Source organism: Corapipo altera, unplaced genomic scaffold (genome assembly GCF_003945725.1).
Source record: "Corapipo altera isolate COAL_440 unplaced genomic scaffold, ASM394572v1 44, whole genome shotgun sequence".
Classification (NCBI taxonomy): Eukaryota; Metazoa; Chordata; class Aves; order Passeriformes; family Pipridae; genus Corapipo; species Corapipo altera.
In genome coordinates this window covers 20,111,815-20,183,903 of record NW_020884880.1, presented here as the reverse complement: position 1 = coordinate 20,183,903, position 72,089 = coordinate 20,111,815, and the positions used below count along the sequence as shown (strand labels likewise).

The window sequence follows — 72,089 nt, the reverse complement described above, 5'->3', positions numbered from 1 at the left end:
GGGTACAGCTCAGTATCTTATTCATATGATTTTTTTGTGTATATTGCACCTCAAAGTGACTAATATTTTTTTTCTTTCTGTGGTTTTTGTTGTTGATTCAAAATAAGTATCAGTTGCAGAGATGCAGAACGAGTAGGAGAGCACTGCTGGAAATCCATGTGAAAAGCTGTTTTATATGCTAGCCCTTTTTCATCTCTGGTTATGAGGGGTCTAAATCTGGCTTGCTAATGAAATGTCTGAACTTTTTCTTTGCTATATAACATAACTCCCATTCTTCAGAGTAGTCAGCACTGTTTCCTCATGAGAAAGCTACCCTGAATAGAAAAGGGGGTATTTTGCATAAAAGACTTCATGTTGCCTGCACAGTCCCTAATTTTGGTTAATGTTAATTATGTACTAATGAGAGTGCGAGGGGGGAGAAGAGGCTGTAACGAATAGGATCACATTAAGACTTAAATTAGCAAGGGATAGGACAGTCAATGTAAATATTTAATGTTTTTTTTATGTGTTCCATAGAATCTTCAAACAGATGCTTGTTGTAGGGCAAGGATGCTTTACTGGAAACAACCATGGTGAGCACGCCTCAGTGTGGGCTGTGCCTGTTCCTCTTCTGCTCTTGGGTTTTGTTCCAAAGCAGCAAAATCCAACAAAAAGTGTCATCTTTGATTCATGGGTTAATTTTGCAGAGAGCATAAAGTACATTTAAGTGGATTGCTCTGTATTATCAAGTGGCTAGTTATGTCTGGTGTTTTCACTCCTGCTATTTTAAATGTTTTAAAAACTAGTGAGGTATAGGCTTTCAAAAATTATTTTCTGAATTGAGATCAACCCTGAAAATATTTGATGGGTAGGGAAAAGGTTCAGTGCTCTTTACAGGGCAAAGCTAAAAGAAAGCAGTGTATGTTTTTTTTATCTCTTCTTTTTTTTCCCTTCTGTTCAAATATATGGATGTGTATGTATTCATAGATGTACAGGTCTATAATTTCTAGACCTGAGTGGCTTTTTAATTTACTAGCCCCAAAGATTGATTGCTCCATGCAACTAGAGCTATTTCCCTAAGTACTAACTTTTGAGTTAATATTTTTTAGGCCAGTGGTTTCAGAACAGTTTCCGTATAGCATGGCCCTCATTACTTAATTAGCAAATAGCCCCAGTCTTTGACAAATGAGCAGTGCAACGCAGCTGACTGGAATGTTTGTGAGATGATAAGAGCCCAGTCCTGGCATCACCTGTTTTCCTGTGTGACTCTGTGCATTTGGTGATGCACTGCTCCCATGTGGGGCTCATCCCAAATGAACTTACTCCTCTTAGTGCCCTGCTATGAACAGTGCAGAGAGAGTGAAGAGCTTCTTAAATCCAAAAACTGCCCTAGGCCATTTGTGTCCCACGTACCATTTGTTGTTTGGATTGATCTCCGTACAATCAGTGGGAAGCATTAAATTTCACATGCCTCTTCTGCAGCTTATTGATCCAGAGCCTCCTCTGGGTTTTTTGTCAATATGTGTTACTGGATAATCAATTCACAAAGCTGCAGCATCACTGAGGGACATGTGAGAGTCAAACTGGGAAAATGATATGCCTGGATCATCACTTTCTTTAAAGCAGGCTGAGGAGTCACGGAAAGGAGTGCGACTCTGAATACACTGCCATGGTCAAAAGGAGGGATAAATAGTGTTGAGGACATATCAAGGGGGAAATGCAAAATCTGCACTTGTTTATAAAAAGTTCACTCTTCTCTGTGGCATTTTTTTCTAATAAACTATATTACAAAATCTGCTGTTCCTCCCAGAGTACTGATCTGGTGCATTCTTCTATGCATAATAGCTGCCATAAATACTTTGGATTTTTTGGAAAGAATTTGCGGATTTCCAAAGATTTCTTCGATGTGAGAGGAGAAAGCTTGAAAGTTGGAGAATCTTCTACAACTTTCCCCATGTATTTACTTATAGCCAATTTTAAACTAAATGTGAGTTATCCCTTACATCAGGGAAGCAAGGGGAAAACAAAGAGCCTGTGTATTTTCCAGCAGATGCTTTTAAATATCAGTCGCAGTGTAATGATACTTAGAAGCAGATGTTAAAATTAGACAACATTCTTTAAAGTAACTGTTAGGTTTTATTTTTTCTGCCTTTAATTTCTAAAGATTAAAATGCAGCAGGGTAGGGTGTGAGTTCTTGTGGCGCTGGTTACAAGTGTTGCCTCTCAGTGAGATTTTAGCTGTTTCTTCCCTTAGAGCATGAGTCTCCATTCAGACGAGGTGGTGCAGCCACAGTGTTCATGGTGCTTCAGTTAAGGTTTTGCATGTGAGCTCTGCAAACAGTGGAATGCAAAACTAACAGTCAAGTTAATACTAGAAGTATTAGCAAGTTGTGGGTATTTCAGGTCTGCCCTTTAATCTCTTTTAGATTAGAATTATTGAGCTGGAGTCATATTTCAAGTGAGATAGCACTCTGTTTAAAAGAGTATGTATTCAGGTGTTTGAGGAATTAAAAAATATGCTACCAGGTGCTAAAAATACTGCCAAGAGAGCTGAGTTCAGTTTTTAATATCCAACCTGCTGTGGTGGTTAAATATTTACGTTGAAGGTCACTGCTGCTGTTTGCTCTTCACTTTTAATGTACAGTGTGCATTACAGCTCTGATCCCTCCCACTCAAGTAGGGAGGAAGAAGCTATTGATCCCATCAGAGGCACAAAAGCAAACCTGTACTCACACTAAAGGAAATCGTATTTATCATACCAGTGTTCTCTCACATGGGGACATGCAGTGATGGTCAGAGGAGGATTGCAGGGCCCAAGGAAGTAGGAGACTCTGGAAAAGCTCCCATGAAGGTGTGGTTCATAAATGCAGTGAGGTTCTCACCCAGAAGTGAGGACCACATTTGCCCCCTGCACTGCTATTAAACCTTTTGTCTTTTGAAAAAACCGAAACACAAACCTCACAACAACAAAACCATCATGTTGGAAGCTGATACTTTCGGGCAGACAGTGCTTTTTCACTGTATGAGGACTTGTCTGCATTAACAGTGGGGAAACATGACCTCATGGGTGGCACCACCTCTTTTCCACAGCTGGTTGCTCCACTTGTCTGTTACTTGTGACTGTAATGAGGAAGGTGGAGAACAAGTGGAAAGAGGAGGAGAAAGGAAAAGTGACAGACTTGAGTCTAAAACCTGTTGTAATCCTGTGTAAAATGCCCACCTGCAGATGGTCAGGTTTCCTTTCTGTGTTTGATCAATACCCATTGGCTTTTTGTTCCTTTTTGAATATCTTCATCTAGTTAAAAGCTTCTTCTTCCCTTCCAGTACCTGAAAGGAGCCTGCAAGAAGGATGAGAAGATACTTTTTACAAGGGCATGTAGTGATGGGACAAGGGGGAATGGCTTTAAACAGAAAAAAAACAGTTTAGATTAGGTATTAGGATAAAATTCTTTGCTGTGAGGGTGGTGAGGCACTGGAACAGGTTGCTCAGAGAAGTTGTGAATGCTCTGTCCCTGGAAGTGTCCAAGGCTAGGTTGGATGGGGCTCTGAGCAACATGTCCAGGGTAAGTTGTGTGGTTCAGCATATGACACGAGGAACTTGTAACTTGCCAAGGTGAAATGATTAAAGGTCCTTCTAAGACACGACTTTTCTGTGTTTGTGCTTTTTCACTCCCCAGCTCATCTGTGTCAGACTTGCTGGAGTAGGAGCGCTGGCTGTATCATTGCTGGCAGGCTGAGGTTGCAGAAGTTCTGAGAACAACTGCATAAAGATATTCTGGTTTGCAAATGTTTTCCTGTGGAACTGTTAATGAGGGCAGAAGTGACAAGTTGCAGAGCTTCCTGTGCCTGCGTTTAGTTTTGTGAGCAAAAGCCAATATTTAAGATCATAGTTCTGTTAGAGCTCTGTGCTTTTACATTTTGAATGTCTTTTTTAGCTTTGTATTTTCATACAGCATTTTAAAAGCGTATTTTCATGTGGGCAGTAGTAGTGTTATGTTCCTGTTTAGTGCTTTTTCATCATTAAATGTGAGATCAATTTGAAAAGTAGTACCATTATTCCCTCAAACAGATAGATTAATCAATACCACTACCAATGTGTTTTTCCCCTGTCTGCCCCAGGGTGAAGGCAAATGGGCTCAAGCTCATCCTGTTTCTAAACAGATACTCTGTCAAGCTAACTTTCCTACTCTGTTTCTGGGTTCTGATTGCTTCCTGTGATGGGTTATTTTCAGTCCCTGTTGTGAAAAAATATTATCAAAGCTGTCATTTTTGCCTTTAAGCACTTAATAAATGGGACACAAAAGACTGTAAAACTCTAATAAAAAATACACTTCAGACATTTGGCATGATCGAATTCTGTGTGCAAGGTTTATGGTGCTCTTTACCTGGTCTAATGCCCTGTCCTTGTGAAGACCAAACTACAGTTACGGCAGGGATAGAGTTGTATCCTTAACGCCCAGGGAAGCTAAGGTCTGACGAGGCATGCAGCTTTCTTTGTGTTTCCAAATAATGTTGAAAAATTATTGCTGTTGCATGTTGTTTTTAGTTACAGTCTCACAGTGCTGAGGATGGAGGAGCCTTTACAGAATGAGATAGAATTGCCAGTAATTTTCTCTGCCTGGTGGAGGCATTGGTGTTGGTGGTAGTAGAGCAGTGGCCCTGCTGGGCCCTTTGGTTATGCAAGATTTTTGCAAAGGCTGTGTGGGAGACCAGACATTTGAAAATGAGGGAGCAACTTTAATGGGAAATTGCTGGATGACATGTTTCCCCTGCAGACCTAGAGAGTACCTTTCACTCCTACCTACAAGTGCATCAGTTGGAAATTAATGGAGAGGACATGGTTGTGTCTAACTGAATGGAGAAGTGAAGAGTCCTTTCGGCATGCCCATATTTTTTCTGGAGAGGGATTATGATGTGACACTTAGTGAGGGGCTGAATTTTCAGTATGACTTTTTGCATTTTGCATTTTTTCAGCTTTTAACAGTTTATTGCTTGCCCATAATACAAAGTGAGTGATCCAGTCAGATTTTCTGATAAGCCATTTGGTACCACATGGGACCCCAAGGCATACATTCAAATCAGATGCTTTTGAAAATGTTTGTTGGAAGAAGTTTGTTCCAGAGGCCAGACTTTCTTTCTTAGCAGAGAGTACCCTCCTCCAGGGGAGAGCTGCATGTTGTGCTCTCTGTGGATGTGCCTTTTGATCACAAAAGGTAATCGGTCAGTGACTGTCAGGTCTTACCAGTGAACGTTTATCACTTCACTTTCAACCTCTTCCCACACAGGTGTTCTTTACTTGCTGGAACATGAAGAAGAGTATGTTTTCACCCTGCCCAGTGCCTATGCTCGCTCAATACTTACCATCCCATGGGTGGAGCTTGGAGGGAAAGTCAACATCAGTTGTGCCAGAACAGGCTATTCCGCCACGGTCACGTTCCACACCAAGCCATTCTATGGAGGGAAGGTCCACAGGTACGGGAATTACTGTCTTACTCTTGTTGAACTGCTACTGGATTTCAACGGGAAGACTCTAAGGCATCTGTTCAGTTCCTCTGGTGGAATATTTTATGGACAGATAGCTGAATTTCTTTTCCTGTTACTGTTGGAGATGAGTTACAGCTTTAGAGCACAGTTTATTGTAGTTATACATATTATGATGTTTAACTGAATTGGATATATTTCTCTCATTAAAATAAAGTGAATGTATCTCTCCAGGCTTTGTTGCTTGTAAAAGTTGTTGTAAGTGCAAGATCAGAAAAATGCACGTGGAAGAGGCAATATCTCTGCTACATCAGCTGCTGCTTTTGTGTGAGTCTTGTAGATGAAGTGGTGTTCCAGGTGGAGCTCCTGGAGAGAAGCAAAAGTGTCACTGCCCACAATGGTAGCTCCCTCCTGAGGACTCTCAGTTCTACACTGAAATTCCAGATGATGAAACTGTTATTTACATGTCTTTGTTCCTCTTTATTAAGGGTGTGAAGAGGCACTGTGCAAGGCAGCTTCCTGTCTTGCTTCCATGCTCAAGTTGATGTCCCAGTTATTAACATACACAGACCCCTTTCTTGTTCTGCTATGGACTGTTGCAGTGTCTATGAGAAGACTGTGCTTTTGCATGGATACCTCTGTTTTATTTCAGTTGGTCTAATTATTCTTCTGTATGTGTCAACCGTTTCATTGCTGTGTTCAGCCAAATATCCACATGGGCTGTTTTGACAGGGTTTTTTTCTAAAAGGTGTAGATTCATGCCATCAGGGTGAGTGAAAATTTGGGACAGTTGTGTGGTATTAGTTTGGTAATTTAGTTTACAGATTACCTGACATGGTTTGCCAAAGCACATGTGTCATGTTCATAGATATATACACAAACCTTCTCTTTGCATTTTGGTTTTCCAGTCCTACCTGTCTATTTTGCTGATTCTCAGACCAATTCTTGGATCTCTGAGGTAGCTTTAATCATTGCCTCTTAGCAGCTGAAAAGTAAACTTGCAGAGCTAAGGAAGAAAACAAAGGTACCTGAAGTCTTTGACATTGGTCTCTGACAGCATTATGGTCAGGTGTGAAAATAACATGTATTGGAAATGTCACACGAATGTCGGGAGCTGTTTTTCAGGTTGCTGAGGTAACCAGCTCTGGGTTAGAGCAGAGTATCAGAGTTTTAAGCTGGGTTACTGCTGTATTTTGGGACAATGTCATCCCAAAGCTATTGCTGTGTTAGAAGAACTTTCCTGGGATGAGTCTTTCGTTTTTGGAGAGAGCGTCACTGCTTTGCTTGAAAAATTGCTTTGTAAATGTAGAAAGCTGCTTGTAACCTTAGCTGTGGTAGCGCTTTCATGTGCTGATAATAAATGGTACCAGTTATTTCTGTGGTCTTTTTTCCTTTCCTCTTAAATTAGGGTTACTGCTGAAGTGAAACACAATCCCACGAACACCATTGTGTGCAAGGCACAGGGAGAATGGAACGGTACGCTGGAATTTACTTACAGCAACGGAGACACCAAAGTGATTGACACCAACAAACTGCCTGTTATCAGGAAAAAGATCAGGCCGATCGCAAAGCAAGGCCCGCTGGAATCAAGGTAAGGGGAAGGGCATTACAGTGTTCTGCTTCTGAACCTTGGGTAGGAACAGAGCAGGGAAGCAAACCGTGGTTATAAACAGTGTGGTTCAAAAATGCCTCCCTTCCCACAGCGTGTTAATCTGGGCACAGAGAGCTGGAGCTGTGTGTTGATTCCTCGGAGCGTAAATTACATTGCAATGATGAGCACATCAATTTTGTAGATGGGGAAAATGTGTGGATGCGTTAATGAGCATCTGGAAGATGGTAATGCAGTGTTTTCACCTGCTTCTTTGGGTGATTGCAACATGGTACACAAATTAGTCAGTTTGTTGCAAGTAATGTTGCATTATATAATTTAAAACGGTATTCAGTGTTTTATGTATTTTAGAATATGTATATATATATGTATAAAAGTATGTAAAATGTGGTGCAATGTGAGCTATAAATACACAAACTCATGGTTTGAAAGCTCTTGGCACCCACATCATGTGCCTAACTTTGACTAGGTACATTAGGAAAAAACATATTCTATTATTCAGTCAATACTGTTAATGTTTATCTTCAGAAAAATCAATACTTTTATTGAATTTAGGAACATTTTATTGGAGGATTTAAAAGCATGAGTTACACTTATTGTCTGTAAATATTTTCTCTTTATTGTACAAAGGTTCCTTGAGTCATTATGCAGGGTCAGATTGTTTTTCTACTTTTAAGACTGCTTGCTTATCCACAAACTCGTTTTCCCCCTGTAGTTTGGAACACAGAGATTGTAGTAGGTAAGGAACCCTGTAGCTCTTCAGTGTATATTGTATTTTTTAGATACTAGTAAGCAAATTGCAACCATCCAGTGTTTCTGCAGGATTTGCAGTTTATCAGAGTGTAAACAGAAACTCATTTAAACACTCCTGAAAATTTGTGAAAGCTGTGGTCAGTTTCAGAAAGACAGCAGGTTTAGATTAGATATTAGGAAAAAATTCTTTAGTGTGAGGGTGGTGAGGCACTGGAGCAGGTTGCCCAGAAAAGTTGTGGATGCCCCATCCCTGTAAGTGTTCAAGGCTGGGTTGGATGGACGCTGAGCAACCTGGTCTACTGCAACAAGTCCTTGCCCAAGGTAGAGGGGTTGGGACGAGATGATCTTTAAGGTCCCTTCCAATCCAGGCCATTCTATGATTCTGTGATTCTTTTCAGTGTTTTTCTGGGCAAAGTTTCTGCTAAGCTGATAAAAGGCATTGCATTCAAATATGGTCAGTCATGTGAGAAACACGTTTGGCTGTATACTGATAATTATTGTAACTGGGAATGTAGAGCAAGACCTAGAAGGGCTTCCTGGAATCAGTGCATCAGTTCCTCTGTTAGTGACCTGGTGGGAACAGTCAGTGTCCCAACTGAATGCACTCTTGGCTTTTGGCTGACACTCCCTTAAATTGAAAAATTTAACCACAAATAAACACAGGATAAATGCCTGTCATTTGGGGGTGGATCATCAGTAAAGAATGTGAACCAGAAACAATAAAATAAATCTGCCTTCTTTGAGAAAAAAAGCTCAGGTGGTCAAGAGTCAGGAACAGGAAGAGAAGATGGTGAGAAAATTAAGTTGCATGGCAAAACACGAGGAGCTGAGCACATCTGAAAATCTGGTCCACAAATGTGATGAATGTCTGAGGTTCCCGAGCCGTGTGACCTGAAAGAACAGCATGGAGAGCATGACAGCAGCTCACCAGCCTGGTGTCCAGTGGCACTGGGCTGTGGCAGAAGTGTTCTCACTCTGTGGCTTGTGCTCCTCCATCACCAGGCGCCTGTGGCAGAATGTCACCAACTCTCTGAAGGAGGGGAACATTGATGCAGCCACGGAACACAAGCACTGCCTGGAAGAGAGACAGCGGGCAGAGGAGAGGCAGCGTGCGGCTCTCACAACGCCCTGGAAACCCAAGTATTTTGTCAAAGAGGTACTTTGAGTCTCTTGTTTTAGGGACCCTTTAATGTGTTTCTGCACAGGGGAGGATGCTCTTACAAGTGAACGAATGTCTGTGGCTTTTACCGTGGGCTAGTGTTGTTGTGTACCACTCAGTGCTTTAAATTGTCTTTTTGACAGAGTCTGGCTCTTGAAGGAGAGCAATGGATTTTTCCATGTCTATATTGTAAACTTGTTCACTTTTCTTCAGTTACATTTATTTTGATGTGGATTTTTGGTATCTAATGTTAGGCACTTAAAGCAATGTGTTTTTCTGTAAAATCCAGCCCGTACTTTACAAATGCTGCATACTCACTTCCCCTACTAATCCTGATCTCAGAACACTAAAGCAAGCACAATCTAGGGATATTTATCCAGTGTAACTCAGCATGGGCATCCTAAACACAGTTTTGGGTTTCATCTGTGTGAAAGGAAACACATTTTACTAAGTTCATCTCTGCCCTTTTTTCGGGAAAGGCAGAAGGGAAATTAACACTGACTGGGGGAATTGTTACCTTAGCCAGTATGTGCAGCTATTTAAACCAGCAGTTCACCTGTTACACCTTCCCACTGCTTCTCTTTCTCCCTGGTAGTTCTTTTCCCTCCCACCCAGTTTGCTTGTCAATAAACACAGAATTTTCAGATGACCGAGGTGGCTTCTTGTTGTTTAGTCTTATTTTAGCTTTTATGTGGATGTACATAGATCCAGTATTTATAAATCTTGTTTGTAAACTCTCCTTAATTTTCTTGCAGGGCGATGGCTGGCTGTACTTGAATCCTCTCTGGAAGACCCATTGATGGCAGAGAGCAGTTGCTCATAACTTTACCTGAAAGGCATTAAGATGATACAGTATGTAGCTTCAGGATGTCATTGGATAGGTCCTGTTATCAGAAGATCCCCACGGGAAGCTATGTACTGTGAATGATGCATCTCAAAATAACCACGAGCTCGAGTCTATTCAGGAGCCGTTTTGTGCGTACAGATACACAGGCACACATGCACACATCCACCAATACACACGTATGTACACACAGTGTGTATGTGTTTGTGTGTGTTTTATTTACACTACATGTAAACAAGTATAAACACTAACAGCAATTCAAAGACCTTTTCCTCTAATTGTTAGGGCACAGAACTCTGGCTGGACTCAGCTGGAGTTCCCGGAGTTGTGTGCTTGCAGGATCAGGCCCTATGCTAGTATTTAAGAAAATACTTTTTTAGTACTGGTTAAGGTTTTTCTATTTTTCACTTTTGCCAAAAATGTTTTGCACTTAAAATGTGATGTGTCTCTTAATGGCAGTTGTTCTGTCTAAAGTCACCGAGTAACTCACTTTGACATAAGAATGCTACACTGACATGACAGTGCGTTCGCTCTCCGGGATGCCGATTTAAGGGCATGTTTCCTGTCACTTACCAGTGTGAATTTTCTGCCATCCTGTAAGAAGTAGCAATACCTTCTCAAGAACGTTGTTCACACTAACCTATTGTGTCCTCACTCTTTTGTCTGTTCATATTTCAGCTGTTTAATTGATCTCTGGTCACCCGTGACCAGCTGCTCTGGTAACTTTGATCTTGCTTTGTAATGTTTTCTGGCCACTGTCATGCCAGCACTTCTGGCTTACATGTTCCGCTAAATCCCTTCTGGCAGATGTAGCTGCAGTGTTCCAGCTCACTCTTGCCTCAGCTCTCCACCCCCTGTTAAGAGAGGCTTGGCACACCACTGGGCTCTGCCGGGGACACCCTGGTCACAGCCTTTGCCTTTCCAGTGAAACCACTGCTGATGTGTTTGGGCTGTGCAGGCAGGACCCTGTCCTGGTGTGTTGCTGTGATGGGCGAGCTTTCCCCACCGGCCCCAAGATGGGTTCTGTTCACTGCTCTGGAAGAACAGAGCTGGTCTGCTCAGAGCCCTTAAACTGTCTTAGGGCTCCAAGGAGCCCTATATTTAAGTTTCTTTGGCTTTTGACCCAAGGGATTGCTTCTGGATGAAACATTTGGATGAGTAGAGATGATATAACTAGCCTTCTCAGAGAAACGATTTTCTGATGTAAAAGTAACAACAGTACATTGTTACACTGAGACAATAACTTTATTAATTAAACAAACGGGATACAATTTGTTTTGTAGATTAACAAAGTAAAAAAATCCTGTAGCTGGATCTTGCTTTGTAAGGTAACCACTGTGACACTGAGAAAGTGGATTCTAAAAGTTTGTTAAGGCTTTTTTGATTTTTAGTTCATATTTGTTGAAAGTGAAGATGTTTTTGAGAGAGGTGGCAGCAAAAGGCACATGTAAAATGTGCTGACTTCTACTCAGTGCTTCTTTCCAAAGTGCCCCTAAAGAAACCACTGTATTTCTAACACACAGTAGCATGGATGCCTACCTGTCTGTAGTACTAATTGATTTTGTGCCTTTTGTCTGCTTTCTTAATACACTAACTTATGCTTTATAGATGTTACACAAAGATACTTAGGTCGAAGCACTGCTCACATCTGTCCTTGTGTATCCTGCATTTTGGTTTTTTGGTAGATGTCAAAATCTCTTGAGCAACTCAAAAGGCTGAGCGGAGGTGTGTGCACAAGGAAACATGCCATTAATTGTTCCTTTGGACATAATATGTAATAGATCTTTACATTTGAGCTTCAGATCCCCGTTTAATGAAGGTGTGGCTCCTTTTTCCTCCTAAATCCTATTTTGTCTGCTTGTCTGTCCTTTTTTTTTTTGCACATTAGAAGGATTCATGTTCTAAATTATTTAAATCCTGTTTTTTAAAGTGGACTGTATGAACTTGGTTTTGTAACTGACACTTTTTTTTAAAGGAAAAAAAATATTTTTTAGGAATAGTTGATGTAATAGTTTTCTGTAACAAAACCAAAATGATGCTGTTGTAGTATTTACTGAACCAAGTATCATCAGGAAAATGTGTACTTTATCACCTGCAGGAATTCACTTTATAATGGATCCACTCATTTTCTAGAGGTTAGTCTGATAAGTACCTAGAAGTACTCCTACAGTTTGTAATATCATCACAAAGAACAATCGAAAAAGCAGAATTAAACACATGGAACATCCTCCCACAACTCTTTCACACACCAAAGAACAAGACACATACTCACTAAAATAGCCATTGCAAACCTCTGTGTGTCAGGTGTGCGGGCCTGTGCCACTGAAGGAGTAACCTCTTTCAGCTTTGATGGTGTGACTGTCGAGGCTACAGAGATGCTGTAGCCTTTCTTTTAAGAAGAAATCTGAAAAATTTTCTGCTTGTAATTTATTGAAGATTTTTTTCCGTCTGCATGGTTGGTTGTTTCTGCATGCCAAGAACATTCCACTTGTGCTCTGATCAATGTTTTGTTTCGTTCTGATGCTGTGAAGAGTCCCCTGATGCCATTACCACTGTTTCTTTCCCAAAGTAACTTGTGAGACACAAACATAAAAGCAGTCCTTTCTGAAAATATGCCATCAGCGAGAGATCCCAGAATAGGATTCAAAAGTGTAATTTTATTTTTTTGATAGTTATGTGTTTGGTATATTTTACAGGACTGAAAAGTAAATATTCATAAGCCTTATTCAGTAGGTCATTCCAATAGCTGTCTTGGAATTGCAAGTAAATACTTTCCTTTTCAAGTAGCCAATGTACACTGAATTGTAACGTAAAAACCTCCATGTACTTCAATTTTTTTTGTGTGCACACCTGTAGAAAGCCTATGCAACCTTTTTCTTTCTTAAATTAGAAATGTTCAGAAGGAAAATTTATACCTTTATCATTTAAAAGATGCTCTGGCAGTCTCTTCTGATTTGCCTTCCTTTCATAATTTGTGAATATAAAATGAGAATGCTCATGAATAAAAGATTTGTTTCATTTAGTAGTGGGATGCCCTTTCTCTTTCCATGGAAGCATCAGTTAACCAGTACCAGTTACTGAGCTGTCCTGGAGTGGTGTACAGCACTCAGGCACCTGTGAGCTGGGTGCAGGGTTCTGAGAGAAGTGATTTGCCAGCTGAATCCTGGTTTGTTCTGGGGGTTTTATGCCCTGTTCATTCTGCCAGACACTCTGTAGGTAAGTTTTTGTTTAAACTGGACAGTTCTACCCAGGGAAAACGGGGCTGGGCAGCATCACAGCTTTAGGAAAGGCTGGCGAACATCTGCCTTATTTTGACAAGTAAAAATGTTAAGGTGTCCCCTTGTTTCTGAAAATCCTATTTCATTTAATCTTTGTCACTAACAGAGATTCTTGACTAGATACCTCTTAAACCACAACTCTACATTATTGCAGCACTGGACACTTGCAAAGGGAGGAGAAATGTGCTTAGAGGCTTCACGTGGGTCCTGGTCAGCGTTTTTCAAGTGTTAGATAACGCCCTTCTGGTTTCCTTTAAACGTTCACCCAGTGTTGGAAACTCTTGTGCTGGAACACTTTGTTTTTATGCAAAATGGAAAACAACACTGGCTGTAAAAAGGGCAGGAAACACTACCCGGTCGTGTTCCTTGCCTTCCCGTGGCATTACTTCAAGGCCACCTCTTGGAGCAATTTGTACACTTGGGTTATGTCCCAGCCAAATATGATTTGTTTTCAGTGGGACTGATATGTACAGAAGGCTCAGTCAAAGCATTCAACTGTGTTTTCAAGAGTAAATATGTCAAGATGTTTAATTAATGACTTTTCTCCCCCTCTGTTACAAAATTACTTCTACAAGTCAAAATATTTCTTCTGGGATTACCAACATCACTGTCTGCCTCACTGCTCTCAACAGTAATGACTAAGAGATACAGAACTTACGCAACACTGGCTTCTAGACACTTGCAGTTTTAGTTCCTTAGCAACTCAAACCTGGCTTAAGGGTTTTGTTGTGGTTTTTTTTGGTTTTTTTTTGTTTTTAATTGAGATTAAACTGTTTTATGGCAATTATGCTTCAAAATTTGACCTAGCAGAACAACAAAAGAATGTCTGTAGCTAAGGAAATAAACTATGGAGGAGTGGATGATGATGATGCAAGATGGTGGTAGTCTTTGCTGGTAAAAGTGCTGTCCAGTTCTCCCACAGAAGAGGTAGGAGTTAACTGCTGTAGTTCTCAGATGCAGGTGTAAACCTACATGGTGTGCAAATTCCTGAGGAACCAAGGAAGGTGAGACAATGCCTGCCCATTCTTCTTTGTAATATTGCTTTTTCTGAGTGGCTACCTCAATGACTCCAACCTATAATTTCATTTTAACTGCTGAACACCGGCAGAAGCCTTGAAGTCAAGTTAGATTTAAGAAAGCTCAGGTAAGTGGTAGGCAACTTTAGGCCCAGGCCAGCTGAGATTCCTGCAGTTGGCTTATTTTTATTTCACATAACTTGGATTCACTTATTTGTGCTGTTCAAGAGAACGCTGTCAGCTAAGGTGGAAAACAATCTGATGAACTGTAAAGATCCCTAAAGATGGGAAGACAGTCTTGTATTTTCTTTTTTAAAATGAGGCTGAGTTACTGCCAAGCCAGAGCCTGCTGTTCTGCTGCCTTTCAGCTGTTCTTCCCAATGTCAGATCCCTTATGTCTTAACCAGTGGTGACAGGGCAGGGTCCAGATTTGCTTGGAAGCAGCAAGATACTAGAAATCATGCATCACATAATCACCTCTTCTGCTGGTGGGTAAGTAGCTGTAACAGCTAGAGCTTCTCCAGATGCTGGAAGGATTTGCTGCAACATGTGTGGTTGGGAAAGATGGCTGCTGTTCCCTGAAAATACAACAGCCACCTTAAATTGATCACAGCAGAGGCCCTACATTTGTCTTAGTAAGTTTAACCTGGAGGGATATCAAGGAGCTGCTGTGGCTTCATTACAGCAACTTCATGAGGTCAGGAGATTTGCATTATGGAGTTCCAGTGACTTAATTTATGACTAAGACTATAAGCAACATTACGAAGTTAATCACAACAAAACTGACACAACAGCCTTAACACAAAACTTGAATTAACTTTATTTTCCCCTACAGTCAACAACTGGTTTGCATTGAGCTTTAAAGCAACAAAATAAAATGAAATCTCCAAACGACAGGGGGCCAGAAATCCAGATTTAATTAACTTTGTGAAAATGTTGCAGCTGTGGTATTGGTCTGTATAAACCATCAGAGTCAAAAATGAGTTCATAAATCAAAAAAATATTCTACACCTTGAGAAATAAGTCAGCAGTAACATTCTCACAGAACACTTTAAATTTACATTTTCTTCATGAAAGGTACATACTATTCTGCATTTTACATCAAGTTATTGATGCAAGTTTTGTTTCTATAAAAAGTTACAACCTGTGGCAGGAAAACAAACTGCAAAACCTTTTCATTTTAATTAAAATTTTCAAGTCTGTATAAAGTTCTCCTAGAGCTGGAAAGTGAACATGTTCAGTCTCCATTTATATTTTAGTGCATTTAATCTGACAGTTTTCACCACTTAAAAAAAAAAAAAAAAAAGACAGACAAAGCAAATAGCACTATAGCAGGAATTTCTTCAGTTGATGTAAGCACTCTAAATAAAAATGCAGAGAAACAGATTTCCAGAAAAACTTCTACCCTCACAAGAAAGGCAGTGAGGGGGGGAGGAAGAGGTTTGCAAATCTTCTACCTCCGATAGCCACAGAAAAGGGGTTTTGTATACCTGTCAACCTTGTTTTCCCCAATAAACAGGCTATACTTCTTTTACCAATGTAAACATTCACCTAAAATAGTTTAATTTCTGTTCTGAAACACCAGTTGCTACACAGTGCTCAGTTGTATGTTACTATAGCATTCATTACTGTCGTTTCAGATCTTTCAGGAGGTTACAAATTTAGCCCTTGTATCTATGGTGTGCAAGATTTGCCTTGTCTACCTTGTGAAATGACAGTGTAAGGCAGCAATACTGCAATCTCGTGTTGAACAAAAGCAGCTTGTCCAATTAATCTGTCCTGTCTCCTCTTGTGAAAACTGCAGCTTTGCTTCTTACACTCCAGCTCAAAACCAGCCTGCAGCAAGAGTAAAAGGACATTGAAAGAAACCGTTCAAAAATAATCATGGGAGTAATTTGTTTTGAAAGTTGAATTTGAGAGAGCTCTGCCACCTCTTTTTTTGTTGAAAAAAGAGTCATTGTCAGATGTCACCATTCCAGTTTACATACTGCTGCTATTCAGCTGAACAGTGTTGTCCAAAAAAGATTGACAAGTATGCATGTGCCAAGGACCAAATTACAGGGTTCTTTGGTAGTCAGTCCAAATTCTCAACAGATTTGAAGGATAATATGTACCAATAAAAAAAATGCTGCTAGACTTGGATAGCAGCTCTGTCTTGCTTCACATTACAAATCTAAAACAGCTGTTCTCAATAAGCCAATATTTTTAATCAGACATTGCCTGAAAATTTTGTACAATAATCTGGACCAATGATGGTTCTGTACCCTCATGTTGCTGTGAAACATGATTTGAGCTAAAGGCAAAGACTGGTTATCTCAAGGACAACTGCTTCGTATTAGCAATCAGAACAGTGTATTTAAACTGTCTTCCTGTTGGGTCTCTTGCCTTTCTTTAAAATTAGTTTATTCTTAATGTAGCCACGCTTCCTTTTGGAGGTCTAAAAAGAAAAACAGAATAACATGTATTAGTTAATGATTTAGTCTTGACCGCGGTTTAATGATGTGCATTTCAGTGCCAGATCTTTAGACTGATTTTAAAGAGCTTAAATTTTAAGTCCTCAACTAGGCATTATCCAGTTATTATTTTTGATGTTGGGATTCTTAATTCCTGCCCAACAGTTGCTCTTGCACAAGATCTGCTTTTGCAAGCCCCATATACCAGATCTGTAGAATTGTTTTCAAAGCTTGTGCTGAGGCAGAATTAATAATTAACCAACATCATACAACTCTAATATGCCCAAAGAGCACGACTGGTGTAGAGTGTTAGTTTTGTCTGGAAATACTGTTGTGCAAGTTTTGCACTAAAGATTCTCTTAGAAGTTAGGTAGAACTCTTTGCTCAAAGCAGCATTTTTAAAAAGAAAAAAACCCTGAATAATCCCATTATAGTCTTCAATGCTCTACTGTTGGTTTGTAGGTTACATAGTTAGCATGTTTTAGGTAATAATGGGGGGAATCATTAATGTTGTTCATAGGTAAAATTAACTTCAAAGTTGTATATACATGGTTAAGTTTGTGACAGGTAGAACTGTACATTGAATGTGCCTGCCAGGAGGCAGCTCCCACACTTGCTGCACTTTGCTGTGCTTACCAGCAGGCTCTGTTATGTCAATGAAATACAATTTTTAAAAATAACAATGACATTATTGCAATAAGGTGAGATAGATACAAACTAATAGGAGATGGACTGAATTTCCAGTAAGGAAGCAACTGCTGAAGAACTGTGGCTACTAAGGAGCCCTCAGAATGCATTTAAGAAATCCTAGTTTAGACATTTACTCCGTGCTCTTTCCCTTGGTTCTCTGATTTCTTAGTGGGAAGCAGAGCCTGTTTGTACTGCAAGAGTTGGTGATGGATCAGAAATTGCATCAGCTTTTATCATCTTGAGATAGAGAATTGACCCATCCATGGCTTAAGTGGGGTCAGTGCATCTATCATGGATAAATATAGCCTTGCTTGTCACTTAAGATCAAAAGTTAGTGTTAAGTGTATGATAGGCACAGTAAAGCTTATAATTTCCTTTCAACATGTCTAGCTTTAGTGGCAACTCCTAAATGCCTTATTTTATGTACTTCCATCAAATCAGAAAAATAAACATCTTGACATTTAACATCTTCTACTTGTAGAGAATATTCTTTACTTGTATTTCCATGAAACAGTGTAAGTTCACTGCCTATACTAATTTAGTTTGTTAGACTGACTTCTGGAATTCCTTTTGCAACATCTATTTGAACATACAGAAAACAGATGTTGTGAAGGAGAGGGCTGTAAGAGTCTCCCCCACTCCCCTGGTATCAGATCTTTCTTAACAGGCTGAAGTAGCACAACAAACACTTTTAAAAGCATGAAGATGACTTCAAACAGTAAGCAGACAGACACTAAAGTTCCATCAACAAAAGTTTCATATTTAATTTATTTCATACAAAATCGCCATTTTTAAACTTCTAGGCATCACTACTTTCAAACAAAGTCAGAAAGCAACTTTCACATTATTTACTTAGTGAGCCAGTTACTGAAACATGAATTGATGTACTTTAGAGATTATACTTCCAGTTACATGAAGACTTAAGAGTTGTAACAGCCAGTGACACACTCTATTTCCAGTTAGCATTCTGCCTAAAAATAATCTAGCCTTGTGTCTTCACATGCTTTTAAGTTAAGCAGACAGTAAATAAACAATTATTACCAGCAGGCAGGTCTGAAATTGGACACTAACATGAACAGTATCCATAGCATTCTGGCTAGTGGAAATACATAATTCACCAGCTATGTGATTCAGTTTTAAAAATAAACTCCAAACCCCTTTCAGTTACTTCACTGGGAACCCACCTTCTTTGACAAATACTTCTGTTTCGGTACAATGTTGGTTACTCTAGGTTTATGATCCAGTGTCTCTCTGTTGTCTAATTGTTTGACCTTGTATATTCTAACAAGCCAGTGCTCTGAGGTAAAGGCTTCCTCCAGATGTTTAAATTTAATGTCTTTGTTGCCTATCTCCGCATTGCGTGTACGATCGAATCCTGGGGGTGTCCGAAAATCCAGCTATAAAAATTAAAGCTGCATATTAGTTCAAGACAAAACCCAAAACACTGGTCACTGCAAACTGTGGAACTTCATACTGCAAGGCCACTCCTTCAGCTGGCCCCAGTCTAAGGACATTTCTCTTGCACGGGTTATTGCTACACAGAAAAAACTCTCAGATCCTTTTTACAACTGCGAGAGGGAAAAGTTCATTCTGACTCCTACAGATGTCATGGGAGACAGCACTTAATATTCCAATAAAAATACCATGTCTGCATTCAGAGATGAAACAACTCAAGTGACAGTCAGAGGTGTGGTAGCCTACAGTGTCAGAGTGCTCTCTCCTATAGTGCAATAATTTGCACTTTCATGGTTTTCCATACAATTTGGAAATCGTTGACAATTATTAGTTAAATTTGGCCCCCCTGTGTTACAAATAAGATTTGCTGAATAAAGGATTCTTGTGCTAACATATCAGAAGGAAGAGCCCTTTTGGGGGGGGCAGGGAGGGAAGAAAAGGGAGCTAAAAACTCAAACAGGTTTAGTTACATGCATGTGTTTGATGCTCCCAAAGCAGAGTGACAACTGCTGCCCTTACTATAAAAGTGCAGTGTCACTTAATATACTGATGTGACTTGGATAGAAATCATGTAGTTTCTGATTAAATAGTCAACAGTTCCACTTGTGTGTTGCTATTACAAGAAACAAATCTAAAGCTCTCCAAAACGTGACAGTTAATGCTTTAGTGAGTGCACAGCACAGTGGAATCAAGATATTCATGTGGGGCAATGTGAAGGACAGCAAAAAACTAAGTACAGGTGTAGGTTGGCAGCAAAGTACAAACGTAGGTAAGCAGCAGAAATGATTTCTGCTAATGGTTATATAGAGTAGACCATGCCTGGATGGTCTAATTTAATTTCTAAACCTGACTCTTATGCTGATTCTGTCACTGCAAGCAATGCTTAATCTAAAAGATAGAAAATACATAGAAAAAACATTTGCTTTTTCACATTTCAATTATGATTCAGTAGAAGTTGTAGCACTAACCTGCATCTCTCCAAATCTGTAATAGGACATTTTATACATGAGGCAGTTCAGCAAAGTTGGAGAACCTGCCTTGTCTACTCGGAATTCTCCCTGAGGGGTAAAGTAATCACTTTCCTTTAAAAAGAAAAGAAGATACAAAGAGTCAATATAAACTAAAATCTCAAGGTAACTTCTCATTCCCTTCTCCACAAAAGAACACCTAAGAATCTCAACTGACTTTCACAGTTTAAAAGCTGATCTAAGGCAACCTTAAAATGAAAATGATGGTGCTCAATTAAGGTAAAATAGCTACAAACTACCTGCTTGTAACACAGACCCCAAAGGATCAGTCTCCTTAAATCCTACTATTGTGCTGCTACAAGTTTTGTCACTTCACAGTAAGTGGTGCAGGAAAACTGATCTCAAACTGTAAAAGTTATTTGGGCACCTATCAAAATTATTCTTCAGAAAGGTAGAAAGCTCTGTATAGATAATATAGGAGGTCTGCAGGGTTACCATAAACTTCATATGTGCACAGTGTTTAAACAAAAAATTTCTGCCATTTTCATCTCCAGTACAAGATGAAACTACGCACATGGACTACTCCCTTAAGCCTGAGCTCAATATCTGAAAGTTTTTGTTAGGCTTAAGAAAATATTACTACAGACTTCTGCAATCTCGGAGGTGTTTGAACAGCTTAAACTCTACATGGGTCAATATTAACACTTTCACTTGTCTCCTACTATTACAGAGTTTGAAGAAATTTGAAATGCTGACTATTTAAACAGTCTGAACACCCATTTTTTTTAAAGTATGTGATGGTGCACAGTGAGACAGACACACAAGAACTACAAAAGAGATCCTGTACTTTCAGCATCGTGCAAAAAATTTAAAAGCTTTGGAGGTTACTGACCTTTCAAAATCATAAATATTGAAAGAAACTGGGCTACATGCCTCCTGCACTCCTACTGTTCTAGGAAAACAATCCTAGTATATTTTTCAAATAAATTTGCAATAAGCAGTAGAGATTTCTCTCCACTGTAATGAGCAATACCAGAAAAATAATAATAAATAAAAGGTAAAAAAAAAAAAAAAAAAGGTAGCAGTTCCACTTACCCGAATATCTTTAGGATGTTCCCCCTCTGCTATCCTTACCATCCACAAGAACTTATTAATATCATCACCAGAGTAGCCAATCACACCACCAAAAATAATCAAAACATAATCCACATCCAGGCTTCTCATGATCTCATATGCTGCTGACTCATTTGATGACATTGCCTTTCCCACCTGTATCATAGCAAAACGATCATAAATATCTGCACAGCTGCCTATCAAACACCTGCACAGATCAATACTGACAGACCAAAGCCCAAGAATCCTGTGCAATGTGCTCTAGGTTGACCCTGCTTGAGCAAGGAGTTTGGACCAGATGACCCATTCTGTGATTCTGTAATTCATACTTGCCAACCAAACCCAACATTTTCATTCTAGATAAATAAAACCCATGGTGAATATTTAAAAACTCAAAAGCACAACCTTTAGAAAGCTCAAAAGCACTCTGTAAAGAGGAGTGCTGCCTGTTGAAATGAGTGTTTTGAGTATAAAGTGTAGCAACAAGGGTTTTTCTTTTGTGGCACCTACAGATTGTTCAAGTCTGTAGGTGTCTTTTCGCTATATTGCCAAAACCTTAGTGTTGCAGAAAATAACTCATTACAAATAATTTTCAGAGCTTTAGACACAGGCCAAAGTATATAAGTTATTTGAAATGTTAGTGACTTTTTTTTCCTTGAGCTCTGTCCTTCATTACTGAAGCAGACATGCTGCATTGCATTCAGTAGCACACAGGCACCCTCAGCATTAAGTCAAGGTAAATTTACACAGAGTCAGAACAAAACTTTTTAAAGCTGTATCCAGCACCTCTTCCATCCTGGTCACTTCTCACACTTAAACAATTCCCTTTGGTCAGCAAGTGGCACTTAGTTCAGCAGCTCTGTTTGCTGCTGAAGCTCCTATACTTAGGATATAATAACACATCGTTGTAGTAAAAGGGAGTAACTACAACATAAATAATATTGCATCTTCAGCTAAGAACGTAATTAGAGAACGCTTAGCTTTGGCTGCAAGCTGTCAAAAAGACCAAGAACCTCAGCTTCTTGGCCATTATCCTAATTAATGTGAAGATATTTGGCAGATTTCCATCTCTGTGCAGGAGGAAATCATCTGGACACGTCTCCAGGGCGTGCCTCATTTACAGCAGAAGATCAGATATTCACCACAATGCACATTTATTGCTTGGGTCCCCCTTTATGGAGCATTCATTCTGAAATGGAACTTGACAGCACCAGCAGTCATACTGGAGAGAATTCTTTATTGAAAACTATCATTGCTGATTACTGCACTGCGTATAGCTACTGTGCTTAGGGAATAGAGATGGCTTCCACAGTCTCTCTATTCACGTGATGCACCTTGTCCTGCAAGGATCTGTGGGTTTAGAGAGGGAGGCACATAGAGCTATCAGAGCTGAATATCCATCAAAATACACTAATGCTGCCACGTCAACAACCAAATTAAAAGTGCCTCAGAGCACATGGCAATGCTTCTTGACTGATATTAGCACCAACAGTTCAATTTCCCAAGCTTGCTTTTGGCTGATGCGACTTCCCTGCCCCTGTGATTCGCCCCTTCCCCAATACACGTTTTTTCAGGACTCTGTAAGCTCAGAGCACAACTTCAATTATTTGTTGCCTCTGTACACTGCTTATTGGCAGATCTGGTCCAACTGCTGTCTACTTGCTACTGACACAAGACAAGAAACTATCCTAATACATTCCTCAAGCCCTACCTCCACTCTGTCCCTGTAGCATGACATTCTGGAAGAAACAGGCACTGAGTGATGACTGATGTCATCACAGAGTGATAATGAGTCATTACACAGCACCTAGTATAAGGCTGCAACCCAGTTACAATGTAGAGCTTTCTTTGGTTTCTGAAAACAGTGTAAGTTGCCCGAGGTGGTGCCCCTGTAACCACAAGCAGTGCTAACACCCTGCCTTAAGCCCATATAAGTGCAAAGTTTAAGCTTACTCTTCAGAAGTGAAAGAAATTGAATGTGCAGATATTTTTGTCTAACTGCAAATTTGAGAAGACAGAATTGCATCAAATCTGCTATACTTCCATTGCTTGTCAAACTTTCTCTAATTTCCCAGATGCCTGAAAATTTGTTAATCCTTGTGGTCAGTTTTCCCATGCCATTCAAAAATCCACTCAGCAATGACACTGCTGAACTGAAAAGACCCCTATTTGGACAGGCCAGTAAAGCAGCAGTACTAGGTAAGCTGTTGTAGCACTAATCCCATGGAGAATGGTTACACTGGGTTTTGTCTATCCTCCCAAAATGAAAAAAAGAGGAACCGAAAAGGAAGTTTTGGAAGCACCAAGTGAACAAAACAAACCCCAAAGCAAAAATCGATCCCTAAACTTGAATTCTAATAAATGCAAAAAAAAAAAAAAATGTTCCTTCCACCTTTGTGTTTCCCACTCTACGGAATTTCTCCTTAATATCACACTGCCTATCAAGAGATCTTTACAATTTCACACTGGACTGCAATGGAAACATTTTGGTGCTTCTACTCCACAGAAAACTGCCTCCCTTACCAGGGCGATGTGGCTGTTGTTCCAAGTATTGTTGTCAACCAAGGTTGTTCGGTTGGCCATCCCTGCTATCTGGTAACCATAATCCCACCACGACATCACTCTGGCGTGCTCATCTGTGTTTTGTCTGAGCCAGTAATAGGCTTCTCTGAAGTCATCTAGGATATTTCGGGTACTGCAAAACAGTTCATTTTATTCTCATCGGAACAAATACTAGCAACAAACCAACTGCACCACGATAAATCTCACAAATAAGGGTTTTATTATGAGTTCAACTTTCTTTGAGGGATTTGGTCACCAGCAGTCATAAGTTTGAACCCTCTGACAGCTGAATGGCCAGAAGCTGAACTGCTTTTGAAGATATGACTTAGTGCATTTCCTGTCAAATATATACTCTTAAACAAGTTTTCCCAGTTGACTTGAAAGTTGTTGGTTTGGTTTTTTTTAGCCATCATCTTTATTGCCTTTGGGTAGGATTATTTTTATATATTGACATTAAATATTTTAAAAAACATTATATCTTTTTGAAAATTAGAGTATTAAGAATTTTTTATTCAGGCGACAATTCTGCCTTAATATAATAAGAAGTGATTACAGAAAGTAAAGCCAATTGTTAATGCAAAGGCAGTAGAAAGGCTTTTGCCCTTTAATCACTTTCAGACCCACAGACCTTACTTACCCATCATGGTTATAGGAAGCGAGAACCACGCTGGGGCTGGAGTATGCATTGCTGGTTACCCAGGTACAGTGAACAGCAAACATCATCAACAACATCAGCATCAGCATAGTCACAATGTTTTTGATATTGGGACCCAGCCCTTCTTCTGTTTTTTCCTGTTCAGATACATGTTTCCTCACTTTGCCTGCCTAAACAAACACAAATTTATCTGTTATGGCAACTTTTATCACTCTTGACAACGGAACCCATGTTTTCTGACTTCTAACTCTTGCTTCCTCCCCTCACCTTATCATACAGGTTGCCAGGGTTCCTTTTATCATCTTCATCACTGCTGTCCTCTATTGGTGGATTTTCCCTCTTCATATCATCACCCAAATAACGCTCAAAGACATTGGAGAAAGCGATTGCTGACAGCATGCAGACCACTGGAGTCAAAGTGAGCATCAGTCGAACCATCACTCCAGCAAAGTAAACGGCGCTGATTGCATACAGAGCAACTGCAAAGAAACAAACCTACTGATGACATTTAGAAAATAATACCAACTGACTGCACACGTACATGGTCTCCATAAAACTACTTCTGGAAGTGAGCAGAGCATCTGTGTACATAAAGACTCAAGTGTGCATCTTGCATTTCATTGCTTTTTAATTTACAACATTCGGTTGAATTAACACTTATCCCTGTTAAGCCTCAAACATTTCCTGAGGTTCACCTTGACAACTGTTAACAATAACACAACTCCATTTCCATATGCATTAATAATGTGCCAGAATATACATTATTAGTGAAATTTAATATTACACACCAAAAATGCTACTAGAATAATAGGTAGCTTCATTTGATTAAAAAGGTCAAACAGCCCTAGACCAAAGAAGTTACTGGAACTGAAAAAGCAAAAGGAAGTGTTACAATTTAATGCAAATATTAAATTCTAATTTAAGCTAGAGATATCTGTGGACAAATTGGGGGCTTGTCTACATTATAATTCCATACAGATGAAAAATACGATATTGTGAGTCCTATTCTGAAGGAAGTTTTTCTGAACAGTACTATCTTAACTTTGTCTCCCACAAAACACAAACCAATGTTTTCAGAAGAGTAAGGAATATTCAGAACACTTTCCTTGGAAGGAAAAAACCCCAAACAATGCTGTATACACTGATTAGGAACATCTCATAGTAGTTTCCTCCTGATGGATTCCTTGTCTGCTACAGTTTAACAACATCCTCTTGTGAAAGATTTGCCACAGAAATCGTCAAGGGACACCAATTTATCAGATTATATTATGTAAATATCTTCTACTTTGTACTGAGGCAGTATGGCTCTCTACCCTCACTCATAGGTCTCTCTATGCCCTCCCAAATGGATGATGCAGCAGTAGGAGGCTGAAAGCAAGTTGCCCAGCACTGGTCTTGACAAGAATTAATTGTAAGCCCAGCACAGAATACCCCAGAGTCACTGGATTTATTTAACCCAGTAAACATTCCCAATGCCCACACATCTCTTAGGTACTCTTAAGAGGCAGCTATATTAGTCTGGAGTCTCCTGTCCTGTAAAAATTCAAGACCTGACTGATCTTCATTCCTCCATACGGACTAAAACTCCAAAGCACATCCTTACAAGCCTCATTCACGATCTTAGAAGTTTGCTTTCAGAGTACAGCTTTGTACAAAAAAGCAATTTGTTGTCACTGACACAGGGACACTGAGCTGTTCCCCCGGCTGATCCGCACTGCGGAACCGCACCTTGACGCGTGGTATGAAATGTCAGCCTGGAGAAGAGCATGAAACTCCTGGTGCAGAACTGAACTGTAGCAACAAATAATTCAATCCCACCTCTTTGGAACTACATTCCATCACCATTTCAGCAAGCTCTGCAATTTCATAAACAGTTTTAAATACCGCTGGACGCAGGCAACTTTTAATAATCATCTTTAAACACGGTACCTTTAAATCATTTTTTAGAACAAGCCATATATCAGCTTTGAGGAAACAAAAAAACAGAATCAAGTTGAAGGCAAGATTTTTCAAAATAATTTAAAAATATTTTCTCTTACCAAAGACTCTTTCATCATTGATGTTTTTGATACAGAACCACAGCCCTGCTGGGAAAGTACACACGAGAATATGCAGATCAAAAAAGAAGGAAACCCATGTTGTAGGCTGATGCTCAGACACAGAGGCAATGATCGGGATGTGAATTTTCGCATACCTTTTTTAAAAAAAATTCAGTTCAAATTATTTTGAAAAGATAAAATTATTAAAACTTGTAAACATTAGGAATTCTGAACTTGATTTTAAAGGAAGCATTTCAATTTAAAATGGCAAGTGCTCTATTCAGCAGAAATCTGATGAAACCTTTATACCAAAAAAGTCACGAGGTCTTACTGCATCTAGGAAGCATTTGGAGTAATTTAAAACAATATAAGGGATTATTTCCATATTATTTAAGGCAATGAAAATTATGGATGTTTTGTTTGTTTATGGCTACATATAAAGCCAAAGTCACCAAAATGAAAACACAGCTATGAAAGCTCCATTGTTACGTTTTTGAAGAGTTTGTCATCACTGTCAGTAAGTCTCCTAGATTTTCAACTGTTTTTCAAAAACTCTCCTCTACACAGAATATCTTAATCTTCTTAGTAAAGAAAGTTACAGTATTAAATACCAGATCAGTTACTGATGCACCCAGATTCTTTTAGATGCTGAAAAAAAAAAAAAAATCAGGCCTTGTCTACACTTGGAAATACATGTCATTTAAACAACATGACAAACACTCAGTGCAGACAAGGACAAAACCATGCTCTATATTACAGACAGCTATACATATGGACCTATCTCAGGTGCTATATGGTTGAGTGGTGAGGTATCAAACATATGTCCTTTTCTTCACTGAGATCTAGTTCTCATTCAAAACTGCACTGTGTGTTTTAACACAGTATGTTTTTATGTTTAATGTAGACAAGCCCTCAAAAGTTTAATGCTTTGTATATATAGACAACTTCATTATAGGCAAAGAACAACATCTAGATATTCTTCAAATAAATTTGAAGGGTTCTTTGTTGACATCTGTTCTACTACTTCGATTACAGAGTTGGTACAGAATCCTGTAAGAGCTGGACTTTGGAGCCTGAAAAAACTCTGAACTGCACAAAGTTTGAAGTTCTCCTATCCCTGCTTTTAAACTTAAAAAAAAATCTACCAACTGAATTTCACCTTAAAATATTTACCTGCAAAAAATACTTTCCATTTTACTCCTATTCTCCTGGCTGGCTACAGAATCTAACATTGCATTTTTAAAGGTTAACTAAAACAAAGATTAACAAGGTTTTTAACCTGTGAAAACACATTAATAAACCAGAACTGTTCAGAGTAAACACCTGTATACACAAAACAGATATGTGAACATAATACAGAGGCAACATGCAAAATCATATGTGCAACATCTTTGTGATTTCGTGCTATGTTGCACAATGAAATTAGTCTAAGGCTCTTAGTGATTTTTAAACGTGCACTCAAGTGTTGATACAGCTTCGGTTATTTTATGTTGACATACACACTACAGTTTCATATAGAAAAAGACATACCATTACATATTTAAAGACTTCCAAACAAGCAAGAAATTTAATAGACAAACTAGTGAAATGGTTGTAAAGATCATGAAACGGTTACTACAAATGCTCTCTTTAGATAACTGATTTAAGCCCACTATATTCTCCTTGACTAAAATACTAAATGGATTTGGGAATGAGGAGAGCAAATGATTATTAGTTTTCAGCAGAATGCTACTGATATCTAAATCTCATATCCTTACTTACCCAGTGTCCCACAATGAATAAAATCTGCCACTCCAAGGAGCAATATAACCTGAAAAAGAGAAGGAGGGGGGGAAAACCCTTTTGCTACCTGAGTATTTAAATGCCATAATTTTTCTACTCCCTCAAGTTATAGCACAAAACCAAATAAATTTCACTGAACTTGTGATATATGTGAACCAGCCTACTGCATTAGGCAGGCTATAAAATCTACCAACCATGAAGCAAGCTAGTTTTAGAACACATTTACAGCATCATATTGTACTTGTTGAGCACAATGTGAGTATCAAGACACACACACCTCCAAAAGTCGAAGCAATGCAATAATAAATATTTCTCAAAGAATATGACAGATAGCAATCTATACTCTGTAAAGATGTATAGGAAAAACAAAACATAACTGGTAAGAAAGTATTTCATTTTTCTGAAATGCCAGGGGAAACTGGGAACAATCTACAGCCAAAACACTAACACTCAAGGAAACACTGGTTTCCCATTACTTCTCTGCTGATGGATCTACATGTGGCATAGAATATAAAAGCTGCTACTAGACATGCTGATAAGCTTTACATATTGTTTTTAAACAAGGCCTTTAGATACTTAAATATCATAAGATGAAAAGAGATAGTATATCTATGAGATGAAAGATAAAAATTATTATTAAAAATTATGAGCAAGTTTCTTCTTAAATTTTATTTCCACTTTCCTTGCAACTGTTTCAGCTCCTTCTGAAGACAGATACAGACAAGGTAAAATAAGAGAAAGTTAAATATAGAATATGCTGAGTTTGGAAGGGATCCATCAGGATCATCAAAATCTAACTTCTGGTCCTGCACAGGACACCCCAAAGATCGCACCATATGCCTGAGAGCATTGTCCAAACACTTCTTGAACTCTGTCAGGCTTGCTGCTGTGACCACTTCCCTGGGGAGCCTGTTCCAGTGCCTCAGGTCCTGTCACTGGTTACAAGAGTGCAGAGATCGGTACCTTCCACCTCGCCTCGTGAGGATGTTGTAACTAAGTCTCCCCTCAGTCTCCTCTTCTTCAGGCTGAACAAACCAAGTGACCTCAGCCACTCCTCATATGGTTTCCCCTCCAGACTCTGCCCCATCTTTGTTGCCCTCCTCTGGACACTCTCTAATAGCTTAGTATGTTTTTTATATTGTGTACCCCACAATGTGAGGCTGCCCCAGTGCAGAGCAGAGCGGGACAATCCCCTCCCTTGACTGGCTGGCAATGCTTTGCCTGATGCCCCTCTGGGCATTGTTGGCCCTCCTGGCTGCCCAGGCACTGCTGACTCATATTCAACTTATCCTTTTATTTATTATCCAAGTCTTTGTGCATGACTCAGTAACTCTTCCTTCTATCTGATATTTAAAACTAGTATAATAATCTGACTGAAATATTTAGTTTAGTAGTTAGTTTAAACATTTAAATACTGCTGATAACATTCTATGACAAGACATATTTTTCCCTTCGGTCTTCAGATGAAAAGCTTTCTCCCATGCAGTCTTCTGCATGCACATGAAGGAGCCGCCAGCAGATAGGGAATTACTGATTGTGATCTTCTCTGCATGTATCCAAGACACGGGATTAGACAGCATTCACCTGAGGGTGCTGAAAGAGTTGGTCCAATGATAGCTACCCACCATTTTCATCTGGGTGATAAAGGTGTCTGGTGCCTGGGAAATGGCTAATGCTACACCTCTGGGCAAGGCAAGAAATTCTATGCAGGAAGCTACAGGCCAGTAACCTGAGTTGCTGTAAGGATCGAGGAGCACAGCCTCCTGAAATACATTCTTCCACATTTTCTGAATCATTTTCCTCATTTCTCATTCATAGTTGAAGAAGAATGGGATGGACAAATGGACTATTTGATGGGTTGAAAACTGGCTGTCCTGACAAGCTCCAAGTAGTACTCAGTGGGTCAGGATCCAGCTGGTGGCTAATAAAAAGTAAATATATCCCAGAGGCCAAAATGAACTGTGTTAAATTGAAAAGAGCAGATGATATGCCTTATGGTAGGCAGGACTTCAAAACCTGAAGCCCCTTCTTCCAGTTGCTACACCTGGGATACAGGGTCCATATGTGGGCACCCTTCTGCAAGAGGATTATTAAGAAAACAAAGGGATTAGTGTGCTGTGAGGTGGTCAGGACCCTGGATTGCACAGTACATCAGAAGCAATGAGGCTGGTTCCAACTGATGAAGCCGTGATACTAATCAGTGAATTTCAGAAGCTGAAATCAACACTTCCTAAGAACTGCAACAGAAAACATATTTTGCTGCACACTGAGATTAGAAGCCGAATTTTGTTTTGATATGCCAGTCAGAAAACTTTTGCTAAGAACCTGCTCATATGCACTGAAAAGCAAATCAAACCATCAAGTTTTAGAAGACTTTCAAACAAATAGAGATGTTAAGAATTCTTTTGGAATAATGGTATCATAATTAACAAAAATAACACTGCTATTAAATAGTCCAAAATGGTAAACAATTATACAAAAAAATTATGCCAAAAACATTGCTAAAGAGAAATGCAAGAAAGAATTCAGTTAAAATAAAAACAAGTTTTTATCTCAAGAAAGTGTGGGTTGTTTTGGGTTCTTTTTCTTAGTTTTTGAAATAAAATTTTGACAAAACAAAACTGTACTTGAGGTGTAATATTAAGATCATGGAATTCAAACCAAGCAGAAGTCAATTTTTGCCTGGCTAATATAATTAGCAGGAAAATAAGAGTGCTTTTCTTCATCAGGGGAAGCAAGTATGGTATCAGATCACAAAAGGAAGTGTGTCATGGAATCAAAAGGCTGCAGTGAGGCATCTGAGGTTGGAAACCAAGCAAAGACAAGCTTGTTCTTGTGAGACAAGGCAGAGATGCCTTGAACAGGAATCAGACTCAAGTATTTCAGAAGGGAAGCAATTTGACCTTGACCCATTAATGTTATCCAGAATATTGTATTACCCAGATTAGCTGTATGTATCTTCATAACATGCTTTGACTACAGTCATGTTCCTCATCCACTCTGACTTCTTACATCATTATGTGTATTGTACATAAGCCCAAAATATTGGCATGATGGTACAAAGTTGTTTTTTTCCTGCAGCCCAGAAAGCACAGGGAATTCCAACACAAAGAAATATACAATAACATTAGCACTGGTTTGCTGTGGTATTGCCAACAACTACTTCAGGCTAAATCAAATGTTGATCATCTTGGTTTACCTGCTCTAAAGGTAAATTAGTTTCACATTTATTTACCTGTGTATGTCAAATAGATGACACTCAGGAACACAGTACCAGCAGCTAGTGAGACACCCAAGAAGAATAATGTCTGAAATTCTTGCTTTGTTAATCTGTCTCTCAGATACTGCAAAAATGCATATGCCTGCAACAGTGCAAAAACACCTAAAGAGAGAAGAAAGTTTTTGTTTAAATACTCAAAAGCAGAAACAGTAACCGACACACTTTGGCTATATTTGAATTAGAAAAATAAACACAAGGTTCATCCTAACATCTAGAAAGTAGTATAAAATTACTTTCTGATAAATAGCTTTTAATACTTAACAGAGATGACACTTTCTTGTAAAGACAGAAACTTCCAATGAGAGAAGATATTCTCCAAAAATTCATTTGCTAATTATATCAAGAGCTCAAATACCCTCTTTTAGCCTCCAACACTGCCTCAAATTGGTGTAAAGGAGAGAATCACCTGAAAACTAGATTGCACTGATTGTGACAAAAATACAGGTTAGCATACCTAGATATGGTAAAAAATAAATTCACAGACTCCAGTCAACACACAAACAAGGCCAATATAGAAATATATGTAATTTACGCTACTGAACTAAACAGAGGATTTAATCAAAGGAAAAGCCAAACCAAACAAGTAGTAAGTGACAGACAAGTGAATTACATAAAATTAGTGTTGAAACACCAGAAATCACTGGCAGAGCACCCCACATCCTCAAAAAGGCTGTTCAGAGTTTAACATCAAACCCACAACTTGGACACAATTTTTCTGTTATTATTCATTTCAAGATATATAATCAGATGAGTGATGAGTCCATTTAAAAGAGAAAATTCACTGGTAGCTGGCAGCAGAACAAAAAAAAGCTTAAGTGTCCAGTCTTTCTTCAAATTAAGAACGAATTTGACGTCCCTAATGAAATTCACTAGTTCTGAACTCCTAGAGAAAGACCATTCACTAAATAAATGTAAAATTCTTCAGAAACAAAATGTGGTTTGGTAATTTTTTCTTTTTCCATTATACTCAGATTGCTGAAAAAGAAGTGTCAATTTTAAAAGTATTTTTATATTAAACTTTCATGATATTCCAATCACTGTCCCAAATACATCTTGATAAGTGACTACACATAAGAAAAAACCCTCGAGGAACTGAACAAACTGAACTGTATTGCACAAGCAGCACATGCAGTTAAACTCAGTGTTAGCAGAGGTTCTTGCTCTCAAGAAATCAAGATATCTGACTCTTAGTAACTTCTGAAAAATCAACATAAAGAAATATATTAAAAAAACCCCAAACAAGATTGAAATCAGTTATTTAAAAAATCAGCCTTGTGATTAGTAACTTAAGTAATTTGTATTTAACCCACTCTGAAAAATTACAGAAGACTATCAACTCTAAAACCAAATTGCTCAGTAAAAACTGTTACCAGTAAGGAATGTTTCAATTGTACAATGCTTGAAGGCAACATTGTACTGCAAAACAGGAGAGATAATCAAAGTGTAAAGTAAGTGCGTGCTTGTCAGAATGCTAATTGATCCAGTGTTATAGAGGCATTTTACCTCCATTAGCTCACACAAGAAGAGGATAATGTGTCAATTAGAAAGAAAACTTCCCTACAGACACTAAATTGTACCTCTTTTTCTTTAACAACTTGGTTTGCTAGTATGTGCTCTTTCTAATACAAGGAAACAAAGCCACAAGGGTTTGAGGTTTTCTTGTGCTAAGAAGCCTCTTGGAAGCAAAAGTCTAATTTTCTTACCTGCAGCTGCCATGTGTTCACTTGTCCTAATTGGCTGAAATCCCACAAAAGGTATCTGCATCGATAATATTAACCCCACAATGTAGAAAGTGCTATATGCTGGGAAAGAAAAATGTGAGGATAGGGGGAGAAAGGCAGGAACAAAATTAATACACGTTTGAAAAATAATTGGTTCCACAGTAAAGTCCATCTTTCCCCCTAACTTCAGTGACGTTGAAACAGAACAGTATCATTCTAAATATTTCAGCCATCCTAATTACTTTTTCCTCCTTTAACTAGAATAAACTTGTCTATTGCATCCAATTTTAGCTGAAATAGCAGAGTACTGTTGTTCTTAATTGCACTGGTTTTTCTACTCCTAGGGAATTAAGCCATCTACCTAAGATGTTCTAGCTTCCCTGTTTTTGAGGGTCATGGATGGGGGAAAGAGCTCTCTCATAAAAAGCGACAAAAGAAGCTTTCTATATGAGGAGAAACTGAAGGGATCAGACCTCAAAAAAGCAAAACATGTAAGAGCCCACTACCTACTTAGAAAAATGCAAAGAGGTACACTTTTTCTTTTTTTAAACACAAGCCTAGAGTGATGCCAAGAAACTGAAAAGCAATAGGATTAAAAATTAAGTATATATATTGATAGATCTGTATCAACCATGGGGCTCCAGAAATTAGAGGACAAGATCATAATTAACATTAAAAGTAGTATTAAAAACATAAATTATTATTACACATGCACTACCATTCATATACTTTATTTTGAAAGGGATTTTGGTCCTCAGTATTACAGGGTGAAGAAGACATGGGAGGGGAAGAAAAAAAAAAACAACTCTGAACCGCCACGAGTCTGATTATTGAAGTAACCAGACAAAGTCCAAATGAAGTTCTGTTCCTTCAGTGGCAAACAGCAACAATCCACCTTTCAGATCTTTAAACACTCCTACAGACCCTAAACCACTGTCTCTGTTATGGCCTGGATCTTATGAAGAGATCCCTGTTCTCATATAACCCTTTACTAACCTCCGTGAGATCAGTTTTGGGGAGTGCATCATTGACCAGAGGTATCAGCACCTGTGTGGTCTAAAAGAGGGATCGTGCTCCCAGAACACTGTCTGTGTTCCAAAACGGTCAGAAGTGACAGTGATGGTATTTGCAAACACTTGGTGTATTCCTTCAAGCATCTGTATTGCACGACTTGGCCTAGCTACTGATCTATGCCCTCTTATGTCACTGAAATACACTTTTCCTGTAGGAAGCTCAATTTTTGAAGAATTTGCTACAACATAAATCATTTACTCTACCAAGCAACTGTTACAACACTGCCATCCTGTGGAAGTTCAATGATTGGCATAAATCACATCACTACATTTCACATTTGTTAGACCTCTGTAAGTCATCATTTTTAAGTCCAGTCCTGCAATTGCTTTACTTTCTATATGCACTGCTCCCAACTCTCCAATCCCTTACTCCCAGTTCTTCCAAGAGCTACATATTGCCTGGTATTGAAAAGATTAAAAAAAAGTCATTTACACAACAACACATTTTTTCTAGGCACTTAGAAACATCAAGGTGATATATGATCACGAAATTTCCATGTTCTTTTACAGTCTACTGTTTGCACAGTCTTTGCAAAAAGGAGTTAATTTTGACTCCTGCAGGCTATAACTTTGACCAAGTCCAGAACAAAACCATTTTGACCTACTGTGGATAAACTCATTTTACAAACAATTGGAATTGCCATTACCATACACCACAAACACAGAAAAGACCTACTGAAAAGCTTTTCCAGAGAGTATGATCATATATTTGCCCACATGCTTATACTTTTAATTAATGGATTACAATCACTAGAAATAACCATTTGCTCTGAAGTTTTAGAATATTGAAGTAGTTGATGTAAATCAACTGTTCACTGTTCGAATGACAAAATCCAAAACAAAGAACAAGGAGTTATTGAAATTAAGTTTTAAATTCTGGAAGATGCTCAAGTGTTTTGTTATTAAATATTCTGATAAGTGTACAGAACTTAAAAAAATTGTACAGGAAAAAAAACAAATTGAAGTGAACATTATGAAGTATTTTAAATGTGCAAGCGTAACTTAAAGAAAAACTAAGCACAGCAAGAGAAAATAGTATCAATGGTTGTTGTATCTGTATAAAGAGGTTATTCACTTCTACAAGTGCTGCTAATACACTGGAATTGTAAGCACTTGTTTGCAATGATTACACTATTATTTTATGTTCAATCAAACATAGTCAGTAGAATCTGTCAAGACGAAAAAATAAAAGCACAGCTTGAGCTTTCAAATGTAGGTAGCATCATCATCATTGATGCCAAGTGGGTCAAAAGCTATCTGGCTGATAAAGTCATTTGCCTGCAAGCCCTAAAATATTTTAAAATTGGCAAAACCCTCACATTCTGGGAAATTTTTTACTCATTAAATGGTTCTGAATTACACTCCCAGGCATATCAGATCATGTCCCATTAATTTTCTCCTTGGTGTATGAACACTCATATGAAAAACATGTACCAGGAAAGAACCATTATTTCTAAAAACTTGGTGCTGCCAAATATTGTTCTCTACATTTATGTTACTATGTTTGATTGAACATAAAATAACCTTTACCAAATGGCTCATGCTAGCTTAAAACAAGCTTAAGCAACTGATCCAGAGATTAAACCCCCCAAAATTCTCAATAATAAGTAAAATGGATGCAGATTTTACTAACTACAGTCAGCTGACAATATTTAACAGAAATTTTAGCTGTATATTGGTAGTTTTTTAAGAATTATGAGACTAAAGCAGCGACTGCATTCCACAGAAACTCACAAAATATCTTTATTCTCCCTGTTTCAATGAGCTTTTGTAAACTCTTCTCCCTATCTGAATAGTTTGGAAGTGAAGCACACTTGAATTTCCTCTCAGAAGTGCTTGAACACTCTTACCTGTTTCACAAAAACATCCTGTTAAACAAACCTAGAAATTATATAGTAATGTGAGATGTACAGACTCCTCTAAGGTTTCCCATGAAAGCTTAAATTAAGCCAGCAGTTGCAATGAAACAGCAGAGCAGCGATCACATTTTCATTCTGACAACTCCATGGCAGTATATATCCCTCACTGCTGAAGGGCAATAACATTTCAAAACACTGTAGCTATTTGCAAAACAAACATCTGTCAAAACCTTTAATTCATATGAACCTGCAGCAGTATTTTCCCCACACAATTCAAAGACTAGTTCATTGAAAGCGGAAGAAGCAAGAGTACTTATTCTTTATTGTTTCTGGCTGCCACACTGCTTCAGGATTTTATAATTACTTGATTTAATTTTCTCTTGCATAACTCATAGAAATTGGAAAATGAAAATATTCAATAAAACAATTTTAAAAGCAAAACGAGATAAATTACTTTCCCTCTAAGTTATGAAGTAGTTAATGAAGAAGTTAAGTAATACAAACATTGAAAATTAAAAATGGGTTAGAGATTTTTCCTTCCCTTTTTTTTTAAAAGAATTTCCAATTCTTTTACATATATAGGATAACAAAGAAATATGAAACCAGTACTTATAGTTTGATAACAAAACCTCAAAACTGAACTTGATAAATTGAGTAGTTATTGTAGCATATAATGGTTCATCTATAGATGCACATACAGTAATTTCTTTAGCAGGCACTAAAAAAGGCATTAAAATAATTAAAAATACAAAGATGCAAGAGTATTAAAATGAGTAACAAAAATATATTTACAAATGAAATAATGCCTTATGATTACACCTTAGCTCACATTATGTTCTCAAACTACCTACTGTTAAAGCTAGAACATTTTTAATGTGAAGCCAATTTATAAACCTTTGAATACCTGAATTGCTTATCAATTATTTAATTGATAAGCCACATGACGGCCAACTGATTTTATCGGTAAAGTGTCTGTAAAAAACAGTTTACAGAGTATTGAAATGTCAGGCAAATCAATTAAAAAGTTAGTATTCTAAGATCCCTATTCACACTTTCCAGAAACTTGAAGGAAGGCTGATTAATCCAATAAAATTTTAAACATTTACATGGAACATCCAGTCCTAGTCTGTTATATAAAACATACATGGCTGCTTAAAATTTCCTAAGTTTTTTACTATATTTTTTCATAATTTCTGCTGTACAACTTTTAAAGATACCAATTGTTTTTCATACTAGTAAGAGAAAAATATGAAATATTACTAAACGCACACATACAATATATACTTTAAAAATACTTCAAGAATTCTTCTATATCAAACCACCCATTTTTTTTTGCTGTCCACTAGAAAGGAAAAAATTAATTACCAGCTACATACACAAAATTTTAGAAGTTATGTTTTAACTCCTTATTTCCATGTTGTAGAAAATAACTGACTATAATCAGTAATCAAATTAAGAAAGTTCAGTCTGATATGCAATTACTTAATACCCACTTGATACAAAACACATCAGTACAGTTAACTTCGTATCTCACATTTAAGGATGTGACAATGACTGTTCAATGAACAAAACTTACCAATGTAGACTCTCCTGCTGTATCTCTGCATCAGCAACAGAACAAACACATGCAGTGGAATAAGGTTGATGATGAAAACATAACCACCCCATGCAGAGACCTATGACAAATGGAAAAGGAAATTAGATCTGAAATTATCTGCAAATTCTTAGGATAGCCAATGCTGGATTTAAATATGGCGATGGTCTAACAAGAAAACACAAACTCCATCTAGACAGGCAGTGAGCACTACCAGTAATACCACCAGAATCCTTCTCAACATTTATTATCAAAGAAAAACAAACCACAACAAAAGCCCATGTATCAAAGGATTTGGAAATGGGCTGATGGATTTTCAAGGTCATCCTTCCTGAATCTCCTCCTTCCAAGCTAATCTGGTCATACTTCCAAATATGAATGGGATGCCAGAGAAAAGCTTTTCCCCATGGTGAAGGTTGCAGCACAAGGCAGCAGCAGGATCCCTAGGGTTACAAGCTGGGCTTTGATGATACTTGTGGGTCCCTTTCAACTCGGGATATTCTATAATCCCATGCAGGATCCAAAACTTTCTTTTGATATAAAAAATTTAGCACCATGCTCTGCACTTTTTGCTGAGGACAGGGAACACTATCTCCTGGCAGAGAAGAGAAAAGGGTATACCTGTACACCTCCAGGAGCAGAGCTCCTGGAGCAGAGCAGCCAATGCAGGTTGCCGTGTAAGGAAAGAAATGTAAGCAAGGTTGTGGGTGCACACAAAAGTGGGACTGAGCCCTATGGAATGGTATACAACAATATCATGGATATTGCAAATCTTTGGCAACAAGAGCTCTTGAGAACTCCTATGGTGTACTTAGAACTGAAACACTACAATGGTATTAACACATCACTGATTGCTGGTTCAGATAAGGATTTAATGAGCTATCATAACTATGAGTTATCTAAATTTCTAATGTATTTAGAAGGGCTAATGTTGACTAGACAATCTGTATTTTAACATGTCCTCTTGTCAAATTACAGCCTAGACTTCCCCCATATGCACCATTGCCTATCCTAGGTCTTCATTTTTAGAATGCAGTAGCTAATGTGGTTTTCACTTAAATTTACTTTAGGGTTTAGATTTAAGTAGATATTTTTAAGGTCCCAGAACCCCAAAAGAAACCCAAATTACTGTGTTCTGTAGAAGAGATTCTAAAATAAGGATGAGGCCAAGCATTACTGGCTTTTGACACTAACACTACAAACCCCAGCATTTCAAAATTTGGGGTAACCCATTCAGACAGTGTGATACAAGTAGAATAGAAATCATCTAAGTTTCTAAAAAACTCATTTCAGATTATCAGATTCTATTACCAAATTACAGCATGAAGTATCATGGTTTACACAGGCAAGTTTATTTAATGGGAGAAAACATGAAGACGCTAAGTACAAATGTGCAGTTAAACCACTGTTACATTTAGGGAAAGGTTTGAATGAAGCAGGTAGAAAACACTTTGTATGGATCAGAGACCTGCATCTCTAATTACCAAAATATTAAACCAAATCTAAGCACTGAAGATTATACTGAATTGGATGCACTTTGTAACTTTTCAAACAAAACTGAGGCATCCTCATAGATTGGCAAAAAGGGTGAAAACATGCTATTAACTGCTACAAGGATTGCTTCAATGTACAGCTTTGTTTTATTTTACCTCCTCATCATGAAAAACTGTATGAAGCAAAAGCTGTTCAAGTAAAATAAATGCTAAAAATATAAATGCAAGAAAAAAACGTTTCTCTGTATTGAATACAATAATATGAGTCAAATTACCACAGTGAATTAGGTATATATTTTAAGCAGATTTAGTGATCAAGAAAGATTTGTCAGTTCATGCAATATCCACTCACCTTCAAAGAAACTGTTCCCCAAATTTCCCATGAAAGAACTGACTCTTACTACCTCAAAATTGTGATTGAACTTCTAACTTACACTGAAAACAACTAATTTCATCAGAGAATGACAAATTATTATTATGTAACAAATAGTAGAATTATGCTTTGTCCTAAAAATTTACCTAAGCAAAATGTCCAGAAGAGCATCTTAAAATTCCTTCCAAAAGGGAAATACAACATATGGAAAGCTATCGCCTACTTAGGATGAAGCATGTGCACTCTGTAAGCAATAAAATTCTATTATCTAATCACTGAGATTTGAGGCTAAGCTATGGACAAATCTTAACCTTTCACAAGCTGATAACACTTTACAGGAAAATAAAAAATCCCACTTTTAGATTGAAGGTCTGAATGTCACGATGACATTGATTCCATAAACTCTGTCACCATGCACACCCTGGATCACATCCTCTCCTTCTCACAAAGTCCCACAGACCAAGAAAATAGAAGTTGTTATTGTGTAATTTTTCAGCAGTAGAACTGTGAAGTATTATATTTGTTACCTGTATGTTTAGGAAGAGCATTTTCAGAGAATCTTGACAATACACTGGCACAATATAAAAAACACTACGACATATAACAACTCAAGAACTTAATTGCCTGCTTTTGTACTGCACTAGAGCATGTACCAAACCTGCAGGCTCTCTTCACTGTAATGCTATATAAACAGCAGTGCTGTTCATGAAGAAGTGGCTGTTTATTTAATGACTTGGTCAAAATGAGGATAAATAGGGAATGAAATAAATGTACTCTCAACAAGAAATAGCTATCCTATCCTCTTTGGTGACAAACACGGGGCTATTATTTCCTATATTAACAGCAAAAGTCTCCCAGGAAACCAAATGCACAGTAAAGCTAGAGGAAAACTAGGCAGCATGCAGACAACCTTTGAATTAATCTAAAACAGTCTGTAAGTTCCTTTTTCTTGCAAACCTAGTTACCTGATGGTAGAAAAGCAGAATCTGAGACCTCAGTCTTAACTGTCACCAAGCAATTAGCCTGGCAGTCCCACCACTGCCTATTTCGAGGATAATTTATTTTCATACAGTCACACAGAAAAAGAGGAAAAAGGACCTTTGACTGATTCATACAGGAAAATTCTTCAAGTCTAAAGCTTCAGAAGACGGGAGGAGGGTGAAAACCAATTCTCTCCATTTTTCTATTAGTTTTATCTCCTCAGTTTTACTACTGTTTTTCCCTTCTGTTAGCCCTTAGGAACATCTGTGCAATAGCCTCCATCTTCACAGATCGAGAATGAAAAGAGTATTTATGATCATTTATTATGACATTGAAATCATTCATCAACCCTGGTAGTAAGCTCTATGGCATAATTATACCCAAAGAAATAGCTTTCAAAATTATAAAAATGTAACTTTGTCCTTACATTCTAAATATTCTGATTATTATTTCATCTTCATAATAATGACAGACAGACACAGGAATATTAAAATTACACCTTAATTTACCTGTACCCAAATGAAAATCTGACTGAATCAGACTACCCACTCATAGCATAGGAAAAATTTATAAATTATTATACTTCAATACTTTAAAAAAAACTTTTTGGTGTTAATTAAATACTTTCAATTTCAATTTATTTATTATGTCTTTTAGTCATATATTTAAGGTTTTAATAGAAATATGAAGCAACAACTTCATATTATGGCTTCAACAAAGATTAAAATATCCTTCGGTTCTTTATTAACATATGGATTGTGTAATTCCTACTCAAAGAGTTCAGCTATTATATATACAAAAGCCTTACCATGTAAAAGTAGGATAGACAGCAGCAGATTGTCCAAAAGACTGACCCAGTTTTCACAGACTTCACCTGGAAGAATAACCAAGTATTTATGAATCACAAATACAGGACAGTATTCCAAAATTTCATTCCAACACAATTGTCAAGAGAAATTCTTTAGCCCACATCAAGCTATATTTGTATGTCTCTGAACTGATGTCCATAGAATCGTACCACTAATGCAATGCTTTCACACACAAAAGGAGCTTATATCTCTAGCAAAAGCAGAGGCAGTGTATGACCCAACTCTTTGCGTCATGGCCTGATGTAGAACAGTAGTAGCAACACCTGTACTACTTTCTCTGAGACATTAGACCACTTTAGAATTCTGACTGTTGACTATCCATGCATTACTCTGGCTGGCATCCGCCCCAACTCTGCAATTACAGACATAAGAGCTATTCTGTAATTTTGAAAAACTCAGTGTTAATGAGAGCATCCAGATACTACCAAAGGTTTAGCTGGATCCATAAACAGCCCAGGAGCATGAATTTCTCTAAAACTGATGGTGGTGACTGTGGTGTGGGAAAACAGGAATGAAGAACAGACATTAAACAAAGCTAGAAAGTTTTCAATAAAATATATTTGATTCACACATAATTCTACAGGCGGTCATGCAAATATTACTGCATAAGCAGTTCAGTTATATATGGATTTCCTAAGAACAGAGAACTGCTATTGTGTCTCAGTTACTCTAAAATAACAATGTAAGTTGATTCTATTATTGTTATCAAACACAGTACACCTTCACAGCTGCAGCTTATTTTAAGATCATACTTAAAAAAAATGCATTTAGGGTAACACCAGTCACACAAAGGACAAAACTCAATTCCCCTCTATCATATTCCTACCAACTACATCCCAGGTTTGAAATATTCTAAAGCTAAAAATATCTGTAAATACAAAATTATGAGAAAAGGTGTAATGACCACGTACTTATGTGCAGACACTCAAAATGAGAAGTATATGCATTCCAGGAACACACAAGGGACAGTACGCTACAGTGTCTATGCTGAATTAACAACATAGTTTTGCTTTTGTGTTATTTCCAAACTAGATTCAATGGTCCAGAAAAGATACAGCTTGCCTAAACTCCTTCATGCAAAACTGCATTACAGATGAAATTCTACATACAGATTAAGGAGTGACTGACAAGCAGCTTTAGCAAGCAGACTAATTAAAAGACATAAGACTATTTTTTTAAGCACACAAGTTAACATTAATATCTTTCTCTAGACAGCTTTGATTAAATAATTTGGACACTTATATCAAAGCCCAGACAGTCCATACAGTCAAAAGCTTCTCCAGAAGACAATTCAAAGCACTCCATATTCAGTCTACTCCTTTTCGCTAGGTACGTAAGGAGGCTAAAAGTTAGATGCACACATAATGCTAATACCTATAAACCGAAAAACAACCCCTCTGTTTGTTTTAAATTTATTATTACTATAGGACACACATACTTCAGCGGAACAGTACTTCTACATAGTGAACTAAAGAGAATGATTATGGAGTGGGTCAGATCATGTGACTTTCAGTACTTGCCTGATCAAGAGCCAAGGGGAAGAGGGATGAGAGGGAGGAAAATAAGAATTCAATGGATTCTAAGAAAAATCAAGTCACTGGGTTGGAGGAGGAACCAAAAACCCTTTCCAAAGCAAAAGACTCAGCAATTACTTACCCATAAATAGTATGTGAACTGCAGTGCAAAAATAGCTATGCCTTCATTGTCAAATGATCCTGCTACTGATCGAGATATGTAACCTGGAACTATGGCGATAAAACAGGCGGCTAAAAGCCCTGCTCCCTGGTTCCACAGTTCTCTGGTGAGCAGGAAAGTAGAAATAGCTGTAAGGCCGCTAAAGACTGGTGCTAGAAACACACATACATCTCTTATATGGACTGTCACGTTAAGCATATTTAAAATCCAATGTATAAGGCCTGCTGTCACCATCAGTCCTGGGTATACCTACAAGGAGAAAAAAACAGAACAAACCAAAACAATAGGTTATTGCAGAAAACTATCATGGTAGGTTTGTTTACATATAATTTGCAATGAAATCATAATTTCTTAAGGTGATATAAGCAGTGAACATTAGCATAAACTAATAGAGTTATATTAATACTACTTTAATCATATGTTGACAACATCACTGAATACAAAGGATTCTTTAAATTTTATCCAAATGCTAACAATAACATATAATCTATTTCATAAATGAATAAGCAACATACAGGTAATATCCTACCTTGTTTGACATTTAACATATAATGAGAAGAATTTGCCATTAAGGTATGGAAGCAGAAGCTAAAGTTTGCAACAGAATTTCAAGCCAGCTAACAGCTTTAATGAAAAAAAAAAAAAAAGCCCCAAAAGCCTAAGACAACAAGAAGAAACCCAAAATTTCCCAGCCTTATCCATTTTCCTTCAAAATATATTATGACATTCTTTCACTTCTTGATACCAATGAGGAACAAAAATATGCATCAATAAAATCTAATTTTTTTAAAGTTGAAAAGTTGATGGTCAGTCACTTGAGTCCTATATATTTGCAAGACATCAGTAGAGATCTTTGGATATAAAAGATTAAAATAAAGTCCTGTAAAATTGAATTAAGATGCCCTCCAAGGAAGGTATGAAATCTATTGAACCCATCACAAAATATTGGAGAACTTTAAAATATTCCTAATAGGAATTCCACCCTCCCACATTTATCAACATTAGAAAAATCAATACATACTAGAAAAGTTAATATGAACTTCACCTGCCTTAGTTTCTTTCAAAAACAAAGAAGGGCATTGTATGAAACTAAATTAACAAATGACGGAATGTTCCCCTGCATATATTTCAATTCCCTTTCCTAAGGGGTTTTACTTCATATAAGATAGGCATGGAAAACACGCATTTATGTTACATAAAGAGTCTCAAGACTCTTTATATTCTTTACTTTGGTATCTCCAAGATACTAAAACAAATGGTGATCTGTTACAAAAAACCCCTCGTTAATGCCTTTAAATGTTATGTACTATAATTAAAAAGCTTTAATGAACTTTCACACATTAAGAAACTGGCTGTGGCTGTGTTAGTAACTTAAGTGTTATTAAAGGTATTCCAATGAACAACATTTGTATTCTGATTTGATAATATTGTTTTGTACATCTTTCCTGTCTTGAAAATTGCATCATCGCCAATCTTAACTATTCCTGATGCTTCATCCAGGTGCCACACTGATTTAATTTCACAAGGTCTTTTCCCACTGAAATCCCAACTTTTTTCCATACATACATGAAGTCTACTCAACATATACCACTGGATTAAAACTGGATTAAAACTTGTTTTTTTAGTTAACAGTTTCGAAAAAAAAAAATTAAAAAAAAAAATTGTTTTTCCTTTTTTGATTTCATGTACAGGTATACAGGAGTAAGACCTTTTTTCATTACCATAAGAAGTTCATACGTAAAAAGTTCTGTATTTCTTGTTCACAGTATGGTGTTGGATAAAGACTAAAGCATGTTGACTTACTCTCAGTTTCTGCACCTAGAAATTAAAAATACCTTGATATTCCCTCTGCAGCAATTTGACAATTAAAGGCATATTTTATTAAGAGTTGCCTTTTACTGATGTCGAATTTGCATTGAAAGTTCAAAAAACTTACTGCAAAGTCACTTTTAAGTTATTATTATGATACTTACAGTGCCACCTACTATTCTTCCTAGTGGATACCATGCTCTTTCATCAAACCAATTTAAAAATTCATAAAATCCATGAGATGCAAGATGATGTGTTGATCTATAGTTAAACCTGAAAAGAAACAGAAGAAAAGATGAGGGGGTAAGATAAAAATCCAAAACCTGTTAAAATAAAAATCAAGAACTTCAGCATCTCATTTAGTATAGAAGTACAATGGTCCTCTCTAAATCCATAGCATTCTAAAGTAAATTATTAAGTTCTCAGTTACTAATGACTATATTTTCTTCATTTCTACGGCCAGTGTATTTACACAGATGGTATGTTATGGTCTTTGGTGGAGGTTTTTTTTGTATGTGAATATTAAAAAGTTTTCCATCACTCTGAAAAACACTCTGGCCATTTTTGGTATTCCTTTTTTAAGCTACTAGTTTTCAAATATAGTCTCTCACATCCAGAATATCACTTAAACAGAATTAAGATCATGGAAGAATCAACGCAAGACTCCCACTCTGAGACAGGACAGCTGTGGAGTACATTTGCTGCTTCTCTACCTCATGTAAAACTGAGAGGTGACTAATGTAATAGGCAATGGGAACCAATCCATTTATTCACACTATCAAACTAATGGCCTTCACATATTCCCTTCTTTCAATTCCCTTCCCTTCAATCAAGTAAGAATGTATACAATATAGAATCTCTGTAGATGAAACCTTCAAAGTTTGTACATTCTCTGCTGCAGAAAATATCTTGTAGAACAAAAGCTCTCCCATGCACATCTTCAGTTCAGTCTACAAACCATTAAAAAGCATCAATGGACTGCCATTAAGGCACTAATCTTTCACTTTCCTGGCACAAAATATCCCAAACTTCTGATAAAAAACTTCTCAACTATTAAGAAGTCTATTAATTCTTGAAATTAGGTAGTAGGCTGTGAAAAGAACTACAACGTATATTACCCCAAAACAGCAACTCTTTCATGATCATTCATTCAAAAGCCAAACTGAAAAGGCTACAAGTATTGATAATGGGAAGTTTTCCAAAGAAAGTTTAGGCTTAGAAATGCCTGGGTGAACACAAGGTCTGAAACAAGCAACATCCACAAAGCCAACCCTTCTAATAGATACTCTAATTGGAATTCAGTTAGCAATGTGAAATCCATTAGTTAAAAAAGTATTAAAGATTATATTCATTACCTAAGTAGAAGTTCAGGTGACTAAATGGAATACCACAACAGGTTAGATGAGCAAAACACCATGAAAGACTTCCACAGACACTGCTAGTATTCACTAGAAAAGCTTAGGTGTGTTTTTAATTTTGTCTATTTTATGAAAGTATCCACTTATATCAGTAACATGCATCACTTCTAACACAGATTTTAAAACTACAGCAAATTCTCTTGCATATTTAGGATTCCCAAAATGTTACAGGTTTACCTTGAATTAATTCAACAGAATCAAGCTACTGTCATTCAAGACTGAAAAACCCACCAAGTTCCTAACTGTTTAATCAGTACAAGTCTAATACCTGAAGTAAAACCACACTGAGGTCATGAGCAGCTTTATTCATCTACACAGTGACAGAACAAAAAGAACTGAAATTCAAGTTCAGATGTCAGCAAATTTGCGTATTTCAACTGACTGAACTATCACAGCAGTGGTCATTAAAAGTGACATTAAAAATAAATAAATAAAAAATAGAGTGAAGTATTTTCAGGAGCACTCTCTTACATGTTAACTAAGCAATTATATAGGATACATTACCTGATAAAACTGTAGAATTTGAAGAGTTATTAGTCATGTTTATATAAGAAAATTCACATGACCATCAGTCATTCTGACCTAGAAATCTTTGATTCAAACAGCAATGTGACATTGGTTTCTAATAAGCCTACAACTATTCCCATTTGACTAGATTTCTAAATATTAATTAATTCTCCATTTCTGAACTGTCAACTGTAGTGTGATTTATGAAATGCTGTACCTGTGAAATTAGCCTCTTATCTTAGTATAGTGAGGTCTATTGTTAATTTGCAAGTGCCTGCAGTACAGCATGAAACAAATCAGGAATTTCACATTGCAGAGGATGCACATGATCAAGACATAAAACACACTGAAAACCCACTCAATATTGTTATCCTAGAACTTTAAAAAAGGAAACACGAAAGATGTTTACTAACATGGATTACTTTCAAATTTTTATATCATGACTGAAACTCAGAGGCTACAGAAGTATGACTAATGTTTACTTTCAGAGCATTAAAAGATTAGTTAAACAAATGAAATTGCCAGTGTGTGTTCTTGGCTTTCTCTTCGTGTTTTGAACCAGTAAAGCTTCATAACTGACTTCAGAAGGATGTGAACACCTGTTCTGTGCTTTGGCAGCATCCCATTAAGTCTTTAATAAGAATAATTCAGAATTGAAATGCAACATAACAGGACTTTAATTCTACCACTTCAGAGGTAAGAATTTAATCTTCTCTCCTAAGGTACTTTTAGATAGATACAAATCTATTAACCCTTCTTTCAAAAAACAATTGATTCTTTTGCCACGAATGAAAGCATGCAGAGATAGCTGGGCATGTCTTTACAGCACAAATTATTGGTAATATTATAGGTACATTAATTTTTCACTGTGAGAAGACCTTTAAGTGACAACAAGAAATAACCTTCTGGACACAAAATGCTAAAAAATTATTTAGAAGCAGAATTCAGCACCTCATTTTGACTTAAAAAAAAAAAAAAAGCCAGCTTCACCTCCCACTAGGTAACCTGCAACCAAAATTCAGTTAAAATGTCAATATAAAACATATAGGCATATCAGAAGAAGATTAATAAGTGATACTGAATATTAAAGCCAGCTTTGGGCACTGAAAAAGTGGCAGCAATGGGCAGTGCATCAGACAACAGTGTGGTCTGGCAACCATATGATGATGCCAGTATTATGCTCTGATACCACTTACCCACTTTATAGCACTCTTTGTTAGGGACAAACTTGAACCTTGTGAAACTGTTTCCTTTTTAGCCAGAATGGAGACAGCTGTTAACAAACGGTATCACATCACAAACCACAGTCACATAACCTTCTTACTACCTCGGTACTTTTCAAATTGTGCTTGAAACACAGCACAGTGGTATTGTATTTCTACAGCAGTGCTGTCACAATACCTGCAACTATCTATAGGTTTCACAGGAGTGCAAAAGAGCCCTGGAAAATATTAGAAAAACTGCCACCTTTGCCTATGCCCGTATCTGGGACATTGAGGGGCGGTAACTGAGGAAGAATCACAACAGAGGCAAGAACAACCAGTGCTGGGTAGGGGTTGCACTTCAGGCTTGAGTGTTACTGTCTGCCCTAGTTCTTCCACCAACAGCAGCAGCAAGAACAGGTGATATTTAGGGTTTTTATCTAGTCCCCTTTCCGACCTGCTACACCTTATCCAAGGAGACACTGGAGTACACTGCTGGTTACACTAAGTATGCAGTACTATGTGACAGAACTAGAGTGAAGAATAGGATCCCTTTTCTCCCACCCTCAACCCTCACACACATCTGATCTTGAGGTATGGGAACAGTTTACCGATCTCCCAAGATTCCCTTTTTATCCTCCCTCATCCCTTTGAGGCAAGTCAATTTGAGATAGACCTGAGAATAAAGAATAAAATTATGTGAAGCACATGCCTAATTAAATACTTAACTAGAAAGACTGAGACAAATACTCAAGTTCTCAGTCCACCTTGTGAAGAAGATACACTTGCCAATATTCAACTAAGGGCCAGACTAAGACTAGTAAGCATTGATGTTTCTTATTTTAGCTGACATTCTAGGAGGAAAAGTGATGCTCTGCTGCTCTCCTTGCCTCTTTCTATCAGGTCTGGAGTTTGAACTGTCTCCTCCTCCAAGCTAAGCTTTAGAGGAATAATCAATCAAATTTTAAGCCCCAGCTACCAAATTAGGCTGGTACTGTAGTTTGAACCTTTGGGGGGATGCTCTAGTGATCACAAAAGCAGCCTATGCATGGTATCATTAATTCTGCGGCACTACTGGAAATACCTACATTATAGTCAGTTCAGTAGAAAAACAGAGATAAGTTAATAAAGATACAGTTCTCATTTTTAAAGTATATTTTACTAGAGAAGAGAGTATAAGCAGCAACAACAAAAGTAACTCAAGAGAGACATAATGTTTTTTTTAGTAGCAACATTAATTTAGAAAGTTTAACTAGGCAACTTACAACGTAAAGCCTGTAAAGTTTTCACTTATATATTATGTCCTCTTAATACATAATCTTAACTATCTGTTCATGCTTAGGTTTGATTTTTATTCCATCCTATGAACTGCCTTTTTGACAACACAAGGTAATACTGTAAGATGATTACTTAATGCCAGTCACAGCAATCACTCTCTATTCCAGGAGCTACGGAATTCTCCAGCACTTCACAACAATAATTTCTGCTATATTTATAAAGGAACATCTTTGGTTTTGACATTCCAAGTATTTCCTTGACAAAGTACTATTTAAGATAAAACATTAAAACAAAATTTAGCCTACTGAGAAAATAAGAGCACAAGTAGAGCAATGCAGTTACTCCATTCAGACCTTAACAACACCTAAGGCAAATTATACTGACAGCAACGGAATTCATTTGACCCCTCTGTTCCAACACAGCACAAGATCAGTGTGTTGCTTCTTGTGGGAATGGTGACTGTTTAAACCCCAATCAATTTCATGCTATTATTGTCCCATCATCTAGACTTTTTATCCAGCATTTTATAGCCATCTGAGAACATGTAATCTCCTTACAGGCAGAAACTGTTGAAAAATTTCTAAGCCTGCAATTATAAAGGCTTCTGTGCTCTAAAAGTCTTCATCTGCAGATGCACAAAATTTTCACATCTGCAAACTCAGTAAAACGGTATGATACAAACTGTGAACATTACAAGCTATCTGAGCAATTCTAGGAGTCAGTTTTTAATGCAAATGTAGATTACAGAATCAATTCTGCCATACAGCATCTAATTAGAAATGGCAAGTCTAGATTCTTGAAAAAGATAGTTGTGGATTGATTCCATATCCGACATATTCTTTGCATCCAAAGGAAGAATTTATTCAGTGCAACACTACGGAAAATCTAATGAGAAACTTCACTAGCTTCCATTGAAATGAAGAAACTTATATACAGTATTCTATAACAAATTTTAAAACACCTGTTTGCCTACATATTATACTATGAGTACAACATCCTGCAAGTCTTATTCTGAATTCTGTATCTACGAATAAGCAATTACCACGATGAGTTCTGGTTTTTAAAATGGAAGTATATTACCCCACGAATCACACAATGAATTCAATGCACTACAGCAGTATTTCTCATCAGGAAAATCCTTACTTGTGTTCTGTTTATAACCTTGGTAAGTACGTATGGACATTTAAGCCATTTTCAACTAATCAAGATCAGAATTTTGGAGCAGCAATACCTACAGGCAAAAGTACTCATGACAGGTAAAGAGCTTTTCCTAGTGCCCTCAACCCAAACCCAAGGTGTTAGACCTCACAGTAAGAATGAAGAAAATATACACTGAGATCTACCTGTGTAAGAACCCATGAGATGGAGGGTGGTCCTCTGTTTATCTGAGCCAAAACTGACATAAATCTGCAAAATGGAAGAGCAACCAGGCAATTCTATTTCAGAATAATCTCCTTTCTTTTTGACTTAACCTCATGTCAGTGGAATGGTTTTATTAGGTTCTAAATATAATACAAACATATACTGCATGCATTTCATCCCTAATTAGCACATTTATATATAATTTAATTCCTTATGTGTCCACAAATCTTTTTTCTGGAATATCTCTAGGCACACACCTACCATGGTTTTATGCAGAAGCTGTTATCACTTTGCACAGTCAACTTCTGCACCTCACTGGACAACAAACATCCAGGAGTCATGAGCACAGGAACTCTATCCAGTCTTTCACAAGGGACACAGAACATGTTTGCACAGTTTTAACTAAAGTTAATTGAAAGACAACTATTAAGTAAAGTCCATCAGAAAGAAAAAATAAAAGCTTTGACAGATCTGGAGTTCAATATTGTCCTAATTATGATGTACTCAGGGGATTAAATACGGAATTTTTGATTGTTTATATGAATATTTGGATATGCAATGACTCTTTGCATTCTGAGATAAGGCTCAACTAATATCAAGTATTTTCTGCAATACTATTAGAATGATTCCTGATGGGTAAAACAGTAGAAAGCCAAGGCATAAAAAAAAGCTGGATGCAGAAAAAAAATCAGCAGGGCAACTATTTTTTCAGGTCCACCATTCAACTTTGCTCAATGGAAATCCTGAAGAATGGTTATAGAAGAACCATTAAGAATTACCATTAAGAATATCAGAATGTCCTCAATGTGTTTAAGAAGGATTACAGCATTCCTACTGCCACTACTTGCATGGTATTTTCACTGCCTGCAATAAGATGTCACGCTTAGCAAATGCTAAAATCAGGAACTGCATGCTGCCAGTGGCTTAATGATATGAAATTCTACAGGGAGCATACAGTCACTGACTTCTTCAGAGAACCCAGGGCTTCTCCAATATTTTTGCTAAAGAACTGCAAGCTTTTTAAAGCATTCCATGACCACAACTTATATTTTCCACAAAATATACCACCATCTGAAGCCACGATATGCTTCCCATCATCACTGTAGTGGGTGTATATCTGTCTGCAATTTCGGATATTTCTTCTGATGCCTACTGCTATTTTTCATTACTTTTTTTTGTCTTGCTTTTGAACTATTTGATGTCTCAAGGCAAATTATTATGAAAACAGTTAGTTTTATCAGTATTAAAAGACATATTTCACCAGTGAATTTTGCCATTCATAACATTTAACAACATTTTAGACCTAAAAAGAAAGCGATGATGACATTTTTCTTAGAACAGTCAGAGTTCCCAAGGGATTTCAAAGATAAGATGCAAACAGAACCATCTGAAATTGCTACAGGGGAAAGCTGAATGCTCATTTTCTTTTCTACCAGGCATACACTTTACAACAGATACTATGCTACAACCAGCATCAATATGGATAGCAATATTGGGTTTTTTATCTTTTGACAGCATCAGCTTCTCAAGAGGCATCAAGTCTCTGCTCAGTACAGTATAAACTACCACAAACTCAAAAGGCCCCACAGTCTGTTTCTTTCTAAGTGCTATTGGGCTACTCTGTGGCAATTTGCCTTGAATCTTGCAACTCTGAAGGTTTTGCATCAAATTAAAGAAAATGTTCAAGTCGGGTATTTCTTCCAGATCCAATAGATTTGTGCTGGACTTGTTTTTAACATGATGGATGCAGCTTAACTTCAAGATCTTCTAAGTTAAAGGCTGGTACATGAGGATCTGGTTGGCAGGAAGGAATTAAAAAGGCAATTAGCTGAACAATATCTTTTAAGATGCAAAATATCTTTTCTGTGAAAAATCTGACAGTAGAAATCAATGAAGTGAAATGACTGCTTCACAAGACGTGACTGGGAACAGAGGATGGCTAGCTCCCAAAGCACTTTCTTCATGGTCTTCTAGAATAGGAAAGCAACGTGTAACATCTAAACAACTATTATTAAACTGATCTCAAACATACTACCTGCTATCCTGTAGCAAGATCTAATATGTGTGTGGAAGAGAATACTAATTCTTGTAATAGCCCAAAACACAGGGTAAAATAAAGGAAATTTATTATTCATTACAGGTACTTTAATTATATTTTAACTATTTGGGAGTATGTGGCACAGACTTCATCTCTATTACATGAATAAGTTCATCTATATGCTACAACGCAGTGGCAACTGAGGAAGTACTACCTACATCAAAATGCAGTTGAACCAACTTCACAATCACTTCCCATTATGTGAAATTTAAGAAATGGGTCTGGATGCAAGGTGGCCTGTCAGACTGCTTCTACCCTGTAAAATACAAGACATGGTAAAAAGTAAACAGGATCCTTTAAAAGGCTCCAGATCCCCAGCATCACAGATGATATTTAAGCAGTGACAATCTTATTTCAGGCAGAACATCTAAATACTTACAGCACTGCAGAAGAGCTTTAGCAGAAATTATTTTGTACACTCCTGAATAACCAAGAGCCTGTTAGTAGAACTTCTGTGTAGCATGACAAAGTAAGTCCAGCCAGAATAAGACATTAGATATCAAACCACTCTGCATAAATTATGGCAACATAGGTTTTTTTAAGCTCACAGAAATTAAAAGTATCTACAGTGTTGTGATTGCATGTCCAAGTCAGTTTAGCAAGTTAAATAAGTTAAAATTTAAAAGGTAGCATTTCACCCCTTTAGTACGTTTCTGAATGCACCTGCTATTCTTCCTCCTGCAGGTCTCTGTTGCCTGAATTTTCTGACTATGTTTTCTTTCAATTATTCTTTCTGTGTGTAGATCACGTTTAGTCCAAGAAGCTGGATCTCTCATAGAGCACCTGTTGAGCTCCATCTGTTGCAATACTGACTTACTGACTTTTTACTACAATGACTGCTGAGAAAATAAAAATTAACGTTTCAGAGTGGATAATACAAAGCATCGTCAGAGTAGAACAGACAGTCTAACTTGAACAATTTCTGCCCAGTGATTAACACCAGACAGGTTAAAGACCTAATTTTATCTAAATTAAATACGTCTGCTCAAATTCTGGTTAACCCTTCAGTAACCTGGCACAAACAGACAAAAATATTGCATTCACCAAGAATGTTGCAGGGATCAGGCATTTTTTACCTGTGGGTATGTACATATATAGACAGAGCTACCTGCAGAACAAACCAAACAATACAACCAGGGTTTGCAGGGACCTAGAGATACATCTAGTTATGCCCTTATTATTATCAAATTATTATCAATTATTATCAAATAAAGCCAAAAAGAAAAAGGCACAAATACAGCTCAAAATGCATGGGTAAGGGGAAAAAAAAAGCATTCCCAACTCTAGGATGCCTTGTACTGAATTACACACTCACAAATTTAACTGTGGGAATTATCCTTCAACTAACCTTTGCTAGGTAAAAGGAGCACAGAGCACTCCTAATCCACTTCTGTGTGCAAATCAGACACATCAGCTTGAATCACGGCTAAAACACAAACCACTCTGGAGATGCCGTAAAAGACAACAAAAATGCTTCTATAAATACATCTGCAATAAAGGGAGGGCTAAGGAGAACCTCCATCCTTTATTGCATCCGGGAGGAAGTACTGACAAAGGATGAGGTGCCTAATGCCTTCTTTGCCTCAGTCCTTAATAGTAACACCAGCTGCTGTTCCAGCCCCCTGAGCCGGAAGACTGGGATGGGGAGCAGAAAGAAACCACCATAATCCAAGGGGAAATTGTCAGCAACCTGCTACACCACCTAGAAACACACACAAGTCTATGGGGCTGCATGGGATCTACCCAGGGGTACTGAGGGAGCTGGCAGAGGTGCTCACCAAGCCGCTTTCAATCATTACCCAGCAGTCCTGGCTAAATAGGGAGATCCCGGTTGACTGGAAGTTAGCAAATATAATGCCCATCTATGAGAAAGATCAGAAGGAGGATCCAGGGAACTACAGGCCTGTCAGCTGACCTCGGTGCCAGGGAAGGTTACGGAGTAGATCATCTAGAGCAAAACCACGCAGTAAATACAGGACAATCAGGGGATCAGGCCCAGTCAGGATGTGTTTATAAAAGGCACGTCCCACTTGCCCAACCTGATCTTCTTCTGTGACAGGGTGACTTGCTTAGTGGATGAGGGAAAGGCTGTGAATGCTGTCTACCTGGACTCTAATAAATCCTTTGACACTGTATCCCACAGCATTCTCCTGGAGAAACGGGCTGCTCATGGTCTGGACAGGTGCACTCTTTGTTGGGTAAAAAACTAGTTGGATGGCCAAGCCCAGAGAGTGGTGGTGAATGGAGTTACAGTCAGTTGGTAGCCAGCCAAAGTGGTGTTCTTTAGGAATCAGTGTTGAGGCCAGTCCGGTTTAATATCTTTATTGATGATCTGGACGAGGGGATCGAGTGCACCCTCAGCCAGTTTGCAGATGACACCAAGTTGGGTGGGAGTGTTGAACTGCTGGAGGTTAGGAAGACTCTAGAGAGGGATGTGGACAGGTTGGATCAATGAGCTGAGGACAATTGTATGGTGTTCAACACGGCAAAGTGACAGGTCCTGCACTTGGATCACAGCAGCTCCATGCAGTGCTACAGGTTTGGAGAAGAGTGGCTGGAAAGCTGCCTGGGGGAAAAGGACTTGAGGGTGCTGGTTAACAGCCAGTTGAATATGAGCCAGCAGTGTGCCTAGGCGGCCAAGAAGGCCAATGCCATCCTGGCTTGTATGAGGAATAGTGTGGCCAGCAGGACTAGGGCAGTGATTGTCCCCCTGTACATGGCACTGGTGAGGTCACATCTCGAATCCTGTGTCCAGTTTTTGGCCCCTCACTGCAAGAAAGACATTGAAGTGCTGGAGCGTGATCAGAGAAGGGCAACAGAGCTGGTGAAGGGTCTGGAGCACATGTCTGATGAGAAGCAGCTGAAGGAGCTGAAGGTTGTTTAGCCTGGAGAAAAAGAAGCTCATGGGGAACCTTAATGCTCTCTATGACTACCTGGCAAAAACGGGTTGTAGTGAGGTGGGGGGTCAGCCTCTTCTCCCAGGTAAGAAGTGATAGGACAAGAGGAAAAGGCCTTGAGTTGCACCAGGGGAGGTTTAGATTAGGTATATGAAAAAATTTCTTCACTGAAAGGGTTATTAAACATTGGAACAGGCTGCTCAGGAAGGGTTGGTTGACTCACCAACCCTTGAAGTATTTGAAAGAGGTGTAGATGTGGCACTTCGGGATGTGTTTTAGTGCTGGAGTTGGCAGTGTTGGGTTAATGGCTGGACTCAACAATGGTAGGGGTCTTTTCCAACCTAATGATTCTATGATCTCAACGATTTCAGCTGATTTTTCTCTGCAGTAGATTAAGAGTACCCACATGATCTGTTGATACAGTCCAACAGAAGGGATGCTGGCCTCCAACTGAGGGCAGAAACAGCTCCAGCTGTTTGCAAAGTGACTATATATCCACTCACACTGAAGAAAATTGATGTGGGAATACAATGTCACCAATAAAATAAATAAAGACCAGGAAAGTAGCTGAAAACAGAAAGTGGCCTTCATTCTTCCTTACAATACACAGTGCGGAGTTTTTTTCTCATGATATTTTGCATTCTTGATCCACTTTCAGTGTCTGACTTATTATCAAACAAGTACAGCAAGCAGAATTTAAAATCAGCTATCCACTACTTCTGTTTTATGTCTTTCATACTGTTTTAAGTAACTCTAAATTAAAAAAACTCAAACAAACTAAGTTTTCACTGAATTTCATTCAACCAGTTAAGAACTGTACCTAATGGTTACCAAAGTTTCTTTAAAGACTATGCACAAGAAACACAAAAATGCAATAACAAAACATTATTTGCTCTTTAGGTATTCACATAGAAATGATAAAGATTAACTGTACTGTGATGACTACAGTGCTCAGCATTTAAGACAGTATATATAATTAATATTAAACTCCTGCCATGTACAATATGAAATTAAAGTTACATGTTTATTTTCTCATTACATGACGGAATTTCTAGTATTGCTTAGTATTACTATATTGTAGCTATTCACCTATCTCACTGTGTTCCTTTGTCACTTTAGTAAAATCCAATTCAAGTTTAGAAATGACCTTAAAATGTGAAAGTGGTGGAACACTCAAGATGAGCTAGGTTTACTGTTACACACAGAATTACAAAATATGTTGAGCTGGAAGTGACCCACAAGGATCATCGAGTCCAACCCTTAGCCCTGCACAGGACCATCCCCAAGAGTTGTGCCTGAGAGTATCATGCAAATCCTTCTTGAACTCTGTCAGGCTTGGTGCTGTGACCCCTTCCCTGAGGAGCCTGTTCCAGTGCCCAGACACCCTCTGGGTGAAGTATCTTTTTCTAATATCCAACCTAAGCCTCCTGTGACACAACTTCAGAGCATTCCCTTGGGTCCTTTGCCTGGTCACCATAGAGAAGAGATCAGTGTCTGCTCCTCCACTTCCCCTAATAAGAAAGTTGCAGACTGCAATGAGTTCTCCTCTCAGTTTCCACACATATGCTTTGAAGCTGTCACAATTGTTATTATAGAAATATTCACAAACTACGCCCATCATTGCCTCTATTACACATCCAGGAACACACCCTTTCAAAACCAAATCACCTCTTTGACCAGTCTGCTACAGTGGTATATACAGTTTGGAAGCTACAGCCCCCCTCTGTCTTCTAATAGCAAAACGATGAGTTTCATTTCTAATGCCATTTTATTTAATCATAAGTAATGACTTGAGGTACCATGTCTTTCCCTGCTTCCCTACTGCCACGTGAAACAGTGTAAGCCAAAATGAATGCCTGGTTGCCCATGAAAATGGGGGAAGAAGGATACTAAAGCAAGGGGTTAGGTTGCACCTCAGGTGGGGTTGGAAAGTGGTGTAATGCACAGGATGTGCGAGAGCTGTCGGGAAGGGCCTAGCAGAAGTTCTCGAGGGACAGTTATTAGGTCACACAATCCTAAATCTTCTCTTTCCTTGCTCTCCAGACAGGAATTAAATTGCCCTGTTCCAGGACCTTTCACGCTTCAATCCCCACCAGACTGTATGCCCTCTCAACTCTCTCCACAATGCGCATTTAAATTAGAAAACTAGAGTTAGCCTTCCTGTTGAGAAAAGGGATTCAGCTCTAGATCCCAAACATCCCATGTAACTATTTAAGTCTTATTTATGGTAAAACTTTTGAACAGTTACAGCACAGTAAAGAGCTTTAGCAGGAACTACTGATATGTTCACCCCTCAATCACCCATGACCTGCCGGTCAGAGAACTCACGGGTACTTGCGATAGGATCAGGGTACAAGATGTGCCAACACAATAGCTCTCTTCCATTGGAAAAGGGGAGTTTCTCCTCTCCCTGCTGGCAGTTGCAGATCCGACACTTGCGCTTACCAGAATCCTGCAAATTGCCTTAACTTGTTAACGCAGCAGAAAACTATCCCAGGAAACATCCAATAGACGATGGGAAATTCATGACAACTGCTTCACTTGATTAGATGCAAATATGGCAAATTTATACTGGTGAAGACAAGCTCAGCAGCAGTTTGTTGTACTGTAGATATTCAGAGGCAGTCTTTACTCAAAACAATCTGAACCCCCATCTTATCAGCCACAGCAGCTTTCTGGAGGTTCTCGAAGGAACCTGTGGAATTATCTTCCATGTGTTTTCCAATGCACAAATGATACCCATGGGTACTCCAGCACAGCACAGCACATTAGATAATGAGACAGAGGACAACATTGCTTAACTTCCCAGGTAAAAGTACCATTCAGCTAACATTTAAAGCTGTTCTGCAGCTTGAAGGTAGCCCTGAAAGAAGACAGCAGATGGCACCGTATGGAACATACTCTCAACAAAGCAAAACCATGATGAGCATAGCCAAGTATATTGTGTTGAAACTACAGTGCATTGGAAGCATAAAGAAAAAAGGACCCTGAAGTTGACGTACAAAAGGAAAAGCTAGAAAATAAAACAGTGATGAAACAATTACAAGCATGACATATTTCACACAAAACATGTCATCCAGTCTTCTGCCAAGCAAAAATTGGGCTTTACTGTGGAGGGTGCGGCGAGCGTTGGTGAAGCAGTGGTAGAATACAAAATTAAAGCACCAAAAATTCCTTGGCTCCTAAACATGTTTAGCCATAGGAAAATAATTACATTTGTTATCAGTAGATTACCTGAGATATCACAAATTAAGACACCGTTGCAAATATTTAGGGTAGTCTCTCCAGTGCCATAATCCATTTTCTATTTGGCAAATGAAAGATTAAGACTGTTACAGAGTAAAATGAATTGTAAGACATGTGCAATAGTTTTTCAAATGTTACTTCAGACATCTGACATTAGATAAATCGTTCTCGTAACCTGAGTAAGAATAAAACAGTCAAAACACAGCAGCATTGCACAACTTCTTGGAAAACTCAAACACTGCATTGGCTTTCATGGTTCTCATTCTACAGTAAAGTGAGTCAAAGAGACGCCCATTTACTTACATTGTTAACATCCATACAGTGCCAAAGCTCCAATTTTGTTTTGCTGACCTTCTAAATTAGAAGAATTGCAACTTTAAGCCATTTTATCTATTGCCAGAGAGTGAATTAAAGACATTTTAAAGACCTTTAATACTCAAATGATCAACCTCAAATATTTCAGCCATGAAGATGAAGCTGCCTTTTACAAGATAAATATTTCAAACAATATTTATGAAATTCTAAGTTACTTAACAGACTTTCTGAATGGTGCTCGGGATAAGTTTAGAATAAGAAGGAAACACATTCAACATATGCAACAGATTACTAAAAAAAATAAAAACCCCCAGATAAATATAGAAAAGTATTCCGGACAAGAAGGCTTGATTTGTTGTTTTGCTTCTGCATCAAGAAAATGTATTGCTGTATTTTCAAATCCTCTGGCTATAGCACACACATACTGTATGCCACAAGTATTCCTCCCAATCAGCTGCATCCTCAAAGAGGTAGTTTCCATACCCAAATTTTGTTAACATATCCATCTATTGGGAAAATAGGAATAAAAATGAATAAAGTTATACTTTTTGGATTTAAAGAAGTTGGCTACCACTTATGTACAATAGTCACAAAAAGAGAATGCAGAACTCACAAAAAAATGTAGGCTGCCCAGCTACACGTGCTAAAACAGTTTAAAATTACATAATTACATGCTATTTTTCCCTTCTGCAAAATCCATATTAAAACAACAGGACAGACAGTGGCAATGTATACAGTGAGGCATTATTTTACATAAATGTAAATAATACTGTATTAAACAGCCTAGAAGATAATAGCAATCCCACTAAAAACACCACCAAAAATCAATAATCAAGTCAAACTCACATCCTCCACTGTAACGTAGTTTCCCCAAGGATTTTGCTTGTTTAAGTGAGAGAAGTTTTGAAAAGGTGTTTTGCAATTCTTCATAGATTATTAGCTGAAGAAAACTTGACCGTGCTCTTTACCTAACAAACTAACATAACCCATATAAATTGACTGCCACAGAAAATTATATGATGAGCATTGTAACACCTGGAAGTAATTATCATTACAGTCCACATACCCCAGTTATTTATGTTAGATTGGCTCTTACAAACGTAGCATATGATACTGGACTTCGGTGTCCTACAGCAGACAGGCATTTTAAATACCACTTTCTGCTCTTAGAAGCACTCATGTAAAAACACTCAGTTATTCCTTGTTTAAAACAGACCATTTCTTTTCCTAAAGCACAGGAATACTGCCACACATAACAGCAAGAACTTTTGAAGTATAGGAAGCATTTAATTCTCTGTATGCCAAAGGAGCTTTTACCCTGGGAAAGCAGCACTAAGTTGCAAAATACAGAAGCTGATCTATTTTGTTTGTATCTATGTCCTTAAATTCATTCCTCAGGCTGCTTCAACTTATGTAAGGTGTGGTGCAGCATTAGGGCCAATGTCACAGTACCTCTCAAGCCCAGACCTGGCAGCACTCACATTAAACCCACTTCAGTTTGATTCCCAGTAACAGCTCAGATGAAGACCACAAACTGCTCAGCTTTGGGGCCGGAAATGAAGTCTATCTGTTGGACATACTATAAAAAGACTAATAGCAAGACTTGTCCTAAGTTTACTTTGTTCTCCAAGCAAGTAGTAAGACTGATGGCTAGAAAAAGTTCTGCTAAAAGAGTTAATACAAACATCACCACACATGCTGCTACAGGGTCCAAGCTCCACAGGCTCCAAAAGCAGCCACTTTAATGGCTTTGCTAAGTAGAAAGAAGCCCTCAGGATCAGCCCTAAATGTCACTACAAATATACCTCAAAGGGCTTGCAAGAGTGGAATTTTCAAAAATTAAGGAGGAAGATCTACAACACATACACAGATAGACATTAAATGGAAAATAACCTGACTAAATCAGAAGAGATTCTTGTGGAACAGCAAAGACACCTCCCTAACCTCAGTCTAGCCCCAACCCACTCAAAACCTATTAGTTCCTAAAGGATTTTGAATTTTCCTGATAACTGTACTGGCCAAAATTTTTATTCTCGCCTTCCCCCACCAGTTCAACATGAGACAGATTTAAAAACACGAGTATTAGGATTATAGGCTGCCAAAAACAGAGACTATCAAAGAGAGAGTCATGTTAAGAAGCAAAAGGTAACCTTTATAAACCACCCTAACCCTATGTAATCAAATCAAATTTCTGTTTTAAAACCAGAACATACTAAGTTGTTCAAATAATAGGACATCTGCCAAAAAAAGTCCATTCAAGGATTTTCATTGTAGCATTTGCACTAGTTAGTCAAGTGTTTGTGAGTGTTTGCTGAAGACCATTAAAAAAAAAAAATCATGGCATTGAAAGCTAAACTTGATGGTTCAGTTGACGCAGCCAACATAAAACGTTCAGATATCATTTCCTTTTCATGTTTCACACTACTATCCACAAATCAATAAAAGGGTCAACACTTTGCAAGCATTCTGTCTCACCTCTTATGTTTTCCAAAAGAAGACTGCACAGAGACTAGGGATAGTCTGTACTCAACCATTCTCTGCATATGTTTTATGAGTACTGCCTCTCCTACCTGTCATGCATAACCCCATTACTGCACCCACATGAAATCTGATGAGGTTTTCACCCCAATTACAAGTTGTGCAAGTGAAGAAAGAAACACTACTTGCTAAATAAAGATGAAAGAAGACAATAGTAGAGCAGAGGTTTGATTCTTACATGACTGCTATTTTATGAGGCCACACAGTGAACTGCTTTTCAGCTGCATCAATCTAACTGAACAAATCTAGCCGGAGGTCTCCCCACTCACAAAGCAGTCTCAGCTGTGCTTCCAACTCTGTCTAATGTTCTTTTTCCAGATTATCCTCCTTCCATTAAATTTCTAATATTTACCAATTTCACAAGCAGTAGAGAAGTTCGGTACAGCCAACTGCACATCATCTTGGCTGTTAATGCCATATCGACCTCAGAAAAATTTACTTGGCTGCAAAACAGCTCCCTCCAAGTAGCTAAAGAATATCCTACAATCTAGAAACCCCAAAAGCTAGACTAACCTGTGCTAACACAGTTTCTCAATCCATGTCATACTGCAATAAGTGATCAAAAAAGATGTCTGATCTGGGTCTTCCTCATTAAAGGGTGGGTGGTGGTGGTGTGGTGAAACCTGGCAGACTATTCTCACATAGAAATCTCTAACCTTTCCTTCCATGAACACATAGGCCCTGCTCAATCACATTTAGAGACTATGCTAGAATATTTTTCCTGCTAAAATAAAATGGCAGAAACTAGTTTGAGCTACCTGAAATTCTGCTAAAATTATTAGTATTACTGGAGTATGAAAAACTTCCATCATTCAAATGTTAACAGTAAGAATGTAATCTTTAAAAAAATATATTCCAATAAAATAGTAATAGAGTACTTATTTCATAGAATCAAAAAAGTTATGAATGAAGACAGTATAGCAAGTTTTTAGTATTAATCTCATGACATCTGCAACATCTCAAAATCAATTCAAAGTGATTATATTAAAACTGGATTGGAATCAAACGCTTTCCTGAGGTCTGGAAGTTGTCTAAGATTATAAACAAAAGGAATTGTTTTGGAAAAGAATCCTAAAATCTGTGGGAAATATTTCCTAAACAGATCCACATTCATGTACTCCCCTCCAACAAGACTGAGATGGGCTGAAAGCTCCAGCAAGACAGCAGTTTGGAGATAAAAATGGGTGCCACCCCTCAAGAACACATTTTCTGTACAATCTGCTGTCTGTTTACCCAGCAAGAAGAGTCATTAGCAGGTAAGCAACAGCCAGATGAATTACCTGGGTGGGCACTGTTAACTGAGATTATCAACACTATCATCCTCTTTACATGTCTTAACACGCTCTGGTTTTATACGTATAGATTTCTTCACTCTATCACTGAACCCCAGGTTACCCTCTAAAGTCAGTCACTATTTACATTCCTTACCAATGTTCAGATGCTTCCTCAAAAATAAGAGGCTGAACCGTAATATGAAAAACTGGTGGTGAACAGGCTTAGGGAACTAAAATGTTACAGTATTTTGACAGTTCACCTCACTGAATCAACTTACTATGACTTCTTTATAGCTAGCACAAAGAAAAAAGCAGGACTGCTCAGTGGGTGACAGAGGACAACTACTACAGAAGGCAACCATCAGATCAGCTAACTACAACATAAACCCGCAACCTTACTCTCTTCCCAACTAAAACAGTACATTTACACAACCTCCAGTGATCGATCAATTCCATATACCACTTCTAATGTTCACTTGAGTCACACTTTGTATTTTAATGAAGCTTTCATGTCATATTTATAGGTGTTAAATTATGTTTTCATTAATGGAAGAAGTTCATAACAGCTCAAGAATCCATCTGGCAAACATGATCTGAACGCAGCAAAACCTGTCTTTTTGACAGTGCCTCAGATAAAAATCTCAACTTCCTTTAACCTATCTGCCTCTGAAACACAAGCAATGACGCTGACCTTATGTTTATTTTCACCAGTTCCCCCCCATTCAGCAAAGCCCACTAATAAAACATGGTATCATGACGAGAAAGTGCATTGCTTTCATATGTAAAACCCGTACTTGCCACCAGCACAATTATGACCTCAGTGAGGTACAATAAACAATGGTCACCCCAATGGCAGGTAAATAGCTGGTGGTTTGAGCGATCAATGCTGCTGGTTTGGAAGAGGCAAAGATGTGTACGAGATTGAGGTATTGCTGTTCAGTGCCAGGAACCGGCAGGGCAGTAGGAGACAACATTCCCGGCAGGAATAAGCAGGCAAATGTACCTGACAAAGGCCGCACCGGTATGTGCCATCCTGCACATGCAAACTGGCACAGAGATGGTCTCAAACTCAGATATACCAGCTTCTGCATTCCAGCTTAAGAAAGCTTTCACTACGGTATCTGGTATTAATCTGGCTTTTAGCAAGATGTTAAAATTCTCAGGGAAAGACAGAAGTTAGATCTAACGTCATGGGATATGATTAATGATTCAGATACAGTTCTCACACGTGTGACTTAATGGTAAGAACTGTGCAAGCAGAATGAATGCTGCTATTTTGACAGCACTCCCTGAAGACTACTGATGTACCAAAAGTTGTTACAATTTCAGTTAGTAGCAGTACCAGAATGCAACAGTCCCGTTAGATATATATACCTTCTACATATATACATATACTACACATATAGATTATTCTATATACATATACATGATACAAGCAGCCAAATGAAACAGCATACGGGCATGCTGGAGCTGTACTTTAGAAAACCAGCAAATGGAAAGTAGCCCCTGTTGGCGTTCCATAATTTTGGTTGCCTTGGTTCAGCAGCCATGCTGGCATTTAAGGCAACATCTGACAGAAGGAATGCTCTCACTTGACAACTGAGTTAAATATGCTGTTGTACTTTCATGAAAAGCTTTCACTACGCACTTGTGTGTACGTAATACAAAAATTAAGTTCTTGGTCCACCCAGCTGCCAAACCACACAACAGATGAACCAAATTTCAGACACGAAACCTGTCCATTCCAATGTACCATCACTGTCCATGTTTGGAGTTCTTGGCCTGTCAAAGGCACAACTTAATGTCAGCGCTGCCCAACTTCTTGTATCAGCTCACCTGACCTAGAAGCTGCCAAAAAGTCCTTGGACCAGCTCAAGTATGGAAAGTAAACAAGACACGAGAAATAAAACAAATAAAACAAAATAAAGTGGGATACTACACGAAAGAGTGTGAAAGAGTGTGAAAAAAACCCCCAGTAATCCTGGTGATGATGAAAGGTCACAAGCTCTTAAGAGACAGCACAGTGACCTCAAAACCAGTTTGTTTCTTCCTTGCACAGGAAGAATGTTTTATATTTTAACGAAGATCAAACCATAACACTGTACTCTCTCTACTGCCTTGGCCTATGGTACTACATTTGGGTCATTTCTGGAAGAGATGCCAACCTGAGTGAGTCTCAGTGGCTGATTTTATAAAACAAGCAAACCTTCCCTCCACCCCGAATCAAACCTTAATTTTATTGTCAGAAAGGCAGCTTGAAAGGGATGTTAGGAAAATAAAAAAAGTTGTATTTGATTCAATTAATATGTAGAAAATCCAATTCTGCCCTTCTTCCCACCCTAGACATCCTGTTTCATATGTCCATACCAGAAAAGTAATGCTTAAGTAAATGGGAAAGCTTTCTGCACCTTAGAGGCAACAATATATTTTTTCCACTCAAAAGAATAAATTATTTGCCTAATGCTCCTCATTTTATCAGATATACCTCAACTCCCCTTTTTGTGATCCTTTTGGATCACAAAATGAATACTAGAGAATAGGTGATTGACTTATCAACACATTCCAAGATATCCTATGCAAGCTTGACAGAAAAAGGCAAAGGAATTGAGAAAAATATGGAACTGTTCTACCAGGAAAGACTACAGCCACTGACCTGGAGAAAAAAAAAAAAAAAAAGAAAAAAGAAAAAAAAGGAAAATCCAGTTTACCTGGAGAAGCTGCTGAAGAAGTGGCTAAAAAATGAAAATAGAGCACTGCTTTTAATCTGTTTTCATAAGCTCCTTTCCCACATTACATTCAGACTTGTAAGATCCTTCCAACTATGAAAAACCACTCCTACCTAGCTACTTGACACTATTTAAGAGAGCAACATCATTTTTTACTCTTTGCACCAATAATGCTGCTGTAACAGAGAAAGCCCTTTGTTTTCCCTCAGTTTCTACCATTTTAGGTTCGCTTTCCTACTAATTAACTTAAGTGCATTTGCCTCTACCATTTCTGGCATGCAGCAACACAACACTGGCATGATTCTTGACATTTCAACTGCTTCTCACAGACCTGCATTAAAATCAATGAGTTTTGTCAACTTCATCTATTCTCTAATTAACAAAGGTACACAGAACAGCACGGGCAGCAATGCCTTCTGTTTGTGTACTCAGGAAGATGACTTTGCATCAATTTACACATTGCTTTAAACCAGGAGTTTATCTTTACAGCCGTATCATGACTATGAACTTAACTCCCATAACACCATTTTAGTGTCCTTCAGGGCTTAATAACTAAAGTTACGCAACTCAACACTGTAAAATTTCCATTTATCCAACAAGGATGAGCCTTGACTATAAAAATCTGATAAAGCTGCACAAAAATGTAGGTTGCATGCTTAAAAGTTTCCTCTATGATAGAAAGGAAAGCCTTTATGCCTAAATTTACATAGAAGAGCCTGAGAACCAGAACCAGTGCACAGGATACAACCTCAGGTTCACAGTCTCACTGCAGATGTGTTTAACTTATGCACCCCCCATTGTTAACTTCATTAATTGAAAGTTTGCATTCCTTCTATTCATTTGTGTTTGCAGAAAAACACTTAAATCATCGGCAATTACTTGACAGTTTGAAGATATTTTGAGATACTTGGTTTTCACATCACAAAGCTTTATTCCTTCAGACAGCATTTAAAAACAAAGCAATTCCTTGTTCTCCATCGACTATTCTGAGCCATGATTTGTGAATGGATTACATTGGGGGGTGGAGAATCGAGGGGGGAAAAGCTAGCTAGAAAAGAGGAAGTTGTGCTTTTGAAACTATGAAAGTGGAGTGCGTGCTCTGCAGAGAAGTACAGCAACAAATTTCAGCAACAATTTCAGATTAATCTTAACAGAATATCTACCGTGCATTGCAAAACAAAGCATCTCCTTCCTTCGTGCAATTAACACCCACGACATAAAATTTGAAATTAAAACCTGAGAATTCATTATTCTAGAGTCATTTGGCTCTTATCCTACTTAAAGTTTTAAAAACCCAACGGATTCCCAGGATGAAGTAGCCACTAGTATAAAAATTCATTGTCACGTTTTTGCACTAAAAAAAAAAAAAAACCTGCCCCACAAGTCTCGTCATCTTTCACTTCGCCTTGCTGCAAGGAACGAGTGCAGCATTTCTTGATCTCATACATAAAATGGTTTCAGTCCCCTCCAACAGGGAAAAAGAAAAGACGGCTTCTACAAGAGGGAAAGCAATCTTTGGAAAAATTAAGATGTGTAGGAAAGAGCAAAAGTCCTTGGGCTCAGAAACGCAGCTTCGAAACACCTGGCAGTAAATCAATGTCACCCATTTCGCTCTAAATCCCTCAAGTCACTTTTATGAAGATTACTTCCTGCAGTGCATTCCTCACCTCCTCCCTCCCCGGCCGACAAGGACTGTAGGAAAGATCACTCCGGGAAGGCGCACGGCACATCTGGGACCGGCGCCGCGACAGCAGGACCACGACCGGGACGCGGGTCACGTCTGGCAAAACTGCTTCGCCACCAACCCCCGATTCCCGCCCGGCTCCCGATTCCCTGACAGCGCCACAACTTTCCCCGCGCCCCTCGGAGAGTCCTGCCGCAACTCCAAGGGATCCGGGGGAACTGCCGCGCCTCCCCGTTCCCGCGGTCTCCGCTGCCGGGGACACCCAAGCGCCCAGCACCGCTTTCCCTTCTCCCGCCCCGCGGCGCCGACCCCTCACACTCCCTCCGACCTGCCACAGCGTGTCCCGTCCGCACCGCCTCCCTTCCGTCCTCCCTCCCCGGCTCCCAGCGCGGCCGTGGCTCTCGGCTCCCTCCGCAGGGCGCAACTTGGCGGAGCGTGGGGCGGAGGGGCCCACGGCGGGGGGAAGGTGCGGGTGTCCCCCCGCCCCGCTCATGGCGCGCTGCTTTCCCGCCGCCCCGTCCTGCCCGGCGGCGGCGGCGGCGGTGGGGACTCACCAGGGGTCGAACTCGTGGATGATGCTCTCGAAGCGGATGACGGCGAAGAGCCGGGAGCTGAACCCGGCCAGCCAGGCCAGGAAGAGGATGGTGAAGGAGAGCAGCGACTGCCAGCCCGCCGGCTGCGACAGGCCCCCCGACAGGCCGCCGGCGGCCCCGGCGCGGCTGTGGAGCGGCGCCGCGGAGTTGGCGGCGGGTCTGTGCTTGTGGTCGGGGGCCGAGTGCTCCGCCATGTTGTACCCGGGGCTCCCTCGCAGCCTCTCCCTCCGCCCGGCGCGTGCGGGGAGGAGGAGGCGGAGGAGGCGAGGGGAGGGAGGGAGGAAGGGCAGGGGGAGGGAGGCTCGGCGAGAGGCGGAGCCCGCCCGTTCCCTCTCGGCGCTCCTCACGGACTGCCCGCCGCCTCCTGGCGCACCTCGGCTCTGCCTCCTCCCGCCGTCACCGTCCCCATCCCCCGCCGCGGGCGGGAACGCGGCGCGGCGCGGGCGAGCCCGGGGGGCGGGGCCTGGGGGCGAAGGGGCGGGGCTGAAGGCGGCGGGCGCGCGCGCGGCTCCCAGGAGCGGAGCGACGGGGCGGGGGGGGCTCTGCAGGGGAGGGGCCGCGGACGGGCCCCGAGCGGATCGGGGACTCCCTTCCTCCCTCCCGAGCGGGAGGTTTGACATTGCCGCCCCACCGGAGCGGGAGGAGTTACAGGGGGAGGGCGGGGCTCCCATGAGAAGGCGAGGGGAAGGGCCAGTCCCCGCCGGTAGCGCCCCTCTAACAGAAACTCCGGGGACGGCCTGTCACGGAGCGACAGGTATTGAAGAGGGGCGGGGCCGGTCCCGAGCAGCCAATCGGAGCGGCGCGGCGGCACGCGCGGGGGGACGTTGTGCCCGTTGCTAGACGGTGGCGGGAGTGACTGACAGCTGTTTGCGCCAATCGGAGCGCGACGTGGGAGTCACGTGGGTGCGCTCAGACGCCCCCCGGCGCCGTGCCAGGGCGCTGCGGTGCTGGTGGGCCGGCGGGGCGGTGCCGCTCCCGTTCCCGGCATGTTCCGCGCCGCCCCAGAGCACGTCGGGAGCTGGAGTCCGCGGGGCGGGGGCGTGGCGAGCCCTCGGGCGCGGGGGCGGTAACTCCGCTTCTCGGGAATGTTTCATTGTCTCGGTGGAAACCGCGTTGGCCGCGCCGGGGAACGTGGGAGAGTTTCTCCCTTCGGCAGTTGGGCGGAGTAGTTAGGGGACGGTCAGGGAGAGTCCTGGGTGCGCCACTTGCCTCTACTGGGAGCGCTTTCGCAGAGTCGGTCAGCGAATCAATTAGGTTGGAAAAGACCTCTGAGATCATCGAGTCCAACCTATGACCCAGCAGCACGTTGTCAACGAGACCGTGGCGCTGGGTGCCGCGTCCAGTCTTTAACAACTGCAGGGACAGTGACTCCACTGCCTTGGTCAGGCACGGAGACCAGCGCGTGGAAACCTTGGCTTTTGTGCAGGGGGGCAATTTTTTTTTTTTTTTTTCCATTTACTTCTCTTTTAGGAGTTTTCACATTGAGATGCTATTCGTAAGCCTCGTAGCTTCCTCAAATATTTTTTGAAACCTGTAGTTACAAGAAGAAAGTGGAGAAAACTGAAGGCTACAGAGGTTGCACAGTCAATGCTGTTTGAGTGGTCAGGCTGACCTTTGTTCTACAGCCTGCTTTTACAAAAAGTATGATACTAAGCACAGGCAGAATAAAAAAAAAGTGCATGGCTGTTGGTGCTGTTTACACCCACAGCTCATTTTGTGGCTTTTATGTAGGGCTGCATTTTTGAAATTAAATAGCTTGGGGTTTGTTGTCTTGGGTACACAACTGTGGCTCTTCAGAGGTCCTGAAGACATGCAGTTCAATTTCTCATATATGGATTGGGACTACACTGGGCCTTAGTTGGCTGATATATTTCTAGTTAGTCATTGCTGTTGTCCCTGGTTTTATTTTGTTTACCAGAGGAAGAAAACAGTATGTTTCTTTGTAAGCAAAGTGGAAACCTTTCTATTAGAGAACCGTAGAATGGTTTGTGTTGGAAGGTACCTTAAAGATGTAGTTCCAACCCTCCTGCCATGGCCAGCAATCCTTCCACCAGACCAGGTTGCTCCAAGCCCCATCCAACCTGACCTTGAACGCTTTCAGGGATGGGGCATCCACAACTTCCCTGAGCAACCTGTTCCAACCTCACCACCTTCACAGCAAAGAATATCCTCCTAACAGCCAACGTAACCCTACCTTCTGCTAGTTTGAAGCCATTACTCCTTGTCCTGTCACTCACACCCGTGTAAAAAGTCCCTCTCCAGCTTTTCTGTAGGCCTTCTTTAGGTACAGGAAGGTGCTGTAAGGTCTCCCTGGAGCCTTTTCTTCTCCAGGCTGAACAACCCTGACTCTCAGCCTGTCTCCATAGGAGAGGTGCTCAGCCCTCCGATCATTTTCATGGCCCTCCTCTAGACTCTCTCCAACATGTCAATGTCCTTCCTGTGCTGGGGACCCCAGAGCTGGATGCAGCATTCCATTAAAGTTATTGCTTTAGTGGAAAACTTTAACAATCTGTAGAGAATGCAACTATTTTTCCTCAATCCCTGCATTAGTCAACAGCAGTGACTTAGTCACTGTATTTGAAAGCAGAGCTACTATATTGTAAGGTGTGTGTATGTGTTTTAATATGAACACTTTGATGCACTGTTGCTCCTAAAGGACTCCATTTCACATACTCTTTTAGCATAAGGCTTAGGAAATCTTGCAGCAGATTTTGAGATTCAGTTTTGCTGCATCTGGCTCTTAAAAGGCTAAATTTTTATTTGGTGGGTGTTTGTTTGTGTTGGTTGTGATTCGTTTGTTTGTTGTTGTTGCTTTTAATGCCATGTTCTTTCTTATTCTTTTTTAAGTAGGCCAGTAATATATTTGAGATAGACCAAGTTAGACATTTACCCCTTTTCTAGTATTGTCAGTGAAGCTTTTTTTAATGAGCTGACCAACTGACATTTCAAGTGAAGGATTTTTTTTTAATTGGCTCATGAACACAGAGCAAACGTGACCAGAAATTTGCAGCTATCGAGTGTTTTCTAAGAGGTACTGGCTGATTTTACAGCAGGGTCAGTCTTGGTCTACTTTTCTGAATTTCCATTCTCCCACTTGGGATCTTGTTTTTGGTAACAGCGTTCAAGCTTAATGATGCAGCACAGGAGCTGCTTTAAATGACGGTGTGGTACATAGAATACCTTTGTGTTTTCCTCCCTCCCCAGCCATTTTTCTACATGTTAAGGAGCCAAAAATGACTGATGATTCATATTAGCTGGGAAAAAAATGTGTATATCAGAGCTTCTTTTTATGTAAAATTTACTACCAATGTTAACTTTCCTTGATTGGAAATCTGATTTATTTAAAAACTATTGCGTGTCGTGGTGTGGATGAGGTTATATGGTGTTTACTTTAAATTTCCGTGCTATAACTTTTGCTTGCAACAGGGAGGTTATATCATTCTGACTATACTGTCAGAGTTAGATCAGACAATTTTTTGAGCATAGACAAGCCTAGACAATGTGATTTATTTGAACACTGACTAATGGTAAAGTGTTTCTTTGTCATTGGTAACAAATGATATTGTTGCCTATTCATTTTCAAACCATTCAAAAGTCTGTCCTGTTGAATATCTTAGAGCTTGGGCAATGAAATTTAGTAGCAGCAAAAGCACAGTTCTAATAAAAGCTTTTATTAATGTTTCTGTAAATATATTGTTTGAATTTTTGTACGAAATAAGGTTTAATAGTCTTACTTTAAAATCAATCAAACAAATGCACACAAATGGAAGAAAATGAGAGACTCCTATTGTTAGATGGAAGGATTTGGTGACTTTGATACAATACTGCCATGGCAGCAAGGGAAAGTACATTTCTGTAGAGGAGATGCAAAATGTGCCTGCTGCAGACTGCGTTCAACCCGTACTAATAACTTGACAGGCAAAGATGTTTTCCACCTATTTTACTTTATTTATTTTATTTTATTATTTATTTTATTTTATTATTTATTTTCCCCTCCCCCCATCATATCGTCTTGTGTTCTTTGATTTGTTTTGAGGTAATTCATTTTAATTTGTTCCACTGTGTGTGGTGGTGCATTCTTTGAACACAAAACCCACAAAAATGTCCATGTTAGTGACTGTGGAGTTGACTTTGCATAGGGATTACACATAGTGATTATGATCACAGAAAATCAGTTTTCTATTCTGAACATGTAAAATAAGATCCAAATGCCTTAAGGAAAAAAAAAATCTTTCACTTCCAAGCTTCCTTAATAATGGAATTATACAGGGGATAATGCCAAGTGCAGAATTCATGTTATGATTTTACAAACTAGAACACCTTGAAAGTTGTGGAGCTACATATAGGAAAATGTCAGATGAAAGCTCC

At 39.0% G+C, this 72,089-nt stretch overlaps 2 protein-coding genes across 2 annotated transcripts in view; one reads left to right on the top strand and one right to left on the bottom strand.

Annotated features, from left to right (window-relative positions):
• OSBPL10 (oxysterol binding protein like 10) overlaps positions 1–12,847 on the top strand; it is a 115,936-nt gene extending 103,089 nt beyond the window's left edge. Inside the window, exons 9-12 of the mRNA XM_027639492.1 lie at positions 5,265–5,451; positions 6,869–7,051; positions 8,825–8,978; positions 9,737–12,847. Of these exons, the coding sequence (XP_027495293.1) occupies positions 5,265–5,451; positions 6,869–7,051; positions 8,825–8,978; positions 9,737–9,781 (569 nt within the window). The 3' untranslated portion in view covers positions 9,782–12,847. The remainder of the gene's footprint in view (positions 1–5,264; positions 5,452–6,868; positions 7,052–8,824; positions 8,979–9,736) is intronic.
• A 2,068-nt stretch (positions 12,848–14,915) lies between these two features.
• Positions 14,916–68,147, bottom strand: STT3B (STT3B, catalytic subunit of the oligosaccharyltransferase complex). The gene is made up of 16 exons (XM_027639491.1): positions 67,683–68,147; positions 44,748–44,856; positions 42,736–43,023; positions 41,019–41,084; positions 37,346–37,445; positions 32,820–32,918; positions 31,072–31,218; positions 27,816–27,864; positions 26,055–26,209; positions 24,283–24,494; positions 23,998–24,185; positions 23,322–23,493; positions 20,781–20,954; positions 19,686–19,799; positions 18,447–18,659; positions 14,916–16,556 (listed from the first exon to the last, which is right to left on the bottom strand). Exons 1-16 carry the CDS (start codon positions 67,913–67,915, stop codon positions 16,476–16,478), a joined length of 2,400 nt encoding a protein of 799 aa, XP_027495292.1. The 5' UTR covers positions 67,916–68,147; the 3' UTR covers positions 14,916–16,475.
• Between the last annotated feature and the right edge of the window lie 3,942 nt (positions 68,148–72,089).

Coding starts and splice junctions, on each gene's coding strand:
- STT3B (XM_027639491.1), bottom strand. CDS start 67,915: ATGGCGGAGCACTCGGCCCCCGACCACAAGCACAGACCCGCCGCCAAC. Junction 27,865..31,071: donor CATCTATTTGACATACACAG/GTAAATAAATGT, acceptor TCTCTTTTTCAG/GTTATATTGCTCCTTGGAGT. Junction 24,186..24,282: donor CTGGCAACCTGTATGATAAG/GTGAGGGGAGGA, acceptor GTGTTTGTTTAG/GCAGGCAAAGTGAGGAAACA.